This window comes from Camellia sinensis, chromosome 10 (genome assembly GCF_055761805.1).
Source record: "Camellia sinensis isolate YWXY chromosome 10, ASM5576180v1, whole genome shotgun sequence".
NCBI lineage: Eukaryota > Viridiplantae > Streptophyta > Magnoliopsida > Ericales > Theaceae > Camellia > Camellia sinensis.
Window position 1 is genome coordinate 67,324,058 of NC_138970.1, and position 72,089 is coordinate 67,396,146.

At 37.1% G+C, this 72,089-nt stretch overlaps 2 protein-coding genes and 1 long non-coding RNA gene across 10 annotated transcripts; all 3 read left to right on the forward strand.

The window, feature by feature from the left end:
- Window positions 1–690: 690 nt before the first annotated feature.
- Window positions 691–7,434, forward strand: LOC114295599 (uncharacterized). Of its 6 annotated transcripts, XR_014342154.1 has the most exons (5): window positions 703–2,646; window positions 4,560–4,760; window positions 6,342–6,484; window positions 6,578–6,800; window positions 7,078–7,434. XR_014342154.1 is itself a non-coding variant. In XM_028239873.2 (2 exons), the coding sequence occupies exon 1, from the start codon at window positions 790–792 to the stop codon at window positions 2,626–2,628; it is 1,839 nt and encodes a 612-aa protein (XP_028095674.2). In that variant the 5' UTR covers window positions 691–789; the 3' UTR covers window positions 2,629–2,646; window positions 4,560–5,016. The 6 variants fall into 6 exon arrangements, 1 of the variants encoding a protein (XP_028095674.2); XR_014342153.1 differs by having other exon boundaries at window positions 6,578–7,434; XR_014342155.1 differs by having other exon boundaries at window positions 735–868; window positions 6,578–7,434.
- Window positions 7,435–10,894: 3,460 nt separating this feature from the next.
- Window positions 10,895–50,398, forward strand: LOC145801158 (uncharacterized). The gene is made up of 2 exons (XR_014342173.1): window positions 10,895–11,124; window positions 50,302–50,398. It is a non-coding gene; the product is annotated as an uncharacterized LOC145801158 (long non-coding RNA).
- Window positions 50,399–65,613: 15,215 nt separating this feature from the next.
- On the forward strand, window positions 65,614–70,639 carry LOC114317562 (uncharacterized). 3 transcript variants are annotated; one of them, XR_014342172.1, is made up of 4 exons: window positions 65,614–67,542; window positions 68,495–68,576; window positions 69,807–69,913; window positions 70,255–70,639. XR_014342172.1 is itself a non-coding variant. In XM_028264316.2 (2 exons), the coding sequence occupies exon 1, from the start codon at window positions 65,686–65,688 to the stop codon at window positions 67,522–67,524; it is 1,839 nt and encodes a 612-aa protein (XP_028120117.2). In that variant the 5' UTR covers window positions 65,614–65,685; the 3' UTR covers window positions 67,525–67,542; window positions 68,495–69,800. The 3 variants fall into 3 exon arrangements, 1 of the variants encoding a protein (XP_028120117.2); XR_014342171.1 differs by lacking the exon at window positions 70,255–70,639 and having other exon boundaries at window positions 69,807–70,227; XM_028264316.2 differs by lacking the exons at window positions 69,807–69,913; window positions 70,255–70,639 and having other exon boundaries at window positions 68,495–69,800.
- The last annotated feature ends 1,450 nt before the right edge of the window (window positions 70,640–72,089 follow it).

Here is a 72,089-nt window from a genome sequence, read left to right on the forward strand (position 1 = left end):
AACCTTTTATTTGTTTTGAATTTAAATCATCTACTTATTTTTGTTGAAAAAAGTATTTCGTCATTAAACTGAATGAAAAAAGAATTAGGCATTCAACCAAGTGGTTGTATAACACTTTTTATGGTGGGTTTCAGATGTAACTCTTATTAATAGAAATTTGATACATTTTGTGTTGATATTTAATTCTCCCCCATTATTATGGGATTGTATGTGATTAGTGGTTGTTGATTTTAGGTTTTAGACATTTTTTATATATGAGTTATGTTAGGAATTTCAAATAAATTATCAAAATTTTAACTAAACTTCTTACATGAGTGTGAGATCTACGCATATGTAATTTGTGTGGATCCCACATCTATATGAGAGTTTTAATAAAAAATTTAGAAATTTATTTGAGATTTTTAGGATTTTCCTTTATATACTTATATTGAGTTTAATGAACAAAATTCTCTTTTTCTTTCTATTTTACTTAATGAAAATACATAAATCATTTAGATTAAAGATAAATTAAGGAATTAAGAATTTAATTGATAAAACTAAAAAAATTTATTTATTTATTTATTAATTTTTCCAATTTTTTTTTTTGAAAAAAATGCAAATTAATATATGCTTTCAAAAATAATTTCAAATTAATAGTAAAATTTATCAATTTTAATAATTAAAGCTATAATTAATAAATATTTTGTCAACAACTCTTCCCCTCTCTCTCTCTCTCTCTCACACTCTCAGTCTCTCTCCTCTCTCTCTCTCTCTCTCTTCTCTCTCATTCACACGCACAGCTTGAAGAAGATGTCAAGAAGAGTTTCTTCCATTATTGGACGAAGAGAAAGAAGAAGAAGAAGAATTGCTGATCATAATTGTCAAAAAGGTACAATATTTCCCTCTCTAATCAATCATCCCTCTTCATTCTTATTTCTTCTGTTTCGTTCTCTCTGTACTACCCGAAGCCCTAGTTCTCCTCCTGTTCGATGCAATGATCTCCAAGACGCTGTAAATTCGTTCAATCGCATGATCCAAATGCGACCTTTGCCCCACATTTCTCATTTCAACAAAGCTTTAGGTCCTCTTTTGAAATTGGGTCATTACGACATCGTTCTTCCTCTTATTGGGAAATTGCATTTCCTAGGCATTCCAGTCAATATCTGCACCTTCAACATTGCTATTAACTGTTATTGCCGCCTGAATCAAGTCGATTTTGGGTTCTCTCTTTTGGGTACCCTCTTTAAACGCGGTTATACACCTAATGTAACTACCTTCACAACTCTGTTAAATGGACTTATTTTGGACGATAAAACCCCTGAAGCTGTAGAGTTATTTAAGAAATTAATAAGAATGAGAGAAATTGAACCCAACGTGGTTATGTATGGAACCATTGTTAATGGGCTCTGCAGAACGGGGAACACTATCAGGGCTGTTAGTTTGCTTAGGATAATGGAAGAGGGAAGCTGTAAACCTGACACCATAGTGTATAACACGGTCATTGACAGTCTTTGCAAGGATAGAATGGTGGATGATGCTTTGAAACTCTTTTCTAAGATGAATGAACATGGCATTCTTCAAGATGTTGTCACTTATACCTCTTTGATTCATGGCCTATGTAATTTTGGCTGGTGGAAGAAGGCTACCGGAATGTTTAGAAAAATGTTGGATAGTGGTATTGCTCCGAATGTTCATACGTATAGTGTGTTGCTGGATGCATGTACCAAGGAAGGGAAGATGAAAGAGGCAGAGGTGGTACTTGAAATCATGATACAAAGAGGTGTGGATCCTAATATAGTCACATACAGTGCTCTAATGGATGGATATTGTTTGCAAGGCGACATCGATGAAGCAATGAGAGTGTTCAATACAATGGTGGATAGGGGACTTCACCCTGATGTTTTTAGCTATACCATTCTAATCAATGGATATTGTAAGAAAATGAAAATAGATGAGGCTATGCATCTCTTTCGAGAAATGCCTCGGAGGGGGTTGCAACCTAACACCGAAACCTTCAGTGCTATGCTACAGGGTTTGTTTCGATCAAGAAGATGTGGAGCTGCTCAAAAACTTTTTAATGATATGCAAACTGCAGGCATAAATCTAGATTCTCAAACTTATGGTATCTTATTGGATGGGTTGTGCAAAAATGGGCATATTTCCGAAGCATTGTCATTATTCCACATGATGGAAAGCAACGGTTTACATCTTGATATTGTTATGTATAATATCCTCATTGATGCATTCTGCAAGGATAAAAAGCTTGATACTGCAAGGGCTATTTTCAGTAACCTTTCTTCCAACGGATTACATCCTAATGTTAAAACATATAATACGATGATACATGGTCTTTGTGAAGAAGGCCTATTGCATGAAGCTAAAGAGTTGTTTGTTAAAATGGAAAAAAATGGTTGCTTGGCAAATGATGTCACTTACAACACTATTATCCGAGGATACATTGGACAACAGAAGTGCTATGAGGCATTAATACTCGTTCAGGAAATGGTTCAAAGGGGTTTTTCGGCAGAGGCATCCAATTCTTCCTTGATCATAGATATACTCTCAACTAAAGGACGAGATCCTGCTCTCCGAGAAGTGATAAAGAAGTTCATGTCAAAAGATAGTCATGGAATGCATGATATTGAGTAAATTTCTTAAGATGTGAAGGTAAAGCTACACACATTAAAATATATATTATTTGGTGAAACTCTTTTTTTTTTTTTGGTTATTTATTGAGATAGACTTATACTTCTGCATTAACTATTTTGGACTTGTTGCTACATGACTTTGCAACTTCTTTTCACATGTTGTAGATTCTTGTAGACTATTTTTTACCTCTCTCCGCAGTATTTTAATTCACATGCTACAAATTCAAGTAGATTCTTCTTCAGTCCCCACTGAATTATGTACAAGTGGTCATGTCTTAGGGATTTAGGACAAATGACAGCCAATGGTACTTTTGGAGATTTCTTTCTTTCTTTGTCATTATTCCACATGCAGGAGCTTGATCTTTGCTGTTTGTTTCCTCATACAAGGCAAAAGTCTAAGCTTAATTCCTCATCATTACAGCCCAAGGGTAGCAGCCTTATTTAGGACCACAAGCATAAAACTATTGTTATTTTTATTTGAGTAAATTACACATACACTGACCTCCCTTGAGGCTTCTGACAATTTCAAAATCTGCCCTTGTGATTTTTGAAATGACTTGTGACACTGCTGTGTTAACGAAAAACATTTTTTTAAAAATATTTTGCTTGTAGTCATGATGTTATATAAAAGTCATTTTCATCGTCAAATTCAGTAAATTTTGGGAAGACAAATATACCCTGAATGCTTCACTCAATTTATCAGCCGAAGCCATCCATCACAAACTCGGAAAAGCTTTTTTTCATCTATTTATTTGAACTCCTAAATCTGTATGTATGTGTACATAGATATATATTTGAAACTATAGTAAGAGTCTTGTTTTATTATTGTTTAATGGATATCTTGTGAATTCATTCTATGTTCATTTTGGCTTTCTCTTTGTCCTTACAGTACATTCATCTGGAACAATAAGACTCATGTATGCTAGTCGATTGTCAGCATTTGGATGCTCCTTGTGCTCATAATTTCATAAACATGTAACCTGTTCATACATCTTAATGATTGGTAGTTTCTAAGTTCTATTCCTGGGAGTCTCTTCAAGATCAGATTGAAATATTAGAGCTTGAAAAATGCTCTGAATTAGCCCAAGTAGATTATCTATAGCCATTATGGTGATCTGGAGTTGCAAGGCTATAGAAATTGCATCTTTGAACAACTCCAACATTACAAGGAAAAAGATTAGAAAAACAAAAACAAAAAAAGGAAACATGTGAGATAATAAGAATCAAGTTTATGTATTTAGAAATTTGATTTCTCTCTCGCCCCCTCTCTCTCTGCAGGTAAGAACAGAGAGAATAAATTTAAGTTCATATAATCTGATGAATTTATGACCGCTCCTTTCTCTTCTAAGCAATTCGTATACTGTAGTATTTGCATATCATTCTGTTGATATTTATTGACATCTATGCTGTAATTGAAGGGCATGCATTGGTGGTTTATCAATTGCAGAAATATTCCATTATGCTAGGAAGAAAATTTGCACATTTAGCTGCAAATTCACCATCAGGGTTTAGTATTACATTAGGTATGTTCTAGAGATGAATAAAAACCTTTCAGGTTTCATTTGAATGTCTAACCAATATGTGTCTAATTGTGAGAGTTTCCTTTGTAGTAGAGGTTTTGTGATGCAGTAAAGTTACGATTGGCTTAAAGGTAACTTTGCTGGCCTCTTAACCCACAAAAAAAAATAAAAATAAAAATAAAATAAAAATATAAATAAATAAAGTGATCTTTATTTGTCCCCTTTTGACTCAGAGCTAGTGGACTTCATACTAAACTTCTGTATGTTCATTTATAATTGCAAATATGCTAGTCTTCTTCTTCATTCTCTCCCAGGAGATTGCCATGTTCAATGCAAATGCTCAATTGATACATCGTTAAATAATAAATATACATGCAGCTTCCGCCTGAAAACATTCATCTATTTTGTGCAGGTAAGAGAGGTGAAATTGATGTTTCCGGGTTTATGTTGATAAAAGCTTTATGGCAACATCCTTCAATAGATCCGTCTTGTAAATAAACGTTCCCAGGGTTTCTACACAAATAGCAGAACAAGTATTGATACTCAGACTGACCATCAATCAGAGGGTGCATGGGAGTAACTCAGACCTTTTGCATTTGCAATGATTCTAAATGTAACTAATTTCCTTGGTAGAAATAGTATATACTTTTTGTTCTTACAGTCTCTACCCACTGAAGCTTTGAAGCACTCAGCTTACCAGGCATAGCATGACAAGTTCTTTTTTTATTTTTATTTTTTAATTAATTAATTAATTTTTTAATAACTATTTGCAGCAAATTATGATCTCTCAAATGGTTCTGGGAGATTCTCTTTCTCTTATTTTTGATGAGAGATTGCGTATAAGAATATTTTTTTTACGAATTTATTGTCAGTTTAGATTTTTAAAATTGGTGATGGAATTTTTGTTGACACTAGGGGTAGGCGCGGGTCGGTTGCAGCCACGGAACCTCCAATCCGTCATCCGTCCGTCAGATTGGCGGATTGAAGAAAATCAATCCGCATCCGTCCGCTAATCCGGCGGATGTGGATTGAACGAATTGGCAGTTTGGCAGATGGATGCGAATCGGTTTGGCGGTTTAAAATTTTATAAATTTTTAACATAATTTAACTTGTGCACTTACTCAAAAAAAAGAAAAAAAAAAAAAAAAAAAAGAAAGTATTACAATCAATGACTTAAAAAGTATTACAATCACTGTATGCTTTATCCAAAGAAAGAAAGTTTGAAATTTTAAAATATCACGATCACTGTATGCCTTATCCACATATTCCAATCAAGGTATGATTCATCCACATAAAGTATTACAATCTGTGATTCTTAAAATATAATAACAATTCAAATCACCAAAACCATGAACAGAGCAGTAGTAAAGATTGTATGTCTCTGTATTGTTACATCTACATATGTTTTTGAAAACAAAAAATCAATCATTATATATCATATTTTCTATTTATTATTTTTAGAGCTAGATTTAAAAACAAAAAAATATAGATAAATAATACGTTTATTTTTTTCAATTCAAAAAATATATTCAAGTTGAAAATTTTTTTTCAACAGAATATTTAAACTCTTTTTCAATTGAAAACACAAACATAATATTTATACAAATTTAAAATACAAAGTCCTATAAATTATTAGGGGTGCTCACGATTTGGCGGTTTGGCGGTTCGGTTGCGGCCAAAGAAATCTCAAATCCGCCATCCGTCTGCCAAATTGGCGGATTGGAGAAAATCAATCCACAACCGTCCGCTCGTCATCCCGCATCAGTCCAAAATGCGGCGGATCGGTTCGGTTCGGTCGGTTTTGGCGGATCGGTATATCCGCTGCTCACCCCTAGTTGACACTAATTTTTATAAAATTTGCTACTAATTAATGAATTGCTTAATGGGTTGGTGGGATCAGATAATTTAGTTGATGAGTTGCTAATTTGTTTATTGTAGGGCAGAGCACAAATACTAAAATTTAATCACACATTTACAAGCTTAATGAGACTCACTTTTGCCATGGGTATATACACTTTAACCCGTCGAGAATTATGTACTGTTCGAAAAATTGATATATATTTTTAAAAAATGTTATGAGATATTTACTATTCAAAATGCAATAAATTTTTATAAAACATTTTGACAGAAATACTATTTCCTTAAATTTGTTTGTTAGTATAAATTCTTCTCTCATATATATACTGTTGTGTAGGAGATTCCATTTCTGATAATATGACTGCAGTCTTGTTTGGCCAGCGAGGGTTGATGGAGAAATAGATGAGACAGAGGGAGAGAGATTTTCTTGAGATAAAGAACAAGAAGGACAATGAAACTCTCAACAAGGATCCTAAATGGGTATATTTCATTTCATTTGATTTTGATTTCTTTTCTTCGTGTTGTTGTTTGGTTTATATACTAACTGGATTGAACTGTTTGTGAAACTTATAGGACTTGAAATGTCGAAGCTGCTGGTTATTCAAGGTGTGGTGGATTCAATGTTCAAATGAGGAGCTAATTTGGCTTCTGTCCGCAACAAGAACCGCAATGACGGAAGCACTGAGTTGTTCAACTCCATGACTGACTAGACACTAAGCAATAGATGACGGATGTGAAGGACATTTTGATGAAAGTGAAGAACATTACGGTGGATTTGAGAGAGTTGAACTTGAAGGTAAATGCACTCTTGAAAAACTTCAACATTGCAGTACCCTCTTTCCCTGCTGCACTTGCTGGTGATATATCTTTGCCATCTCCACCTCCACCACCACCACCACCACCACCACCACCGGTCACTAATGGTGGAGGGAACGGTGGTGGAGGGAATGGAGGAGGGAGTTATTTTAGGAGATCACCTCTAACTTGATGATCATCCATGGGTTACGCGATACCTTGCTGAAGCGAGCCACTAATGCGGCATCTAGCTACTGAATTGCTGAAATCGATGACAGGGCTCAACTCTAAGCAGCAGATGTCCGAAGTGAAGCATACTTTGGTGAATGTGAACTTGCTTAACTCTAAGGTGGACCTGTTAGACATTCAAGCAAATGCACTGCTTAGTAAGTTTAATATTTCAATGCCCTCCCCTGCACCACAGCGTGGTGGTACATCTTCACCATCACCACCATCAAAGGACACTAATGGTGGAGGGAATGGTGGTGGCGATTAGAGGAGGTATTCTAGGAGTTGGTTGGACACGAACAATTTATTATTATTATTATTATTCTTTTTTGTGATTGATTTTGTTATGTTTCTGTAAAAGAAATATTTAATTTCTTAATGAAGAATCTGCAATATTATCTAGTTAATCTTAATCTCTTCCGAGGGTTTTGATTACTATTGCTTTTTGAGTTTGGGTTTTATTTATTTATTCATCTGTCTCTTGTGTTTAGTAGTTTGGTGACAATTTGAAGGTGGTCATGAACAAACACTTGAGTGTTAAAAGTATAATTATGTTAAAATTGCAAGACTTATTATATTTTTTTAAATTTTTTGTTATTTATAATAAAATTTATATAATTCTATCATATTTAATGATTTATTCTATTCAATTTTATAAAATAATATTCTTATGTTTTAAAAATTATCAAAATATAAAATTTAAATATATTGTAATAATAGTCCGCGTCTTACCCAAGCCTTTTTAACTAGTATATATATATATATATATATTCCCTATCTTTTGATGATTTGATATAGTTTGCAATTGCATTGTCATTGTTTCATATGCTTAGAATAGAAAAAAACCAACCTGAATTAAAAGATAGATGAAGAAACATATTAGAAACAAGAATAGGTGTTGAAAATAAGTATGCAAAGCTTAATAGAAATTTTATCAGACCACTTAGGCCATATCGTTCTAGATTATTAGCAACATGTTTGTCAAGTTTTTAAAAACAGTTTTTTAAGTTTTTAATTCGTATTTTTATATTTTTAATAATTTTTTAAAATATTTTAATCAAATATTTTTTTGCTCTTTATGTGGAAAATTTATTAGATTTTTTTTTTTCAAGTACTTGTATCCCAATTAATTTATAATATATATTTATATTTCAATAATTCCTATTATTTGGATATTTGACCCACCAAATCTTAATTCTTATATTTAAGGTATTTTATGGACAATTTTATCCTTACAAATATTTTTTGAACCATTAGCAATTTGGTAATGTAAATATTGACATTGATAGTGTGAATATCCACATCATGGAACATTCACATTGTCAATTCGAACATCAAAACGCATTTCATCTTATTATTATTAAGGATATTTTGATAACTATGTCACTCATAGTACTTAGTGGAACATAAAAAAATAATTTAGACTAAATAGAACATAAGCAGGTGAATAGGAATTTATGAATAAATATCTTTTTTTAGATTCACTTAATCTTGATATACTTAAAAAGTATAAAATTTATACAAAAATCTTTAAAACATTTAGTGAATATAACAAAATACGAAAATATATTGAATTTTCATATTTTTTGTATTTGATGAATTTTAAAATTTTTTTTTTCACAAATATTATTCTTTTCAAGTGTATCTATATTAAGTGTATATAAAAAATAAAAAAATTACTTAAAATATTTAGGGAAACTTACGTGTAGGTCTTAATAGGTAGACTTATTGTCCAATAGGTCTTGTGAGAATTAATGACGTTTTTCATCAAATACTATTAAAAAAAGTCACTAATTGTTAATTTTCAGCAACAATTTGAAAATTTTGTCACAAAAAATGTCACAAATTATAAGTTTTAGCGACAATTTAAAAAAATCGTCACAAAAAATTGTCACTAATTTTCAATTTTCAACAACAGTTTAAAAAATTTATTATAGGAAAACATCACTAATTATAAGTTTTAGTGACAATTTATAAAAATTATGACAAAAAAGTCACTAATTGTCAAATTTTAGCGATACATGTAAAAAATCGTCACAAAAAATTATTTTTAGCGACGATTTTGCTAAGACTTATTTTTAATAGGACTTAATGAGAATGAATTTTAACTATTAGAACTTATTGATAATTTATCCAAATATTTTAAAAAATCACTAAAAAAATAAAAACAAATAAAAAACTCAATCTAAAAAAAAGTGAGTTAAACCCAAAATTATGATTCATATCTGAACCATCAGCACAAAACTAGAGTGGCACACCATGACCTCAACAAGCCGGTGAATTAGAATATTCTATAGGGAACTGTTACTGCAACTTCATCATTGGCCATTGGATTACACAAATACATCATCCTGACCATTGAATTCTTTAAATTTGAAAAATTGGACACCGGAACAATCGGTTGAACATTTTTTACTCTTTATGGATATTTTTGAAATCCTCTATCTTCTAAAACTATACTCTCTAATTTTTACCTTGTGTCTCTAGTGTTTTATCTGAATTTCTATTCCAGTCTCTCTCGACTCACACTGATTCGAAATTTGTATTGAAGCAAGGCTTGATAAGGATTTTGTTGTATTTTGCTATTTATATATCTCGGTCGACATTCGTAATGAAATAATCCATTTTTACATTAATTAATGTAGTATTTTGTAACCATATTTTGCAACCATATTTTGCTTCCATGACTTGTTCTTGAGTTGTTGCAAAATATTTCATGAGAAATTTTGGCATTAAAATCATAGGGCTAATTATGTTATTTGAATTTTGATAGCATTTAAGATGTTTGTAAAAATGCATAGTTTGTTAGCGTTTAAATAAAAGTATTTTGGAACTATATTTTCATTGCATTTAGATGTTGAAAACTTGTGATTGACTTAACATGTTCTCCGAAGATTTATCCCAAAATATATTTAGTAATATTCACATGAAGCAATTATAACTTGTGGTTGGGACCTCCCAATTTATAAGTTAGGGCAAATAGTTATTCCAAGCATTTTTAGTAATGTTTAGTGCTTGTTGTTCTAGTTGAATTAAATAGCCATCTCAAGTAAATCATTGGTTTGATTGGTTTTTAATATATATATATATATATATAAGAGAATGTAGTTCACATACAATAGAAATACTTCCAAAAATGCTAATCAAATAGCACTTGAACTTCACTTGTATCCTTGTTTAAGCATGAGCAGTTGACAAGATAACAGGGAAGAGACTCCAACCAATAAAGAAGTGTGAAAAGCTAAAAAGAATTTAAGTGTATGATTTTAATTTTAGCTAAAAAGCAATTGACATGAAGCTTATGTTTAATAAAATGAATTTCCTCTGTTATACGATTTTAATTTTAATTTTCAATCTACATGAAGCTTATGTTTAATAAAATGAATTTCCTTTGCATACTTTTTTGAAAGTGTATTGATGCTAAGATAATCCATAAATTACTGTCTTCCCTCTAAGTGTGGAGGCTTTCTTAGCAATTCTTAAAAATTAGTGTGAAACTTTAGGATTGAAGTAGTGGAAAGTATGAGAAAGGGAAAATTTTAAATTTTTTTTCCTTTGTTTGTTTAGCATGATAAATGATAATGTTGGAAAATGTAAGATTGTTAAATTTTGTGTACAACCCATTGTAACATGGTAAGTTGCTTTTCGATTTCTTGAAAAATATGCACAAATGTTTCTTGCAAAAAATAAAAGAAATTTTCTTTTTTACTATTTTGTCACTTTTGATTTTCGGGTCCTGTTACCTTGTGAACCCTTCAAAGGATGCGCATGATGTGCACCTTATATCTTAACTATTGAATCCTCACAAACTAATCTCAGCCATTGAATAATTTAGCGAAAAAAACTTGAAACCTTCTCAACCAGTTTCTGTCCCAAATGAAGAGCTCCTCTCTCTCTCTCTCTCTCTCTCTCTCTCTCTCTGTGTCTGTGTTTCTCTCTCCCGCTTTCTTCCCTCTAAGAAAGCCCTGACGTTTTTCTCCCAACACGACTCAGATAGTTTTCTCTCCCTTCTACGACGCTACTCAAAGACCTTTCTGCAAAGTGGAAACTCTTCCATCTCCATTTTCTACAACTACATCTGAACATTTTGCCTCAAGGTATGAAACTCTCTCTCTCTCTCTCTCTCTCTCTCTCTAGGCCCTCTCCATCCTCAACTCTTCATTTCCCATTTTGTGAAACTCTAGACCAAAACCCCCTTTTGTTTCCCCTATTTCAAAACTCGCCTTTTTACCTCTGTGAACTCCACTTGGGATGGGTTGTTTTTTGAAACTAAGAAAAATATAATGTGCATAGGTTTTGTTTTCATCTGTGTTTGATTTCGTGGCTGTTTTGGTTCCATAGATATACTTGAAATTTGGTTGCTTTCGCAAAATCTGGTGTGTGGGTAATTGAAGTTATTTTGGATGCTTTTTAGGAAATTTGGGATTCATTTGGAGTTATTTTGGTTTTAGGATATAGTTGATTTGATTTTGTTGCTTACGCATTTTTGTGAAAGTGATTTCGTTATTAAAACTTTCTTGATTTTGTGTTTCTCAAAACTTTTATGAGATGACTTATAAGAAATTTGTGTTAACTTATACATTTTTATGAGATCACTTAAGTGAGTTGGTGAAAACTTACGTGATCTTATGTTGTTCAAAACTTTAATAGATGACTTACTCGAATTTGTGTTATTTATGCATTTTTGTGAAATCACTTATGTGATTTCGTGAAAACTTACTTGATTTTGTATTTCTCAAAGCTTTTATGAGATGACTTACGGGAAATTTGTGTTAACTTACGCATTTTTGTGAGATCACTTACGTGAGTTTGTGAAAACTTACTTTATTTTTGTGTTGTTGGAAATTTTATTAGATGACTTACTCGAATATATGTTACTTATGTATTTTTGTTAAATCACTTATGTGATTTCGTGCAAACTTACTTGATTTTGTGTTCCTCAAAACTTTTATGAGATAATTTATGGGAAATTTATGTTAAGTTATTCATTTTTGTGAGATTACTTATGTGAGTTTGTGAAAACTTATTTGATTTTGTGTTGTTGAAAATTTTATTAGTTGACTTCTCGAATTTGTGTTACTTACGCATTTTTGAGAAATCACTTGTTTGATTTTGTGAAAACTTACTTGATTTTGTGTTCCTCAAAACTTTTATTAGATGACTTACGGGAAATTTATGTTAACTTACGCATTTTTGTAAGATAACTTGCGTGAGTTTGTGAAAACTTACATAACTTTGTGTTGTTCAAAATTTTATTGGATGACTTACTCGAATTTGTGTTACTTACGCATTTTTGTGAGATTACTTACGTGAGTTTGTGAAAACTTACATGATTTTGTGTTGTTCAAAACTTTTATGAGATAACTTACTCAAATTTGTGTTAGTTAAGCATTTTTGTGAGAATACTTACGTGTATATAATATAATCTATTATTTTAATATGATTTACCTTTAAGTTGACCTTCTTAGCAGGTCAACAATCTATAACAAGAAACACAAAATTGTACAACTAAAAAAAAAAAAAAAAATACATAACAAAATAGATATGCCTTGAATACCATATGCAAGGCATACTTAAGAAAAACCCATTGCATTATGATATTATTTATTGTACCGATATGGAGCAAACTAATTACAAAAATGGTACACTAAGTGGTATGATATTAACAAAATTGGTTGGGTTTTATTATACCTCTTCTCTTACACTAGGATGAACTTATTGAAAAATTTGTCATTTGGAAAAAATGGTAAAAATTAAATGATTAGGGAATGATCACTACGCTTACATAAAAAAAATAAAAAATAAAATTAAAAGCTTTATTAACAACATGTTGCTTAATAACTAGATGTTGTTGAATGATCGCTACTATAGGGTCGTAGCAGCCTTTTCAGCAAGGTAAGCATCATTTTTGTTTTCAAGAATTTTTTGAGTTTTATTAATAGTTAGATGTTGCTTAATAACTTATAGAATCTCTTATGATGTTGCTTACTAATTGAGTAGTTATTATCAATTTTTGAAGGGTATATTATGCAAATAGTCCCTATAGTTTACACGATGTGTCAATCTGGTCCATGTAGTTTCAATTTGCTTGATTTTGCCCCTTAATTTAACAGACTTTGTCATTTTAGTTCAATAAATAACGGTTGTTAAGTTAACTTAACGGAAGGTCAAATAATGTGTCAATTTGGTCCGTGTACTTTACATGATGTGTCAATTTGGTCTTGTAGTTTCAATTTTCTTGATTTTGACAGGGATTAAATTGACACATTGTGAAAAATACAGGGACCAAATTGACACATTGTTTGACTTTCCGTTAAATTAACTTAACAACCGTTATTTATTGGACTAAAATGACACAATCTGTTAAATTAAGTGCAAAATCGAGCAAATTGAAACTACAGGGACCAAATTGACACATCGTGTAAAGTAGAGGGACTATTTGCATAATTTTCCCATTTTTGAATATATTTGCCTGCTATTTTTGATAAATGAGGTAAAGGAGCTAAACTATACAATTTTGTCTATGAGCTAGATTTGTTAAAATGAAGCAAAAGTGATCTATGCTGAAGTGGCCTGAACGATGCTTTTTTCCTGATAGATGTTAAGTTGAGCTAAGACCCAGCAATTTATCTGTAGTAGTTGAGAATAATTCTACTTGTCAACCTTTCGATTTTGAGTGGTATAAGAATAAAGCCCATGTATCTAGAAAATTTCTCTCTTTCTCTGTGTGTGTGTGTGTGTGTGTGTGTGTGTGTGGTATAAGAATAAAGCCCATGTATCTAGAAAATTTCTCTCTTTCTGTGTGTGTGTGTGTGTGTGTTTTGCTAGTGAGAACAAAGAAAAGATTTCTTGAAAACCAATGGCTGGTTACTTACCTGATAGTGGTTGACAAATTAGTATTAAGGATTTTTCCATCTAAACAAGCCACTATTTTCTATATGAGATTGTAAATGCAGTTTCACGGTTAGGTCTTTGACCTCTAATGCACACAGTGAGAAGCTAATTACTGAGGCATAGCTACCAAGAAAGCTAGAAGTATTTTTTAGAAACAAAGTTGTACAAGAACTGAAGTCCAATGCAGACGAAGCTCAGTTGTTACTGCAACTGCAAAGATCGAAGTAGCAATTAAAGAGTTCCACATTGGATTTAGATGTGTTGTGGTTGTGCCTTAGTATGGCCATTTTATAGTTGTTTTTGGATAATTCTAGTGAATATATTTGACCCGAAACACCCCTGTCCCAACCCCCCAACATTAATTTCACCTATGTGTGGAGACAATCACCATCCAAAAAGGGAAAATGGGAAGAAATACAGGCTTACGTTGTTGATCAACTGATGACCAGCTCTAAAAATTACTTCTTCCACTTGATTCTTGAAAAGATAATTGTAATTGGTAAGAACATCCTACAGTGTATGTTGCACTCGAGAAAGGGGGTGGGTTTAGGTAATTGTTTTCTTTCCTTGGTCCTATAGCTATGGTAAATGATATTAGCTACTTTTGCAAGAACAAAATAAGGAAAATAAGATAGTAATGACATATTTGTTCTAACTACACTAGGCATATCTAATAATAATATCATATGTTTTGAAATTAAGTTCTACTGATGATCTAACATATGCTTATTCCTGATGAATTTGTTGTTGAAGTGCGACCTTGGCTTGTTAAGCCGTCTCTACAACCATGTGTGGACTCCAGAAACCAACTTTAATTTGCTTTAGCTTAAACAATGCACAAAACTACCTGTCAATGGAAAAAATTTAAAATAAATCTTGGCTAGTTTATTTTATATTGTCACCATTTCTAAAAAAATTTTATCACCTTTTCATTTTTCACCTAGTTTTTTATTTTTTTTATTTTTTTTATTTTTATCAACAAGTAAAAATATCATTAAAAGTATGAAATGAAGTGTGATCTTTATTAGCTTTGACTTAGCACTAGGCTCCTGTATGTTTATTTATGATTACAAATATCAGTCTTCTTCATTCTTTTCTAGGAGATTGGCATGTTTTCAATGCAAATGCTTACTTGATGCTTCTTTAAATATTGATGTAGTTACTGCCTAAATATATATATACACTTATATATAAGAGGGAGTTAGTGGTTTCTCCAGTAAATATGGCTCTCTTTTTTTCTTTCTGATTTTCTCCTCCTTTATTCTGTTCAACTTTTGTTTTATTGAAAAGTTTTGGATCAATTGGTAAATGCACAGATTACACACACTCTATGTAAGAGAACCAGCACGTCTCCCTCTTGCTAGCCACGTCTACCTCTTCTCTCCCACTATACCGTCTTACTCTCTCTCTCTTACTCCCTGCATTTCTCTTTCTCTTAGTTCTTACATCTCTCTTTCTATCTCTCGACAATGACAGTGAGATCACATTATGGATGCCGATCAATGGCTCACGATGATGATCTAAAAATTGTATTGGAGATGGGTTAAATGTAGACGATTTGGATGGCGATGGGTTTATGATTTGTATGATGATCTTGAAGTTGTGTTAGACCAGATCTATGGGTTTAACTATGCGTTTAACCAATTTCAAATGAGGTCTCAAAGAGCCTTTGTTTTCAAGCCATTGTTTGGGAGGAGCTATATGGGTTATCTGGGCTATGTTCTTCAAATTGGTGTTTAGGGGGAGATTTTAATGTGGTTAAGAGGAGCTTAGAAAAGCTCAATGGGATTAGAACTACTAGGGGCATGAGGGACTTTGATTTGTTTATAAGAGATAGTGAGTTGGTGGATCCTCTTTTACTAGATTTACATGGTCTAATTTGCAAGAAAATTTGGTGTGTTGTAGACTAGATAGATTTTTGTCTTCTTGGGGTGGGAAGGGTTTTTTTCCCAATTTAAGGCAGGAATCACTACCGAGATTAACGTCAGATCATTGTCCTATTATGATAGAAAGTTTCCCATTAAAGCAGGGTCCGACGCCTTTTAGATTTGAAAACATGTGGTTGGAGCATCCATCTTTTAAACGAAATTTTCAGGAATGGTGGGCCAATGCTAGTTGTTATGGATGGGAAGGTTTTAAGTTTATGAAAAAGTTAAAGATGGTCAAGGTGAATGTGAAGGGTTGGAATATAGAGGTTTTTGGAAATTTGGAGCATTCAAAGAAGGAGGTAATGAGCAGAATCGAAGAGTTAGATGTATTGAAGGTGCAGGGGGGCTTAACTGAGTCCTTTAGGAGGGAGCGATCTCAGTTGAGATTGAAATTGGAAGAGTTGGTTTTTAGGGAGCAAATCTCTTGGGGTCAAAAAGCAATGGTTAAATGGTTAAAGGAAGGGGGTATGAATTCAAGATTTTTTCATAGGGTGGCAGATGGGAAAAGAAAGAAGAAGTTTATCAAGAGATTAGAAGTAAGCCCAGGGGTGATGGTGGAACGGGAGAATCAGATTGTCATTGGAATTTATGACTTTTATTCTAAGCTTTATTTGAAGGAGGAGTTGAATAGACTGGGGATTGAAAGACTTGAATGGGGACCTATTGATCAGACAGTTGCAAGATAGCTTGAAAGGCCAATTGATGAAACGGAAGTTCGAAAGGAAATTTTTGATTATGAGAGAGACAAAGCTCCAAGTCCGGATGGTTTTTCCATAGTCGTCTTTCAAGACTGTTGGGAGGTGATGAAAAAGAATTTGTTGGGAGTTTTTCCAGCATTTCATGAGTCGGGGGTTGTTAATTTGAGCTCAAATGCCATATTCATTTGTTTAATTCCTAAGAAAGCGAATGCTGTAAGAATTGGAGATTTTAGGCCCATCAGTTTGGTCACATCACTTTATAAGATTTTGGGAAAGGTTTTATCAAAGAGACTAAGCATTTCATTTGGGAGAGACTGTGTCCATGGTGCATGGGACTTTTGTGAAAGGAAGACAAATCCTAGATGTAACATTAGTGGCAAATGAAGTAGTGGAGGAATATAGAAGTCTAGGGAATGAGGGAATTATTTTTAAGGTAGACTTCGAGAAGGCATATGACCATGTGGATTGGCAGTTTTTGGATATTGTAATGGACAAGAACGGTTATGGCGGGTGGTGGAGATCTTGGATTAGGGATGTTTGTCGACGTGCAATATGTCTGTTCTAGTTAATGGTAAACCAGGGGAGTGTTTCAGGGCTTCGTGAGGGTTACGACAAGGGGACCCACTATCTCATTTTCTTTTTATTTTGGTGGTAGGCGTACTGGGAATGATGGTTGATAGAGCTAAAGAAGTAGGTCTTTTTGCGGGATTGGAGGTGGGGGGGGGGGGTAGAGTTAGTGTGACACATTTATAGTTTGCGGATGATACCACATTTTTCTTTATTGGGGATGAAAGTCAGATTGTTAATCTTTATTTGATTTTGAGACTTTTCGGGGTAATCTCAGGGCTTAAGGTTAATTTGAAGAAAAGTGGGCATTAATATGCTGCAAGACTTATTTCGGAATAGGGCGACACTTTTAGGATGTGGTATAGAGGCACTTCCGATTAAGTATTTAGGTCTTCCATTGGGGGGTAATCCTCGATGTGAAGCTTTTTGGAATCCAGTTATAGAGAAGATTGGTAAGAGGTTGGAAGGGTGGAGTAAGGCTTTATTGTCTCGTAGGGGTAGATACACTTTGGTTAAGATGGTTTTGAGTGGTATTTCTATTTATTTCTTATCTTTGTTCAAGATACCGGTTAAGGTGGCAAGGGCATTAGAGAAGTTGATGAGAGATTTTCTTTGGAAGGGCAAGGATGAGGGGAGGAAGAATCACTTGGTGAATTGGGATTTAGTTTCGTTGCTTAAGGAAAAAGGGGTTTGGCCATTGCTAATATTTTGGCTAGGAACATGACCCTTCTTGGGAAATGGTTATGGAGATTTCCACTTGAGAGTGACAATGGTAGGGATTCAAGACAATGGTAGGGATTCACGAGTGGTTCTGAGGGATAATTGTCATGCTCCTTGGAAATCAATTTCTCATATCTACACATGTTGGTCTTGTCATCTTTCTGTTAGGGTGGGAAATGGGAACTTGTTCTTTTTTAGGAGAATGTTTGGATGATTCAATCTTCTTTTGCTTCTGATTTTTCACATCTCTATAGAGTGGCTCGATCTCATAACTCTTCTATTGCTTCTATGACCTGTTCACTTTTGGCTCCAATTTCCTGGAATTTTGATTTTTCTAGAAATCTTAATGATAGGGAGGCTTCACATTTGGCGTCTTTATTGTCCATAATTGATAATTTCTCTTTGGCTCCTCTTTTGGAGGACAAGAGGGTTTGGGCTCTTCATTCATCTGAGATATTTTCTTGCAAGTCTTTTTTTTGATACACTCATCGATATTTCTCTTGTTCCTCAATTTCCTTTTCGCAAAAGAATTTTGAAGGCTCGTGTTCCTCTTAAGGTGAAAGTGTTCATGTGGGCCTTGGTTCATGGAGGCATTTTGACAAATGATACATTATAGAATCGAACACCTAATCGCTTTCTAAATCCTCAGCGGTGCATTATGTGTTGTAAGAATGGGGAATCCATGGATCATTTATTTCTACATTACCTAGTTGCTTTGAATTTATGGCACAAATTGTTTTTGTTGGGGAATGTTATGTGAGTAGCCCCAAAATGGAGTGTGCATATGCTCCAAGTTGACTTTCGCGCTTTCAGAGGATCAAGGAGAGCCAAAATGCTATCATCTTGTGCGGGTCTTTGCAACATTTTGAATTCTATGGATGGAAAGAAATGCAAGGGTGTTTAAAGATAAGTCCCGAGAGATAGACTGTTTGTGGGATAGTGTTTGCCATTTAACTTCTTTTTGGGTTTTGGGAATCCTCTATTTAAGCGGGTCCCACTTTTTTTGTTAGCTAGAGATTGGTTGGCAATGTGTGATATGTAGGCTTTTGCTTAAGAGTTTTTTTTTAGGGTTTTGCTTTGTGTTTTTTCCCTTTCTTTTGTAAGAGGATGCCTTATCCTCGCTTACTTTCTTGATTTATCAATAAAGGCCTTTGTTGCTGATCCAAAATTTTTTTTAAAAAAAAGTTTTATTTTTCAAGAGGTGAATAAATATTATCACTGATTCTTCATTCTTTGTGGAGCTTTCTTTCTTGTTCTTACTTTTGTTATCATTTTTCTCTACTTTTATTTCTTTGGTTTGTTGTTCCTTGCTCTATTTTATTTATATATATATTTTTTCAAGGGAAGTAGACCAAAGTGTCAGATTTTGCTTTCTTTTGGGTACAAATTTGTTTTCCATATTTTTTTTGTCGTTTCATGTTTTTTAGCTTCAATGTTATACAATGACTATAGATAGAACGTATGAAAGTTCAAAAGTTTCACTATTTGTTACTTTTTATCAAGTAATTAGAACCAAGGTGTAAGAGGAGCTAATTTAAGCCCACTAAAGTATTTAGGCCCAATAGTCCAAGGTTGGTGGGCCTGAATTTATCGCAAGTCCAAGATTGGTGGGTCCGAATTTATCGCCATCAAACGGGACCGAATCGCTCTAAGCCTCGAAAGGGTTCGGATCCACGACCTTAGAGACTTACTTGGGCTCGTACTCGAAAGGGTATTGAGCAAGCCTAGAGATCCGAGGAACTCGGGCTCGAAGGGATTCGGACCCACGAATCTAGAGATCCGAAGCACTTGGCTTCGAACGGATTCATACGCAATCCAGAAGCCGCTCCATAAATGAGTCCCAGAACACTTTCGGGCTCAGAGCTTTCCGGGATCTGCGGACCAGCGTAATGGAGTCCGAACAAAGGACCCGATCCCGAGGACGGTGAGTGGAGATAAATTCACTCTTCGGTTAAACTAGCCTATACCCGGGTCGAGGTGGCACGATTTAGGGGGTCCCTAAGACTCGGCAATATTTGCGGCAGGGCGTTCTCTTGAACTACCCCAGACCCTTATGCGGCAGGACGTCCTCTGGGACTACCCCTGACCCTTTGGGATGATTGGGGATCATTGCTTAGGTATGGCTAAAAAGAAGGGTTCGCCGAGAGGTTGATCTCCTCTTCGGGGTTTTCCTCATCCTCGGAGAGGTCAGCTCCTCGGACAAGGTGGTTGGAGAGAATATTCCTCATGTGCCTTGCACATGGGCTCCATCCTACATCATGAGGTGCCTATAAATAGCACCCACCCATAGCTTTACAAGGGATGAATTTTGGAGATTTTTTTTAACTCTTGGGAAAGAACTAATTTCCCTTCTCCATTATTGTAACGCCCTCAAAATAATAGCATTAATCCTATCCATTTAGACATGCATTGATATAAGAAATAAACATCATTCTATTCATCAGAGTAATTCTTTACGAAGGCATTACATGTTGACAACAAAAGCAAATGCCCTACGGGCTTACAGTTTTCCAAGTTAACACCTGGTTACAAAGAGGGGAGTACTAACTCAAATACACATTAAGCCCTTGGCTTGAAATTACATGCAATACAACAAGGATAATACAACCACAAACGTCTGCCTGCCTTTAGCCTCTTAAGCTATGTCCTTGGAGGTGGCATGCTTCCTGTACCTGAAAATGGTATCCCATATAGGGTGAGCCATAGCCCAGTAGAAATACACTAAGCCAACTATAAGCAATGACTAAAAGATTAGCAGTTGATAGGTGGTCAACTCATATACATCTACTTATATCACATTTCTGTTCCATGATAATCATGTCCATATTACAAATTCAATTTCCATTTCTTATTCAACTTTGAGTCTGAAAGCAAGGCTCAGTACCCGGGTTAAAACATTTGATGCAATTATAGTTCATCACTAAAACATTTCTGAAATTTATGATGGATACACATTTTGATGCTGTATCACAGTTAACAAAAGCATTCCTATATTTCTCAAATGATATACATTGTAGTGCTATATCAAATCAACAAACAATTACATACTTCACGAATGATAATGATATACATTTTAGTGCTATATCAAATCGAACAAACAATTACATACTTCACGAATGATAATGATAAACATTTTAGTGCTATATCAAATCAAACAAACACTTCTAATTCGCAGCCTGATACACATTGTAGTGCTGTATCACTGTCACAAGATCCGGTTTAGAGGTTCAGCCCCATTCTCCCAATAAACCGTGGAGTACAGCCCCTTTCTCCTCCCACATAATACAATGTATATAAACAATTATCATATACAAATTCAAGTTATCAATACAACATTTTGATGTATTAAACCAATCACTACGTTCATTAGCATACTCAATAGATTAGCTTTAGTTTGCCTAATCATCATACATTGCCTACAACAATCACGACTATCCTCCACCGATAGTCCTATACAGTTATTTCTAAGTAGGAAATAAATGCACCAATTTGATATATTAACAACGGTTTAACTAGGTGAGCGATAAGTGAGTCCAACTACACCCTTTAACCCCATATCTTTCTAATTTGAATATTTCCTATTCAATTTCTCAATTCCTTAAATTTCTTGTACAAATTCATTTATCAATATAATTAGGGCTTTACCCATAATCTACATAACAACACTAAGGTTCCATTTTCTTCAGTAGTACAACATTAGCCTCATTTCTCTTTATCAAACATGCATATAGGTTTACATATAACAAACCCCCATCTTTTGTAAAATTACACAAAGACCCAAACTTTCTCAAAAATACCCAACAACCCCTAACATATCAAAATGCTAAAATTCAAAGACAAAACTCATAAGGAGGAGTAGGATATCCCTACCTCAAATTCGAAGCTCAAAGGGAGGAGATAACGAAACCCAAAGTGCTCCAAAACTCAATACGCTCGGATCAAAATGTAGCCCTCGACGATCAACACAACTTTTGTAAAGGCCAAAGGTGAGGAAGTCACCCCTACTAGATCAATACTTAGAGAGAAGTTGAGTTTTAGTGAGAGAAGCTCTCAAACGGCTTTTTCGGAAAAGTAAGAGAGAGAAAGGATGTTAAAATCTGATTCAAAAGTGCACAGCTGCCAGCTGATATACGCATGATCCGCTCGAGCGGATAATAGAACGCTCGAGCGTCAAGCACAAAAACTGGAACCGCTCGAGCGCAATAAGGACCGCTCGAGCGCGAAGATACAAGAAAAAAAATACATCCGTTCGAGCGCGAAAACCAGTTCGCTCGAGCGTAGATTACGTCCTCTCAGAACCTTCGCTGACACTGAACATCCTGCTCGAGCGCCAACATGCCTGCTCGAGCGTAAGGAAACCCGCTCGAGCGTGAAAAACACATCTGCAGAAGTTTTGCAGAGGCCCAGATACTGGAAGTGTGAAAACTCCGCTCGAGCGCAAGAATACCTGCTCAAGCGTACTACTAAAGAAACGAACTCCGCTCAAGCGCAGAATCATCCGCTCGAGCGTAACACCAAAAACCTGGGCAACAACATTGGAGACCAAAACTCATCCTACCAGTTCGAAACACGCTCAACACATCCTAAAACTCAAACATAGAGAATTAAAGGATGCCAACAAGATATATAACTATCAACTCCACGGAACCTACGACCGGAACACTGTACATACAGGGGACAAACCCGGGATCGCTATAACCTCCCCCCTTAAAGAATTTCATCCCCGAAATTAAGAGAATAACACAATTACAAGGTCAACCGACTACAAAGCACTCAACCCCCGAGCATTAAGGGAAGAAACTATTCTCTCAACAAATTCGTAGTTAACTCTCACAAAAGAAAGGACCAACTAAGGGAACATGTTCCAACGACAACACTCAGGCACAAAAGACCTCAACAAAACTAAACTCTTCCCGAGGTAGATCACCAAAACATCCGGCTAGCGCTTCCAGTTAAGTCACTTCTCAACAATTATAGTTCCAAATAAAATAACCAACGCAAATCTTATGTATAAATATAAGAGAAATTATTTTCTTGCTCATGAGGCATTTCTCAAAGAAATTCAAGTTTTCAACGTTGGCATTCTGAAGTAATAAATAAAAAAAAAATTTTGCAAACATTTTTCATAAACACGTTGCCACCCATAACGCATGACCATCCACGATTTGGATTAATTCAATTTCTCAACAACATTACAATTTAATATTTAACAACTTGACCCATTACTGGTCACTTCACCCCTATTCAAGGGGCCATTTACACTATATGCTACAACATGCATTCCTTTAAATCTAACAATTTCCAATATACATGGGTCACAATTTCATACATATCATAGTCAGTGTTCATGATATATTTCCAGTTCTGCAATACATTCAACATACGCAATGTTACACAACTTAAGACATGTTCAATACTCTTAAATTTTAACAACACAACAAAGATACAACAAGTGCTCAACAATTAGAGATAGATCCGGATTTTTCTCGCGGACCTAAAATTCACTCACCCAAGTGGTTTCCTCAACCCCCCATTACGTTTTCATAATACCTTACGAATGGAAAAGTCCGGCCTAGCCAGACTCGATAACAATGATCATAGTAAGACATATTCAATCACTACAGTGCTCTGAAACATCCACCACATCTCGACTACTCACAACACTTAAACTAGTATTTGGTACTAAATATCCCAACAAAGGAAACACAGAAACGTTTGTATACAAGGCTTCCAGTCAACTCTCACAAAACACGTATGTAAGACGAAGCACGGGTAGGGAACAACATTACGGCATATTACTACCCTACTACTTCAGGGTCTCGCCAAAATCACACAGCATATAACCAGCAGCTCAGGCTAGGTCGAGTCTAACTTCCCGTAAAATATTCAGGTTTGTAAGGCTACCACTAAACACGTCATTTACGTCTGGCCACAGTTAAACTCAAAGATTTCTCTCAAATTATTTTCCCAAAAATAAGGGTAGCAAAACTCACGTTTCGATTCAAAAATCATTTTAGTTTACGAAGAGTACTCAATGACCCCTGAGTGAATCTCAACACAGCCAACCCACAAAACCCGCCATACTCACAGTGATGACGCAATACCCAAAAACAGAACTTTCAAGAAGGGATTCCTAAACATTTGAAGTTCCTAACAACGCAGCGATCTAAAGGATAACATTGCACACCCTCGTGCCTTACAACGCACGAACAAGGCCCTAACGAATAAAAATGATTCTAGCAGAGTGCCTTACTCACTTTTCACAACCTTACCACCTCGCTTGTGTTACCACTATCCAAACTAGACGACGGATACTTAAGTCGAAGTGACCTAACTTAACCAAACATGCAACCCCTCGACTTCAATAAGAAACCACACCATTGCCTTATCAAGGTATTCACCTGGGATTTTCTAGGACTGATCCCCTTCTACACATCATCTAATAACAACCTACAAACCACACACTAACACGTACCGCACTAGGCAAAACCTCCTTATTTTGTAAGCTATCTTATTCCCATACTGAGTCCCTCCATGACCCATAGGGTCCACTCTTTACCCTGCATCTTAGTTGTCACTCATCCCGAGAGTACCATCAAGAGGCCCAGCCTCCGTGCCAAACCACCAGTCAATGCTACAGCTAGACAACCACCATGAACCAAACCCTGACATCGATGCCTGTCGCCGACAAGGCTTTCACAGATCCACCATTCTAAATTTCTGGAGGAGTTAAAGTCCTCAACCTTCTCATTATCATCCCAAACCTTTCTTCGCAAAGACTAAACCACAGTGACTCTACTCACGGTTCACACCCAAACCATGGGTTATATACCCAACCAATCCCACCGCCGGTATCACCTAGTCTACCCGGTATTAAGGTACGAACCGATCATGTTCTACCATCATAAAGGAGCCTGGAAACTTAAGAAGCACCAATTATACCACCACTGAGGACATAACACCATATGTTTACCACACACCACTATCTTATGTAGGGTCTCACATTTCCTCTAATAAAACTACCAATCAGTATACATGCAAATTTGGCGACGTTACCTATCATGAAGGGATAAGTCTAGTCTTAACGAAATTATGCACTATGACTCCGCAAAGCATCATGTTAAATATATACAACACCAAGTATTAATCACACACTTCACATCCCCTCGAGGAGTTCTCCCGACAAAAGATCAAAAACCTCTACCGAACACATAAGATTAAATGAGTAGCACCCAAGAAGTTTTGTACACCCGGCAAGTATACCTACTCTAGCCCCATTATAGTCTTGATTAGGATACGCATCCCTCCATAGTACTTCCAAATTTGAACGCATGGCTTCTCAGCCCTCATTTTTCCAAACCAAGTTACACGCATATAAATGCATTATTACCAAAAGTTTTATGGTCACACAACAACTTATTACATTAATAAAACTTTAGTGCTACAATAAGCTCCAATCCACCCAATCCAAGGAAGTTAACAAACAAAGCATATATATATATAAACATACGGTTCAGATGTTTCAACATTCCCAAACACATTGGTCACACAATAGGGCCCAATGATTACAAAACGATAAACCACCGATTACAAAACGGATTAGTCAAAACAAAACCAACCCATCGGTACTACCACTACTGCCGTCCCTCGCTGGGCCGTTAAAGTTGATCATTCCCAAACATAAGATAACCTATAAGCTTACAAGCCCTGGACAAGAACTACTGACGTGCCCCAACTGGCCACACCTGAAACAACTGCGGACTTCCCCAAATGGGACTCGGGAATTCGACTCTCTTGAGGCCCTTGAGGGCTGGCCTGTTTGTCCCCCGAAACGGTACTGCCCTTGTCCAGTCGAATAAGGCTGGACCCGACTAGGTTGTAAAACCCTCAAAGAAGCCCCTCGCTGAGTACAAAAACGACTCATATGACCTGGCTGATTACACGCCCAACAAGTAAACGGCTCCTTAGCACAAGACTGGTTCAAAGTCTGAGCTGATGAAGACCCCAACGACTGCTTCCCTACCGAACATTCGATCGGCCCAAAACCCGGCTGATTAGATGATTCTGATGGTACAACTACTGGTCGGACTGCCAACCCTGCTCTCTTCTTCTGTGGGCAAGCTAGAGACTTGTGGCCAAGCTGACCACATTCGAAACAAGTGACAACTTACGTTCACCCTTTCCCAAACCTGGACTCGGCACTGGAAAAGTAGAGCCGGGCTGAGCTCTCTGAAATTGTTGTGGATTAAAACCCTTCTGCCTCTTAAAAGGCCTACCAACACTCTGAATCACAGGAGTCGTCGAAGTAGCCTCCTCCCTAACCTGACCAACACTCAAAATCGTGGCCTCTCCCTTATTTTGCCCCATAGCTAGCACCGCTGCCTCCACATGAGTTGCAGCCCGAACAAGCACACTATAACTCCTATGCCATGACCCCGCAATCCTTTCACGAATGTCGTCATACGGCCTACTCTCAAATTCCGAACAACGCAATTCCTCCGTCTCCACCAAATCTAGAGCAAACCTCGACAGGTTAGCAAACCATGTTTCAAACTGCACCAAGGGTGTAGTACCTTGGCGTAACTCCACAAACTGTCTCCTTAACTCTTCCCGTGCGGAAGGAGGGAAATCACAACTTCCACGTCTAGTCATCCTAGTAAAAGTAACAAAGTATTAGCACAAATACCAGGGTGCCGAAACTATTTCACTAGCGTCCTAACACGATGGACAGCTGTAATTCATTCTACGTAAGCACATAAACACCTAAACACTTACGAATTTCATTTCCGGATAAGGATAGTCCCGAGGCGTTACTAGAGTTCCAGTTAGAAACAGCATTGATCAGGTGCCTTTCCAATAGGACTCCCAGAAACCCAAGGATCCAATCAACATCCAAGAAACTACATTCCATACCCACATAATCACATAAACATGTTATCACATAAGCACATAACATTACATCTAAGTCTCTAACAAGCGAGACAAACCCATTGTGATACTAATCATTTCCCACGTACCCAAAGTATTCGAACCCGGTATGCTCTGATACCAAGTTGTAACGCCCTTAAAATAATAGCATTAATCCCATCCATTTAGACATGCATTGATATAAGAAATAAACATCATTCAATTCATCAGAGTAATTCTTTACGAAGGCATTACATGTTGAAAACAAAAGCAAATGCCCTACGGGCTTACAGTTTTCCAAGTTAACACTTGGTTACAAAGAGGGGAGTACTAACTCAAATACACATTAAGCCCCTGGCTTGAAATTACATGCAATACAACAAGGATAATACAACCACAAACGTCTGCCTCTAGCCTCTTAAGCTATGTCCTTGGAGGTGGCATGCTTCCTGTACCTGAAAATGGTGTCTAATATAGGGTGAGCCATAGCCCAGTAGAAATACACTAAGCCAACTATAAGCAATGACTAAAAGATTAGCAGTTGATAGGTGGTCAACTCATATACATCTACTTATATCACATTTCTGTTCCATGATAATCATGTCCATATTACAAATTCACTTTCCATTTCTTATTCAACTTTGAGTTTGAAAATAAGGCTCAGTACCCGGGTCAAAACATTTGATGCAATTATAGTTCATCACTAAAACATTTCTGAAATTTATGGTGGATACACATTTTGATGCTGTATCACAGTCAACAAAAGCATTCCTATATTTCTCAAATGATATACATTGTAGTGCTATATCAAATCAGCAAACAATTACATACTTCACGAATGATAATGATATACATTTTAGTGCTATATCAAATCAAACAAACAATTACATACTTCACGAATGATAATGATGAACATTCTAGTTCTATATCAAATCAAACAAACACTTCTAATTCGCAGCCTGATACACATTGTAGTGCTATATCACTGTCACAAGAAAACACTTCTAATTCGCAGCCTGATACACATTGTAGTGCTGTATCACTGTCACAGTTCAGCCCCATTCTCCCAATAAACCGTGGAGTACAGCCCCTTTCTCATACCACATAATACAATGCATATAAACAATTATCATATACAAATTCAATCTATCAATACAACATTTTGATGTATTAAACCAATCACTATGTTCATTAGCATACTCAATAGATTAGCTTTAGTTTGCCTAATCATCATACATTGCCTACAACAATCACGACTATCCTCCATCGATAGTCCTATATAGTTATTTCTAAGTAGGAAATAAATGCACCAATTTGATATATTAACAACGGTTTAACTAGGTGAGCGATAAGTGAGTCCAACTACACCCTTTAACCCCATATCTTTCTAATTTGAATATTTCCTATTCAATTTCTCAATTCCCTAAATTTCTTGTACAAATTAATTTATCAATGTAATTAGGGCTTTACCCATAATCTACATAACAACACTAAGGTTCCCTTTTCTTCAGTAGTTCAACATTAGCCTCATTTCTCTTTATCAAACATGCATATAGGTTTACATATAACAAACCCCCATCTTTTGTAAAATTACACAAAGACCCAAACTTTCTCAAAAATACCCAACAACCCCCAACATATCAAAATGCTAAAATTCAAAGACAAAACTCATAAGGAGGAGTAGGATATCCCTACCTCAAATTCGGAGCTCAAAGGGAGGAGATGACGAAACCAAAAATGCTTCAAAACTCAATACGCTCGGATCAAAACGTAGCCCTCGACGATCAACACAACTTTTGTAAAGGCCAAAGGTGAGGAAGTCACTCCTACTAGATCAATACTTAGAGAGAAGTTGAGTTTTAGTGAGAGAAGCTCTCAAATGGCTTTTTCAGAAAAGTAAGAGAGAGAAAGGATGTTAAAATCTGATTCAAAAGTGCACAGCTACCAGCTGATATACGCATGATCCGTATAGCGACCCCGGTCTTTTCTCTTTAAATTATTGTATCCGGACTTAGGTTCTGTGGATCCTGTCATTACTTATTGGTTGTTGTTGTCCTTTAATCTCTTTGTATTTGAAGTATAGGTTGTGTTGGGCGGGTCTGTTACAGGTTGGTTGATTTTGGATGCCAATAGGTGATGCCCAGATTTTGGCCTTCACGCTCGAGCGGGAATCTTGACGCTCGAGCGTGATTTTCCATCCCCCAGTATTTTGCTCTGCAGTTCTTCCGCTCGAGCGGTAGTTTTTACGCTCGAGCGTGATCCCTTGTTTTTGCTCCTCCGCTCGAGCGGGGAGTGTGACGCTCGAGCGGGTACCAGCGCCTGCAAAACTTCTGGAAGGGTGCAAACGACGCTCGAGCGGCTTTCTTCACGCTCGAGCATGATTCTGTGTCTTACGCTCGAGCGGGGCTTTCTACGCTCGAGCGTAGAGTCGATTATATCAGTCCGTGATTTCACTTTTTGGATCACTTTTTGACCTACCTTTTCTTTCTTAACCTTTAAAAACCGCCATTTGAGAGTTTCTCTCTCTACTCTCACCTTCTCTCTAAGATTTGATCTATTCCTTGTGGTCTTCTACCCTAGTTCCTTTGGAAGAAAGGTAGAGCTTCGCGAGATCTTTCTTTTAATCTGAAAAAGAGAGGATTTGGAGCACTTTGGATTTTGGGTCATCATCTCCATCTTCTCTATTTTAGTTGTGATCTTCAAGGTAGGGATTTCCTACTCTATTTTATAAGCTTTGTTCTAAGTTTTGGTATTTTAAGATGTTGGGGTTACTTAGATAATTTTGGGAAAAACCCTAGTTGTATTTATTAATTAATTTGTAAAATTAATTTAAGGGAATTGGGGAATTTGGTTAAATTCATGAAATTGATGAATTCATTGATTAAATGGTGTAGTTGGATGATTTAAATCACTCACCTATTGAATTGTTGATATATTTATTTCCAGTCTAGAAATAACTGTTTTGGGCTATCGGTGGAGGATAGTCGTGATTGTTGTAGACATTGCATGTGGATTAGGAATAACTGAAACTAATCACATTGGTTAAGTCATTAATTTTGACTATTGAATTAATACTGAAAATACGGGTATTGGTTGAGCATTGCATTTGCATATTGTGTGGGAGGAGATAGGGGATGTACTCCACGGTTTAGGGGAAGATAGGGGATGGACCTCTAAACCGGATTTTCGTTTGGGAGGAGATAGGGGATGGACTCCATTAGCACCATTTTTATGTGTGCTTATTATATTGAAGTGTTTTTACATGATTATTGATACAGCACTAAAATGTGTATCAAATGGGAAGTATGAAGTGTTTTGATATGAGCATGAGTCTCATTTGTTTTGTTGATATTGGAAGTAATGTGAATATGATATATAATTCACTGTTGTGAGTTTGGCCAGGTTCTGAGCCATGTTGATAATAATGGAAAGTGAAATGTGTCTTAGACATGTTTAATGATAAAATTGATTATCTTGGTTAACCATCTATTGAATGCTATGGCTTTATTCAATGCTTATATTTGGTTTAGTATTCTTCTACTGGGCTGTGGCTCACCCTTTATGGGAACATCATTTTCAGGTTCAGGTGATAAGCTACCTCCACGGACTTAGCCTGGAAGGATTTGATGTTTGGGATTTTGAAGACTTGTCTTTAGTTATATGTTTTATTTTGTTATTTTTGAGATTTCATGTAAACATTCAAGCCTAGGGCTTAACTTGTAAATGAGTTAGTACTCATCCTTTTTGTGTCCAAGTGTTAGCTTGGAAAGATGTAAGCCCTTAGGGCATTTATTTTGATGTTGCAGGATGTTACATGTGATGTCTTTCAATAAGAATACTCTGATGACTAACTCAAATGATTCGTTTTCTTTTATAAATGCATGTTAATGTTATGGTTATTATGGGTTTATTTGAGGGCGTTACAACTTGGTATCAGAGCGTACCGGGTTTGAATACTTTGGGTACGTGGGACGTGATTAGTATCACATTGGGTTCGTCTCGTTGGATAGAGACTTAGTGTAATGTTATATGCTTATGTGTTAACATGTTTATGTGATTATATGGGTATGGAATGTAGTTTCTAGGATGTTGATTGGACCCTTGAGTTTCTAGTAGTCTTGTTGGAAAGGCACTTGATCACTGCCGCTTCCAACCGGAACTATAGTAACGCTTCGGGACTATTATTATCCAGGAATGAAATTCGTAGGTGCTTATGTGATTATGTGCTTACGTGGAATGAATTATTTTTGTCCAATGCATTAGGACGCGAGTGTTTAGTTTCGGCACATTTATTAATGTGCTAACGTCTTTGTTTGTTTCCTTTATTAGGATGTCAGGACGAGGACGAGGACGCGGTAGGCGTGGTAGGCCGGGTAGGCAGGAGGTACCGGTGCCAGAGGAGATTCCGGCAGTTCATGAGGGAATTGGCCAGGCCAATGTGGCCGAGCCAGTAGGCCAGCAGGCTATGGGCGCTTTAGCCCGAGAGATAGCAGGGGCATTCAGGGAGTCAGTAGGCATTCTTAGGGCTGAGAATCAAGCCCAGGTTGTTGTTGCGGATGCAGGACCTTCCTTTCTGAAGAGGGAGTTCTTCCGGTCTAATCCGGATGAATTTGTGGGTGATCCTAAAGAGCCGCTTAAGGCAGATGAATGGCTCGAACAGACAACGAAGACGTTTGATATGCTTGGCATCGAAGACGAGGGGTTGAAGGTGACCTTGGCATCATTCCAGTTGAAGGGGGATGCGGGTCAGTGGTGGAAGTTCACTAAGGGGCGTATAGGAGGTACATGGGAGGCTTTTGTGAATGCTTTCCAGGAGAAGTTCTTATCTCTAGCAGTTAGGGAGAAGCTGAGAGACCAGTTCTGCCAGCTTAAGCAGTCGAGTTCTTCAGTGGCCGAGTTTGAGGCTGCATTTACTAGTTTGTCCAGGTTTGCACCTGAATTGGTGGCGTCTGAGGAACGCCGTTGTATTGAGTTTGAGAGGAAGTTGAGGCGTGGCCTCAAGCTGAGAGTTGGGGGAACTATGATTCGGGATTATGGGCGTTTGGTTGATGCTGCAGCCCACATGGAAATCATGATGCAGGAGGAGGAGGAAGGACAGAAGGGCTCCAAGAGGAGTCAGGATGGTCAGAGTGATGGTAGGAGACAGAAGGGCTTTAATCCCCAACAGTCTCAGAGTAGCTTTTCTAGATCGACTTTTCCTGTGCCGAGTGCTAGTTCGGGGAAAGGCAGTCAAGGAGACATTACCTGCTTCAAGTGTGGCCAGCTGGGCCACAAGTCTCCAGTTTGTCCTCAGAGGGGAGGAGTGCAGAGAGCAGCATCATCTGCGGCTCGATCTCAGAGCCAGAGTCAGGGTAGAGGCCAGCCACTCTCGTGTTATCAGTGTGGTCAGCCAGGGCATATGAAGAGGTATTGCCCACAGTTGGGTGGCACACCTGGTGCATCTGGTTTGAGGCAGATTCAGGGTCAACAGCCAGCTCAGTCGGGTCAGGCCTCGAGGGCCAATCAGGGGGCTTCATCGTCTCAGTCGGTGCAGTAATCTTATGCTCCTAGGGGTGAGCAGGTTGATCAGAGGTCATCTGGGCGCGTGTATGCTGTTACCGCGCAGGATCTTGTACCGGCTCCATCTGTTGTGAGAGGTACTTTCTTGTTTTGCAACTCGGTTGCTAATGTTTTGATTGATACGGGTGCATCTCATTCCTTTGTGTCTGCTGCATTTGCATCTGTTTTGGAGTTGGAGTTAGCACAGTTAGCATCTCCTATTTGTGTAGTGTCGCCTCTTGGGGGTGAATTGATTTTGAAACACGGTGTTAGGGGTTGTGATATAGAGGTTGATTACCATAGAATCCCATTTTCCTTTGTAGTTATGCCTATGAGAGGTTTCGATGTTATTTTGGGTATGGACTGGTTATCGTCATACCGGGCAGTTATTGATTGCTACCGCCAGAGAGTCACTTGTTGTACCGTGAATGGTGAGTGTTTTCATTTTCTGGGGGACCGTGTTGGTAATGTTTTGCCACCGGGGTATGTTCCACGAGGACGGAGTGAGCTTAGTGGTCTACTTGCTAACCTCTCGATTAGTGAGGACGGTGAGACTCAGATTGTGTTGCCAAGGGTGGTGTGTGAGTACTCAGACGTTTTTCTCGAGGATCTTGTTGGTTTGCCACCGCATCGAGAGATTGAATTCTCTATTGACTTAGTGCCCGGCTGGGCGCCGATTTCTATGGCACCTTATCGTTTTGCCCCAGCTGAGTTAGTTGAGTTGAAGATCCAACTCCAGGAGTTGCTAGATAAAGGCTTTATACGTCCTAGTGTTTCACCTTGGGGAGCACCGGCCCTCTTTGTTAAAAAGAAAGGTGGTGCTTTGAGACTTTGTATAGATTACCGGAAATTGAATCGGGCTACGGTTAAGAATAAGTATCCTATGCCTCGTATAGATGATCTGTTTGACCAGTTGAAGGGTTCCCGTTGTTTCTCTAAGATAGACTTGAGATCGGGTTACCACCAGTTGAGGGTCAGAGAAGAGGATATTCCGAAGACGGCATTCCGTACGCGGTATGGCCATTATGAGTTTTTGGTGATGCCATTCGGGCTCACCAATGCACCGGCAGTTTTTATGGATTTGATGAACCGGATATTCCGGGAATTTCTAGATCGTTTTGTAGTCGTCTTCGTGGACGACATCCTTATCTATTCACCTTCAGAGGAAGAGCACAAGGAACACTTGAGGGTGGTGCTTGATTTACTTAGAGCCCATCAGCTTTATGCTAAGTTTGGGAAGTGTGAGTTCTGGCTAGAGGAGGTAAAGTTCTTAGGCCATGTAGTTTCTAGGGAAGGGGTGTCTGTTGATACATCCAAGACAGAGACAGTGCAAGATTGGGTACAGCCTAAGAGTGTGTTTGAGATCCGCAGTTTTCTGGGATTAGCTGGGTATTATCGCCGGTTTGTAAGAGATTTCTCCAGATTAGCTTCGCCTTTGACTAGTTTGACTCGGAAGGGAGTCAAATTTGTTTGGAGTGAGACTTGTGAAAAGTCGTTCCAGGAGTTGAAAGTTAGACTGACCACTGCTCCAGTCTTGATTATTCCGGAGAGAGGGTTGGGTTATGCAGTCTATTGTGACGCCTCACGAGAGGGTCTTGGTTGTGTGTTGATGCAAGAGGGGAAAGTGGTTGCCTATGGCTCACGTCAGTTAAAAGTTCACGAGAAGAATTACCCTACGCATGATTTAGAGTTAGCAGCTGTGATATTTGCCTTGAAGATTTGGAGACATTATCTTTACGGTGAGAGGTTCGAGGTATTCTCGGATCATAAGAGTCTGAAATATCTGTTCACACAGAAAGACTTGAACTTGAGGCAGAGGAGGTGGATGGAATTTATTGAGGATTATGACTTTGAATTGCATTATCATCCGGGAAAGGCCAATGTGGTGGCCGACACCCTTAGCAGGAAACCTGTTGGTGACATAGCTAGTATAGCCATCCGAGAGTGGGAGATGTTAGGTGCACTTGGAGAGTTTGATTTGCTTCTGGGCGAATCCGTCGAGGCTGCGGCCTTGTTTTCTGTTGTTGCGCAACCTACACTTGTGATTCGAGTGTTAGAGGCTCAGAGGGGCGACCTTGAGGTAGAATCCCTCCGTGAGAAGATTTCTGGTGGGAAGGTTGAGAAAGGTTTGACGGTGTATCCCGACCTGAGTGTGAGATACCGAGACCGTCTGTTTGTGCCGGAGTCTCATCGAGAAGAGGTACTCCGAGAGTTTCATCATTCACGCCTTGCGGTGCATCCGGGAGGTACCAAGATGTATCGGGATTTGGGTCGCCAGTTTTGGTGGCGGGGTATGAAGAGAGATGTGGCAGCTTTCGTGTCTAAGTGCCTTACTTGTCAGCAAGTGAAGGCCGAACATCAGAGGCCAGCGGGTTTGTTGCAACCCTTGCCTATTGCCAAGTGGAAGTGGGAGCATGTCACTATGGACTTCGTTGTAGGTCTTCCGAGGACTCAGCGGGGCAGTGATGCTATTTGGGTGGTTGTAGACCGGTTGACTAAGTCGGCGCACTTCATTCCTATGCGTGTTAGAGATTCAGTAGATCATCTTGCCGACTTGTATATTCGGGACATAGTGAGGTTGCACGGGGTTCCAGTGACGATCGTCTCCGATAGGGACCCTCGTTTTACTGCCAGATTATGGCAGAGCTTGCAGAGCGCCTTAGGTACTAAGTTGACCTTTAGCACAGCTTATCATCCTCAGACTGATGGGCAGTCCGAGCGTACTATTCAGATCCTTGAAGATATGCTTCGGGGTTGTGTTCTTGACTTTAGCGGGTCATGGGAGAGGCACTTGCCATTAGTGGAGTTTGCCTACAACAACAGCTTCCAGTCTAGTATCGGTATGGCACCGTTTGAGGCCTTATACGGCCGACCGTGTAGGTCTCCTGTTTGTTGGGCCGAGGTGGGTGATGCACCTCTGTTGGGTCCGGAGTTAGTGAGGGAAACGACGGAGAAGGTTGAGCTTATCCGTAAGAGGCTTGTTACAGCCCAGAGTCGTCAGAAATCTTATGCCGACCGTAGGAGGAGACCTTTGGTGTTTGAGGTGAGTGATCATGTCTTTTTGAAGATATCACCAAGACGGGGATTGATGAGGTTTGGGAAGAGCGGGAAGTTGTCCCCTCGATTCATTGGTCCTTTTGAGATCCTTGACAGGATTGGCGAGACTGCTTATCGTTTAGCTTTGCCGCCGCAGTTGTCCGGAGTACATGACGTGTTTCATGTGAGTATGCTTCGGAAGTATGAGCCGGATCCATCACATGTATTGGATTGGACCGATTTAGTAGTTGATGAGGATGTCTCGTATGAGGAGAGACCGGTTAGGGTCTTGGATAAGCGGGATCAAGTCTTGCGAGGCAAGACCATTCCTTTAGTGAAAGTTTTGTGGAAACATCACGGGGTGGAGGAAGCCACATGGGAACGTGAGTTGGAAGTCCGCGAGAAATATCCGGACATGTTTATTGATTTGTAATCTTGTAGTTAGATTTTGTAATATTGTCGAACTTTAAAGCTTTTTATATATGTCTTAAGCTGTAAAACATTTAGAATGTTTTGGTTAACGGAAATATTTTGGAACTTGCCTCGAAATGGAAGTTTAATGGAACATTGTATATATTGAATATATTGAAAATTGTTGAAATTGAAAGAAAATTGCATAGTGTTAATGCAGGTTGAAATATATGGTTGTTTTGCATATTGTGGCATGCCTCTTTGTTAAGAGATGGAATGGCCGGTGTTGGGTCAAGTTGTTTATTAGTGAGTTATCATATGGTTGGAATTTGAGAAAAACTTGTTTTCGAAACCTTGTGCTTAATTTCGGGGACGAAATTCTTTTAAGGAGGGGAGGTTATAGCGACCCCGGTCTTTTCTCTTTAAATTATTGTATCCGGACTTAGGTTCTGTGGATCCTGTCATTACTTATTGGTTGTTGTTGTCCTTTAATCTCTTTGTATTTGAAGTATAGGTTGTGTTGGGCGGGTCTGTTACAGGTTGGTTGATTTTGGATGCCAATAGGTGATGCCCAGATTTTGGCCTTCACGCTTGAGCGGAAGTTTTAACGCTCGAGCGGTCCCTTCGTTGTTGCTTCTCCGCTCGAGCGGGAATCTTGACGCTCGAGCGTGATTTTCCATCCCCCAGTATTTTGCTCTGCAGTTCTTCCGCTCGAGCGGTAGTTTTTACGCTCGAGCGTGATCCCTTGTTTTTGCTCCTCCGCTCGAGCGGGGAGTGTGACGCTCGAGCGGGTACCAGCGCCTGCAAAACTTCTGGAAGGGTGCAAACGACGCTCGAGCGGCTTTCTTCACGCTCGAGCATGATTCTGTGTCTTACGCTCGAGCGGGGCTTTCTACGCTCGAGCGTAGAGTCGATTATATCAGTCCGTGATTTCACTTTTTGGATCACTTTTTGACCTACCTTTTCTTTCTTAACCTTTAAAAACCGCCATTTGAGAGTTTCTCTCTCTACTCTCACCTTCTCTCTAAGATTTGATCTATTCCTTGTGGTCTTCTACCCTAGTTCCTTTGGAAGAAAGGTAGAGCTTCGCGAGATCTTTCTTTTAATCTGAAAAAGAGAGGATTTGGAGCACTTTGGATTTTGGGTCATCATCTCCATCTTCTCTATTTTAGTTGTGATCTTCAAGGTAGGGATTTCCTACTCTATTTTATAAGCTTTGTTCTAAGTTTTGGTATTTTAAGATGTTGGGGTTACTTAGATAATTTTGGGAAAAACCCTAGTTGTATTTATTAATTAATTTGTAAAATTAATTTAAGGGAATTGGGGAATTTGGTTAAATTCATGAAATTGATGAATTCATTGATTAAATGGTGTAGTTGGATGATTTAAATCACTCACCTATTGAATTGTTGATATATTTATTTCCAGTCTAGAAATAACTGTTTTGGGCTATCGGTGGAGGATAGTCGTGATTGTTGTAGACATTGCATGTGGATTAGGAATAACTGAAACTAATCACATTGGTTAAGTCATTAATTTTGACTATTGAATTAATACTGAAAATACGGGTATTGGTTGAGCATTGCATTTGCATATTGTGTGGGAGGAGATAGGGGATGTACTCCACGGTTTAGGGGAAGATAGGGGATGGACCTCTAAACCGGATTTTCGTTTGGGAGGAGATAGGGGATGGACTCCATTAGCACCATTTTTATGTGTGCTTATTATATTGAAGTGTTTTTACATGATTATTGATACAGCACTAAAATGTGTATCAAATGGGAAGTATGAAGTGTTTTGATATGAGCATGAGTCTCATTTGTTTTGTTGATATTGGAAGTAATGTGAATATGATATATAATTCACTGTTGTGAGTTTGGCCAGGTTCTGAGCCATGTTGATAATAATGGAAAGTGAAATGTGTCTTAGACATGTTTAATGATAAAATTGATTATCTTGGTTAACCATCTATTGAATGCTATGGCTTTATTCAATGCTTATATTTGGTTTAGTATTCTTCTACTGGGCTGTGGCTCACCCTTTATGGGAACATCATTTTCAGGTTCAGGTGATAAGCTACCTCCACGGACTTAGCCTGGAAGGATTTGATGTTTGGGATTTTGAAGACTTGTCTTTAGTTATATGTTTTATTTTGTTATTTTTGAGATTTCATGTAAACATTCAAGCCTAGGGCTTAACTTGTAAATGAGTTAGTACTCATCCTTTTTGTGTCCAAGTGTTAGCTTGGAAAGATGTAAGCCCTTAGGGCATTTATTTTGATGTTGCAGGATGTTACATGTGATGTCTTTCAATAAGAATACTCTGATGACTAACTCAAATGATTCGTTTTCTTTTATAAATGCATGTTAATGTTATGGTTATTATGGGTTTATTTGAGGGCGTTACAATCCGCTCGAGCGTCAAGCACAAAAACTGGAACCGCTCGAGCACAATAAGGACCGCTCGAGCACCAAGACACAAGAACAAAAATACATCCGCTCGAGCGCGAAAACCAGTTCGCTCGAGCATAGATTACCCTCTCTCAGAACCTTCGCTGACATTGAACATCCCACTCGAGCGTGACCCGCTCGAGCGTAAGGAAACCCGCTCGAGCGTGAAAACACATCTGCAGAAGTTTTGCAGAGGCCCAGATACTGGAAGTGTGAAAACTCCGCTCGAGCGCAAGAATACCCGCTCGAGCGTACTACTAAAGAAACGAACTCCGCTCGAGCGTAACACCAAAAACCTGGGCAACAACACTGGTGACCAAAACTCATCCTACCAGTTCGAAACACGCTCAACACATCCTAAAACTCAAACATAAAGAATTAAAGGATGTCAACAAGATATATAACTATCAACTCCACGGAACCTACGACCGGAACACTGTACATACAGGGGACAAACCCGGGATCGCTATAATTATCAACCTTGAGAGTGAAAGTGGGAGATTCATGTGAGAGTCTTGCCATTATTCTCTCTCTAGCCACTTTGCCTTCTTCTTCACCCAATCTCTTATCTCCATCATCTCCTTTATTCTTGTGTTCTTGAGTTGAGACTATTGAAGAATCTAAGCCTCTCATCATTTTCTAGAGAATTCGAAGCTGTTCTTCAAGGATCTTCGAAGATCTTCGAATTTTTCTACTCCTTTCTTGAACCCTCTCCTATATTTTGGCGACTCTGTTGGGGAGGCGGATTGGTTAATGGTCTCAACGAGATCTGGAATCCACACAACTCCAACAAGGATGGCGGGAGAAGATGAAGTTCACCAACAAGGATCCTCTAATGGTGGTGATGACAGAACCATGGCTCCAGATCAACCACTTTTGCTTGAGGCCATTCAAGGACTTCAAAATATTCAATAGGAGATTCTTACCACTCTTTAGAATCTCACTCACACCATGTTGGTGATGAGTTCTAACTTTGCGCCGGCGCCAAACGGAAATCAAACTGGTGGTGGAGTTATTCCCGCCGGAGCGCAAAATCAAATCCAAGGAGAAGTAGGCCCCAATCAGCCTATGGCTCATGGCAACACGGCCACAGTAACACATGCTCAAACCGCAGTAGGCGGCAGCAGTTTGCCCATGCCCGGACTCCATGGTGTGCCAATCCAAGATCCAATGGTGACTAGGGGAGGTTTTGGTGTAATAAATGGCACTCTGGCGACTTTTGGTGTCCAGGAAAACATGAGGAGCATGATGGCGCAAAAGGGAGCTCTGCCCGTACCTAATCTTGTTACGCCACCAGTAAATGTTACCCAAGCACCAAACGGTCCTCCTTTGGTGCCAACAACAAATTTGTAAGCACAACCCAGTATAGCGGCGCCGTGCGGTGGACTTTACGGGCCTCAATTCAATGTCCCATCACCAACTGGCTTGTCTATAGGCATTGATGGCCGGTATCATCAAATGTCCTCACCAATGATGAATTCGTAGCACCAGAATGGCCAAGTCGCCCCTAGCTCAGTCTTTGGGTCCATAAGCCAAGTTCCGGGAATACCACCATCAAACTCTCTCCCTCAATAATTTCTCATTCTCGCTGATGTGCAAGCCATGTTCGATCTCGAACGGGGCAAGAGGACTTTACCCTCTTTGCCTGATCCGGATGTCAAGCCGCCTTACCCCATTAAGATGCTGAGCTATCCATACCCTGAGGGGTATACAGTGCCGAAATTCATCAAGTTCGATGGCAAACAAGGAAATGCTCGAGAACATGTTGTGCGATTCATCGAGACTCTAGGTATTCATGGTTCAAACCACGTCCTCCGGCTGAGAGAATTCTCTAAGCCCCTCACCAACCGAGCATATAGTTGGTATGTTAATTTGGCCCCAAACTCTGTCCGAAGTTGGGAGGAAATGGTTAACAAATTCCACTCTAAGTTCTTTCAAGTGGCGGAGAAGGTGACCACACTTACATTGTGTAAAGAAAAGCAGCAGGAAAGTGAAGACATCCTTGACTACGTCAAAAGGTTTCAGGACAAGGCTGTGGATTGCCATGAAGCAGTGGAGGAGAGTTATTTGGTTCAAATCTGTCTAGAAGGGGCATTAAGCAGGTACAAAATGTTTCTAGTTAATCACAAGCTACCCACCTTCTCGGCATTAATAGAAGCAACTCGGAACATTAGCATTCCTCAGGCTCAGGAGTCTGGATTTAAGGCCAGTTACAAGACTAGCTTCAAATCGTCTCGTGGACCTATTGTTGCTGCTGCCTCTGCCTCAGATACCCAAAAGTCACAAGGAGGAGGTCATAGAGGCCAGAAGAGAAAGCAATATAATGGTGAAAAGGGGAATGTTTCTTATCCATGTGGAATCGAGGAAGTGAAAGCTCTAGTTAAGGAATGGGTGGCCGACGGAGAGCTAAAATTGCCTTATGTCGAAGAAATGCCATCAAAAAAGGACCGCGAGAGCCCTGAATTTTGTGTCTACCATTATACATTGAAACATCCGACAGAGAAGTGTTGGACTCTCAGGAAAATCTTCAGAGATAAAGTTGTGGCAGACGAATTGAGGTTCAAAAAGCAAGGGACTCAAGATATCCGAGAACAACCATATCCTCAGCACCGAGACAAAGGCAAGAATGTTGCTATGATAGCTTATGAAGGCCCGATGATTGAGGCTATCGCCAATCTCGATGACGATGATTATTATCTGGATGACATCCTCGAGCCCGAGGGTGAGCAAGTTTACTACGGAAGTGCTCTCGATCCAAAGGGCAGAACCTTCACAACTCATGTCGACGATCCCTTTGATCCAGAAGGAGGAGAAGAGTGCTACGGAAGAGGAGGACACCATGTTTATGCGGCATCTTATTTTGAAGAGACCGAGGAGATGGTTAACTACGAGCCTCCAAGAGTGGAAAAAGATCCGGATCACTATGCCAAAACCTTGCAAGACTGTGTAAAGTTCAAGTAGTTCTTCGACCAGCTTGGACTTTCTAGGGAGGCAAGAACAGAAATCACCAAGTCTATCATCAATATAGCTGAGGCACACCATGAAGAATGCATGTCGACCGAGGGATCTATTCCGAGGAAGGCAAAAGAGCAATCTAGTGCCATTACTTTCTCCGAGACTGATCGAAAGTATCCCTTTTCTCACAACCGCCCGCTTTACGTGACTGCTTTTATTAATGGGGTTGAGTTCAAAAGGGCCTTTCTGGATAGCGGAGCCTCTATCAACATTATGACTCGCGCTACTCTAGAAAAGGCTGGAATCCCTAAAGAGCGCATTGTGAAACAGTCGATAGTCATCACTGGCTTCGGTGGAGAAAGGAGAGTTACTATAGGATGTGTAACAGTTGATTTAGCCATCGGAGAGATTCGCTCGGCCACCAAGTTCCATATTATCGACTCCGAGGCAAATTATCACATCATTCTAGGGAGGACCTGGATGCATAGATATGGGGCAGTACCGTCAAGTTGTCATCAGTGTGTTAAGGCTAAATGGGGAAAGAAGACGGTGACAATTCAAGCTACAGAAAGGCCTTTCGAGATCCATGAAGCTCATTATTCTGATGCTATCTACTTCACCGAACTGGCTGTCGAAGAAGTTCCCACCACCTCTAAGCCTCGGGGGGTCAAAATTCCTCGTTGGGAGGATATCAAAGATGACAAGGAGCCAAGGGCAGAATCAAGTAAACGGGCGATCTCTAGACCAGAAAGTCTGCCTATTCCTCGGAAGGTGATGAAAGTCCTAGAAGGGGGCAAGATGGTGTACTATTTATGAAGGTGCGCGGAGTCGGTTTCTTCAGTCACCGACTCCGAGTCAAAAGAAGAGCCTTCTGACAATGACATAGTGATAAAGCCTGAAGTGGCTTCAGAATGCAAGCAAGATGGGCCGAAGCCTCAGCTTGAACAACTTATTGAAATAGATCTGAGTGATGGACAAGATACACCGAGGCCGATATTCATAAGTTCGAGCCTCAGCCCAGAGAAGCGAGAACAGTTGTTAAAGTTGATAAGCTGGTATTCAGATGTGTTTGCTTGGTCATATAAGGAAATGCCCGGACTAGATCCTGACCTAGTCTCTCATTATCTTGATGTGTTCTCAAACTCCAAGCCAATTAAGCAAGCTGCTCGAAAGTATCATCCAGATCTCGAAGAGAAGATTAAGGAGAAGATTGAAAAGCTTCAACATGCTGGTTTCATCCGGCCAATACAGTACCCCACGTGGTTGGCAAACAAAGTGCTAGTAAAGAAGAAGAATAGTCAAATCAGAGTATGTGTAGACTTTCGAGATTTGAACAAATCTTGCCCGAAGGATGAATTCCCTCTTTCTCACATCGACACCCTCGTGGATGCCACCTCGGGACATCATATGTTCTCATTCATGGATGGATTCAACGGATACAATCAGATTAAGATGGCTGAAGAGGACGCAGAAAAGACCGCTTTTAGAACACCTCTCGAAAACTTCTTCTCTACAGTCATGCCTTTCGGACTCAAGAATGCCGGAGCAACTTACCAAAGGGCTATGACTGCAATCTTTCATGACATGATCCATCATGAGGTGGAAGATTATGTTGACGATCTAGTGGTGAAATCCAAGAAAGAAGAGAACCATCTCCGAGACCTTGAGAAGGTATTAAAGAGGTGCCAGAAATTCAAAATGAGGATGAATCCTCTCAAATGTGCTTTCGGGGTGACGGCCGGGAAGTTCCTCGGGTTTCTTGTACATAGGCATGGTATCGAGGCAGATGAAGACAAGGTCAAATCTATCAGAGCAATGCCTCCCCCGTATTCTCAGAAGGAGTTAAAGAAATTCCTCGGGAGGTGTCTTATATTCAGAGGTTTATCCCAGCACTTGCAGAGATCTCTGCCCCTTTCGGCTCATTGTTAAAGGGAGATGTCAAGTTCTAGTGGAACCAAGAGCACCAAAAGGCCTTCGAGGGAATCAAGGCGGCCTTGACCTCGCCTCAGACCATGATAGCCCCACAGCTCGGGGTCCCTCTAGTGTTGTACCTAACCTCAACCCCAAAGTCCATAGGGGCATTATTGGTCCAAGATGTAGATGGAGCAGAACGCCCGATGTATTACATCAGCCGGAAGATTCGAGGAGCAGAAGTCTGATATACTTCGATAGAGAGACATCTCTTGCTTTCATTCAGACTTCCGAGGGACAATCCTTGCTTCCATCAATGCGAGCTTCGAAGATCTTTCTTGCTGAAATAGAGTGTGTGCTCCCACTCGGACTTTCAAAGAGTAGACCTCGCTTCTATCAGTGCGAGCTTCGAGGAATAACATTTGCTTCCATTGAATTGCCGAAGCAATGAGTGTACATCCACTCGAATTTTTGAGGAATAGCTTTGCCTCCGCTCGGATTTTCAGGGAACAATCTTCACTTCTGTTAGTGCGGGCTTGGTAGACTCAATTTCCTTCCATAATTGATCTTTCTTGTCGAAGTAGGGTGTGTGTGCTACTATTCGAACTTCTATTGCCTTACTTCTGTTCGGACTTCCGAGGGACATCTCTTACTCTCATTAGTGTGGGTTCGAACTTCCGAGGGACAGCCTTTGCTTCTATTCAAACTTCCGAAGAACAGCACTTACTTCTATCAGTGCAAGCTTCGAGGGTCTTTCTTGTTGAAGTAGAGTGTGTGTTCCCACTCGGCGAGCTTCGAGGATCTCTCTTGTTGAAGTAGAGTGTGTGCTCCCACTCTGACTTTTGAAGAGCAAATCTTGTTTCTATCAGCGTGAGCTTCGAGGATCTTTCTTGTTGAAGTAGAGTGTGTGCTCCCACTCAGACTTTCAAAGAACAGACCTCGCTTTCATCAATGTGAGCCTCAAGGATCTTTCTTACTAAAGTAGAGTGTGTTCTCCGCCTCAGACTTTCGAAGAACAGATCTCGCTTCCGTTAGTGCGAGCTTCGAGGGATAGCCTTTGCTTCCATTAGCTGTCGAAGTAGAAGTGTGCATCCACTCGGACTTCCGAGAGACAGCCTTGTTTCTGCTCGGACTTCTGAGGGAGAGCCTTCCGAGGGACAACTCTTGCTCTCATTAGTGCGGGTCTGAAGAACAGCCCTTGATTTCATCAATACGAGCTCCGAGGATCTTTCTTTTCAAAGTAGAGTGGACTCTTACTCGAACTCCCGAGGGATAGCCTTTGCTTCTATTAGCTGCCAAAGTAGAAGTGCGCATCCACTCGGACTTCCGAGAGACAGCCTTGTTTCTGCTCGGACTTCTGAGGGACAGCCTTGTTTCTGCTCGAACTTCCGAGGGACAACCTTGTTTCTGCTCGGCCTTCTGAGGGACAGCCTTGTTTCTGCTCGAACTTCTGAGGAACAACCTTGCTTCTGTTTGGACTTCTGAGAGACAATCTTTACTTCTATTGGTGCAGGCTTGGTAGACTCGGTTGCCTTCCAGAGGGATCTTTCTTGCTGAAATAGGGTGTATGCTACTTTCGAACTCCTAAGGGACAGTTTTGCCCTCGTTCAGACTTCCGAAGGACAACCCTTGCTCTCATTAGTGAAGATTCTGAGGGCCTCGGGATTGTGGATTTCGTACAAAAATTTATTTGCCTAAAATAGCAAAGCTAACAAATGAGATGAGCAATATCAATTTCATATCATGATTCAGGCGTTATCAGAATGGGACAACATCAACAAATAATAATGATCTATTTAAGCTACAACAATTTTATTACTCCGAGCAAGTTCATGAAAATACTACAATCAAGGTTTTGTCTCTCCGGGCCGATTCCTCTTAAGCCGACATAAAGCAACAATGTTCAAACAAAATTTCGGCATCAACATTTTATTTCCTCAAGTGTCCACAAGTTCAAGATTCAACAAATTCATCTCCTCAAACATCAACAATAACAAATTGCAACAACTCTATGGTCTTCAATACGCACAGGATTAAGATTCATTGCAACAAGTCTATCAAGATTTAACAGAGCACTAGTTCAAGACTGTTTGCAAGCCTTAAGACTGAAATCAAAAAATTACCATTAGAGTTCACAAATTCAGAGCGTATCAGGGCAGGTTCAACAGTGTACTACCCATCTTAGGCCAAAATTGCAAAATTCAATATCAGGGCATTTTACTTCTCTCAGTGACCAAGCATTTAATAGGGGTTCACTCAAGTCTTATTTTCTTTAGCAATGAGCAGCGATCAACAAATCAAGATTCACAATATATATATGTATATCAGATGTAGAGTTCAAAACAGTGGGTTTAAGTATTCACCCACAAACTTGTGATCTCAAACTTTACAAATTTTAGCATCAGTGGAATTTAAAATCACAGACATTAGCATTAAGGCCCAGCAGATCTAAATTCGTGAGCACAAAGGTCCATCAAAGCAAGAAAGGAAAGTGGGTTTGAACAAAATTTTACCCACAGATCAGAGAAAGCAAGAGCAGATTCAAAGCAACAATGAACAAGGAAACTGAGAAATCGTGCAAACCGGAGCCGGAGCAAGCCGCGGCTAGAGGCAGTGACAAGGCCGCAAGTGTGAGACGCACAAGCACGGGCTGTAGATATGAAACAAGCACACTCGAGGCCAACGACAAGCTGTGCAGTGCTAGGCAAGACCACACACGTCGCGTTGAGTGGGCGGACGTGTGTGGTCAATGTCGGACAATCCGAAGCCGGAGGTAGCAGTGGTGTCGCAGAGGAGTTGGCAACCACACCCATCACGTTGAATGGACAACGGTGTGGTCGGCTCTGGGCAGTCGGGATCGATGGCGAAGTTGCAGCAGAGAGGCCAACAGTGGTCGAGCTCGGCAGTCGAAGGCCAGAAGCGGCAGTGACGTCGCTGAGGTGTCGGCGTTGGTGCTGGTCAGCGAGCTCCGGAGTGTCTGGATCTGGGTTGTGACGTCCGCGATGGTTGGAGCTGGGACAGGTCGGTGGTGCTGCTTGAAGCTACGATGGCCAGTATGCACATTGTGGTAGTCTCTGTTTTGTTAAAGAAGAAAAGGCTGGGTTAGTCTCGGTCAAGTAAGTCAAAAAACAAAAAAAAAATTCGGTGAAGAAAGCACGGTTTCAGAACTTGAAATCAAAAGAAAATTGGAAGATCATGCAAATGGCAGTGGTCTTCAACGTAGGTTTGAGCCTCTGGTTTGTTGAAGAGGGAGAGCACAACATTGGCCTCTGATTTGTTGAGAAAAAAAGAATAGTAGCCTGCGTTGGTCTCTCTTTTAGAGAGAGAAGGCTAAGAATAGGGTTTTAAAAAAATCTATAATAAAAGAGGATAAGGACAAAATTTATTTGGCCTAAAAAAGGAAGGGTTTGATTCTATAGTCCCTGGTGTGCTAAGATGTATATTTATATGTATAATAAGTCTCCGAATATTCTGGAGCATCTTTGGATTTGAATTTTTTATAAATTGCTGAAGGAAATGCAAAGTCAAGTTTGACCAAAAAAATGGGCCTTATTTTTTTCAGAATAAAAAAATGGTGATGGGTGTTTTATTTTTGCTTGGAGTGAAAAAATAGTATATATATATATTCAGATGTATAAAAAAAAAAAGTTATTTATTTATTTACTTATTTTTAATATTATTTGTCGATTTTATCTGTAAATTACGGTGAATCCTCAGCTTTATCCTTAGACTCTGTCAAGACCAAATATTCCTGAAGACGTAGTGTGAAGCATGGCTGATAAGGTGAAATTATGTATGTCCGAGAAAATTACAATTTCTCATACACGCAAGGGGCAAATGTAAGAGGAGCTAATTTAAGCCCACTAAATTATTTAGGCCCAATAGTCCAAGGTTGGTGGCCCTGAATTTATTGCAAGTCCAAGATTGGTGAGCCCGGATTTATCGCCATCAAACGGGGCCGAATCGCTCTAAGCCTCGAAAGGGTTCGGATCCACGAACTTAGAGACTTACTCGGGCTCGGACTCGAAAGGGTATTGAGCAAGCCTAGAGATCCGAGGCACTCGGGCTCGAAAGGATTCGGACCCACGAATCTAGAGATTCGAAGCACTTGGCTTCGAATGGATTCAGACGCAATCCAGAAGCCGCTCCATCAATGAGTCCCAAAACACTTGCGGGCTCGGAGCTTTCCGGGATTTGCGGACCAGAACCATGGGCGTAATGGAGTCCGAACAAAGGACTCGATCCCGAGGACAGTGAGTGGAGATAAATTCACTCTTCGGTTAAACTAGCCTATACCCGGGTCGAGGTGGCACGATCTAGGAGGTCCCTGAGACTCGGTAATATTTGCGGCAGGGCGTTCTCTTGAACTACCCCTGACCCTTATGCGGCAGGGCGTCCTCTCGGACTACGCCTGACCCTTTGGGATGATTGGGGATCATTGGTTAGGTGTGGTTAAGAAGAAGGGTTCGCCGAGAGGTTGGTCTCCTTTTCGGGGTTTTCCTCATCCTCGGAGAGGTCACCTCCTCGGACAAGGTGGTTAGAGAGAATATTCCCCATGTGCCTTGCACATGGACTCCATCCTACATCATGAGGTGCCTATAAATAGCACCCACCCATAGCTTTATAAGGGATGGATTTTGGAGATTTTTTTTAACTCTTGGGAAAGAACTAATTTCCCTTCTCCATTATTAACCTCGAGAATGAAAGTGGAAGATCCATGGGAGAGCCTTGCCATTATTCTCTCTCTAGCCACTTTGCCTTCTTTTTCACCCAATCTCTTATCTCCATCATCTCCTTTATTCTTGTGTTCTTGAGTTGAGACTATTGAAGAATCTAAGCCTCTCATCATTTTCTAGAGAATTCGAAGCTGTTCTTCAAGGATCTTCGAAGATTTTCGAATTTTTCAACTCCTTTCTTGAACCCCCTCCTACACAAGGGAAGGCCACTTTAATCTTTTCAGTGAACTTTGCAAATTAGGTATTTATGAAGCCAACCACACAATTCAAGTAGTTTCTAAACATATAGCCTTTTTAATGCTAATGTGATAGTCAGACCTTTTCTGCAATCTTGGTTGTGACTACCTCTTAATTGTTTGTATGGTTTTTATTTTTATTTATTGAATATCTTATTACCAAAATAAATAAATAAAAATAGTTCTTCTTCTTTCATGGGTAACTCCTTAGTTCTTATTATTGTAATTTCTTTGTTTGTGTATTTTTAAAAAATATGTTTTATTTTTATATGCAAGTATTGATGGATGCTTTCTAATCTTTTTGATTTTTAAATGTCTAAGATTGCATTAGCTTGGTGATTGAATTTGTTATATTTGTGGGCTAACTTCTTGTTGTTGTTGTTTCATATGGATAATTACTAATTTCATCAATATGGGATTTTGTGGTTTTTTTGTAGTTAGTGATTGAGGTGCTCACTTTCTCTCATTGTTATGGTCAAAAGGGCTACTTTAAATAGTAGTTTGATTCCTTTTGATATTACATTTAAATCTATGTTCAAGATAGATTCTTGGTTCGCCTCCCCACCCCCAATAGATCCGTTAGGAGGTGTTGCCATCAAACACCTTTTTATCAAAATAGCTCTATCATAGCTGCTTGAAGTTCGATAACTTTATTTATTGTTCTTTTTCTGGCAGTTAGAGCATATGTCAGTTTTCGGCATGTAGATACTTAAAAGCAAAAATATCCCTTCTTTAGTAGAAGGATAATGAGATTCCTCATTACTCACTCACTTGTGATGATTAATTGTTATTTTTTTGAGTCATAGTTTCTATGTGTTCAATGTTTGATAAAAGTTATCTTTAGAATCCTCCAGTAATATCTTTGGGCTTTCTGCCTTGTGCTGAACTCCCTCAGAAAGCTGCTAAAAAGGGAAAAGGACCCATAATGTTTGGTTCTTGGCTTCTTTTGTTTTTTAAAAAGTTGTTCCTTAGATGGCCTCTTACCCTTATTTCAATTGGCTTGTAGTCTTCTGAAGCAAACTTGTGCATTACTAAATGCATAGTGGTTGCATCTTATCCAATCTAAGACATGTAGTTCCTTGGGTGTTAAACTATTTTTTCACATTGATGTCTTGAGAAATTTAGAAGTTTATTGTAACAAGTCTCAAACCTTCATTCTCAAATGAATCTCAATTGATCATTGTAATTGCTATACAATTTGAAGTATAACCAAAAATATTTTTATGATCATTTACAATGTTGATGGAATCTACTTCTGTAGTAAACTATTCAATAGTTGTCATCACATCTTTTAGATTTTTAGTACACCTGAAGGCAATTTTGTTCAACATAAGCTGACATTAATCATTTTTTGACCACTTTAAATTAATGGTTTGCATAAAGTCATGTTAAGTATAAATGACTTAAAAAAAGGAAATGTAGAAATGCAGAAACATCACTTGTGTATTTTGTGTTTTGCAAATAATAAATTTACCTTTTTCATTCTTTTTATGCCAAGCACTATTTTGAATTTTGTGCTTCAAAAAATGTGGTTTTGACATCAATTCTTATTTACGAATTCGGGATTTTGAAATGTTTCTTAAAAATAAATGAAATGTGTTTTGTAATTTAAAAAATTGCCACTTTCACATCGTCTTGGTCATAGATTTTGTAGAAAATTAATCTCGGTTCTGCATAAATTTACTGTTATTACTTGAGATCATGATTAAGCATATGATTAAACTTGATCTAAGACATGGACTGCATTTATTCTTTAAAATTTCTTAGATAATTTTGATATCTTATAGCCACTAATGTGAGACCAAACTACCTAAATTCTTCCCAATTTTGGTGAATCAAGCATATGTGTTTGTTGAGTCAAGCATCTTTGTGTGGTGAATTAGTTAGATCAATATAAGCATGGCCCTGCCTTTGAGACAAAATCTTCAAAACAAGCATCTATCTTTTGTTTGTGAATTATCATATGTTTCTTATTTGTGTCTTGTCCTCTTTCATCGTGCTTTGCTGCATATTTTCAACAATATACGATACATATGATGGCCACCTAATTTGATATAATCATATGCATATGTGCACATACTAATGAATAGACAACATTGCTTTTGTCCATGCTTTTATTGCAAATTATGCACTACTATTGTATGATCTTTCTAGTCCATACTCTTCATTTTTGAAGCAGAACTTTCTGATATTTGTACTTTTGAAATGCTTAATGTGTGCTAGATTGGGCTCTTGTTTCTAGCTACCTACATTAATATTTGATATAATTTTTCATCAAAAATTGTAGAGATCATGGACTTTGGTTATCCCGAAAATCTTTCTCCAAATATCCTAATGTTTTACATCATCATGACGGAGTACACTCGCCATTCTCATCAAAAGGTTAGATGCTTGCTTTACTTATCTATTTTAGCACAATTCTCTAGAATTAGACCAATGTTGGTCTTTTTTTTTTTTGGTAAGACCAATGTTGAATGTCTATTCTACAATGGTTAGATAATTAAATTAATAGTTCTAGTCACTATTTTGTTTAAATTTAACATAATTATTTTAATTTCCTTTTAGTTTTTTAAGCACTTAAGAGTCTAAGTGAGATTCTCTTCAGTAGGGATAAGTAACACATTTTCCTTTTCAAACCTTCCAGGTAGAAATTGGTGTTTTCAATGAAAAAAAATTATTGTCCACTTACCTTTTCTTATTTTTACTTGATTTTCGATTTTGCTAATACTTATAGATAAATGTTCTCTGTGTGCATATATTGTGCTCTTTTGGCATCTTTGGGTATGAATTTTTGATCCATTAGGCTTTGTGAATGAGTTTTGAATTTCTTTAAAGTTGCATGTTTTAATTATGGCTCAAACTACAAATTTTATTTAGCTATGTGAGGAAAATGTGTTTTCAAAGTGCATAGATCTCTGGTTATTTTTTTTCTTATCCATGTGTAATAGTTTTTCTCAATCAATATTTTACAAACTTTCCATTTCACTCCCTCTTTTCTTTTTTGGAGGGGGTGTTGGGGTTGATGGAATCATCCACTGAGCATAATATTTATATACATGCATCGAGTAGTCCAAAGCTACCATAAACTATTTTGATGGTTTATATATTTCCCTTTTATTTGTCCTGAGCTTTTTATAAGGATTTTGCCATGCCCAATATTTTCAAGTATGACGTATTTTGATTTATAGCTTTGACAGGGGTTTCTCACACATATTATTTAATAAACTTTCAAAAAAAAAAAATGTTTTGAAAATTTGTCTTCCTATTAACTCTTCAATTTCAAATATTCCTTTCATTTGTCTCTCTACATGCTGGTTAATAATAATAAAAATATATTATTTATTCAGCCTCACAAGAGTGTATTTACATTTTTGTTCTTCACATTTGTTATATTATACCTTTTCCTTTGGTTGGTTTTGTGATTGCTGTTTTAACAAGCTCATAAAAGTAAAAATTGTGTCCTCTTAGTCCATTCAGTCATTTCAGTTAGTCAATTGTTTTGGAGTACTAAAAAAGGAAGAAACTCAAAATGCTTAAACCTTGGATCTTGCTATCGGTAAAGATGTAGAAAATTTCTTGTGACCGTAAATTTCATTTTCTTGGCAATGCCATCTGACACATTTGTACCTATGTTGTTGCAATCAAATGCACCTTCCTTTAAACAATTTATTCATGCATTTTTGCAGGCCAATAATGTTGCAACTTTGTCATTTCTTTTGCATGAACTGAAGTTGATTTGTTCACACCAGATGTGCACTTGGATTTTAGAGTTGGTTTTCACAATTGGCTAAATCATTGAAGGACACAAGTTTAAATTTGGTACAACAATTGCAAGGACAATGCATAAATTTTGATATACTATTTGAAATCTATTGGTGTTCAAAAACAAGACCAAGACAATTTTATTATGTATCATGATGAAATATTTTCAAATAGTAAAATATTAGGGCTTACTCAAAGAGTATACATGAATGAACAAACAAAAAACCTCAACCACAAATAAGTGGCAATTATACAACAAAAGGTTAAAAGCAATCGAAAAAATATGTATATATATATATATTTTAGCCATAGAAAATATTGGTTCACATTCTATTCCTAATTCGATTAATGTTCCTTAATGGTTATATTCATCTATAGGTAGTTATGAAGACGACATGCTTAGTATCAAAATGAGAGAATGAAATTAGAACAAACTATGTGGGATACCAGGGTTGGGGGTTTTAGATTTTTTGGAAAATTAACTCCAAAATATATTTCTTTATCTACTATTAGTATTCTCTCTTTAATTCATAACATATTAGTCCTTGTTGTACTGACATTACATTACTTGTTTCTAAACCTCTGGACTCTAGGTGCTACTTTTTGCATCAAAGATATCTAAAACTATTTTTCTTTTGATATAGATATGAATATGACAATAATGGAGGGGATGAGCAGAACACTACTTGTCTAGCAGCTACTTCATGCAGATTAGTGTGCTTACAAACAGACAAAAATGCCTGAATCTTTTAGGATAGCATTTGGTCTTAGGACTTATTCACCTTGCACTATTTTCTTTTCTATTTTCTTAATTTTTTTTTCTAAATTTTCTCTTTTTCCGCAATAGTGAATTATGTTTTTTTTACTTGATGACTTGCATCTCAATATGAAGTGACAAACCTTTTGGTTGTAAACTATAATAGAATAACCAATAAGAAGGATTTGCCAAAGTACATTTGATTTGATCACAGGTAAGAGTGGCCTTTTGGGTTAAGGTTAATTTGGAGATCATGGATAATTGTTTTGTGATGCTGCTTTGTTTTTGGGGTGTAGTTGAGAAGTTGTGTTGTTGTTTTTATTTATTTATAATTTAATTTAAATTATTTTCTTTTATGCTATTGGACTTTAGGGCTCCACATATTTTGGTTGTTATGTGCGCGCTTCAAGCGGGATGACTTGCTAATGGAAAAAGTTTTCTCATACATAGAGGAACAAATGGTCACTTGATTGAAGAGATTGTTGCAAGATGATGTTGGAGCTTTCGTATTTATCAATTTAAGGAATGTTAAAATGGAGATTTAATTTTAGGCTAGGATTCACTTTGTTTTCTTGTAATGTTTATGTTGTTGTTTGTCAATTAGTCTGGGCCAATCATGATTTCCTCCTTTTGTATTTAATACTTAATAGAAGTGTTGTTGTCACCTTTGTTTTGCAAAATGTTATTATTACCTTACTGCTGAAAAAAAAAGAAAACATGATACTGAACCACTTATAATCGCCATGGCTAATTCTAATATCAAGCTCAAATAATTGGTTGAAATTTATCTACGACTTGATCATTATGCATTGACTTGGACCACGGGCATGGGTCATTGTGCAACGTACGACTCCTCTTAACTAGTATATATAAATTGATGTTGATAACAGCTTTATGGAAATGTACTTCAACTGCTTTGTCTTGTAAAGAAATAGTAGAACAAGGTTGGATACTAAACTAATTGACCATCAATTAGAGGGTGTGTGGAGGTATCTTATCCTTTTGATCACACATCATATGAAGCGAGCTTTGAAGAGTCTGTGAAATATACTGGGCGACAAACTCAGCATGAAATTGAATTCCTAACCAAACCAAATTTAGACCTTTTGCATTTGCTTTGATTCTATATGTTACTATTTTCCTTAGCATAAACAAGACTACTAAAAATTGGACTTTTTGTGACGGAATGAAACCATTGCAAAAAGCTTTTGAGACGAAGTGGCAATGGAAAAGGGGGAACGCGGAAGGGGGTGATCAAAGGTGACATACCGTCACCAATGCTCTTTTTCCGTCACAAATACTTGTTTATTTGCAACGGCAATTTACCGTCGCAGAAGGTGCAAAACTCTCATTTTAGAGACTGTAAACTTGCCATCGCAAATATACTTTTAGCAACAGTATAACTCGGCACAAAAAACCTATACTAATCCCTTGATTTTGTGACGGCAATTGACCGTTGCAAATACTAAACCTTTTGGTGACAACTAGGGATTTGCGCGGTGTGGTTCAAACAGTTCGAGAGTAAAATTACAAACTGAATAACAGATTGGCGGATTGACAAATTGCGGTTTGGACGGTTTTTGGCCGATTGAAGAATATTATAACTAATTATCATAGATTTGCATAATATATAATACTAATTTGTATAATATTTTTAATATATATATATAATACAAAATAATTTTATATAATATGTTACATATATATAACTAGTAATATGTAATAAATTTCATATTTTAAATCTCTCTCACACTTATTTTTACTTTGATATTTCATTGGAGATTAAAAAATATATATGTATTAACTATAGCGGAGAGGAGCAGTTTGGAAGGTGAATTATAAATTTTAAAGTTTAAACTGCGGTTAGTAGTTAGAGTAGTACGGATTGATGTAGATCGGTGTGATTTTAACAGATTAGGTAGTATTTTTCACAACCCTAGTGACAACTACTGCCGTCGCAAAAAATCACATTTTTTATAAAAAAAATAAAAAATAATAAAAATTACAAAGAAATATATAAACAATACTTGTACAAATGACATATTTGACATCTACACATTCACAACCAAATATAAAAACAATTTTAAAAAGGCAAAAAAATATTAATATTATCCACAAATATAGTAAACTATAAATATTTAAAAGTACATGGTACATGATAATTAAAGATACACTATTTTCCCATAATTCCAAAAAAAAAAAAAAAAAAAAAAAATCAATAACTAGTAGCATTCTCCATTGCCATTGCAACATCACAAAGCAAGCTCCCAGCCATGAGGTAGCATCTAAAGAAATAGTGAAACGTGCCGTGAAATATATTGTAAATGGGTGTTCATTTCTCATTACAATACGATTTGGCATTGTGTGTCCGCCATCTTCATCCTTAGGTTCACATAAAACTTTATCCTAAACTCAAATATGGTGGTTAAAAATTTCCCTGAACTCAAATATATATTCTTTTGTCTTGGATCTAGATATCTCTACTCAGCTCTTCCCCTAGCTACCATAGCGACAGAAGCTACTAGATTTCCAATAACAATTCCAGCAACATTAACCTTTAAGCCTAAGTATAATCTAATATCATGTGAGTTTGAAGAACATGCGGTCTTCGGGAGTTAATTCCAACGAAACCAATAATCATAATACATTGCTCAAGTCAATAATGCTACAATAAATAAAACAATGTATTTGGGTTTTCAATAGGTTAACCCACAACCTCTACCAGCAATCTACGTAACAAATATAACATATCTGGATTTTTAGTAGGCTCACCGTCATCTCCTCATGGATTTTCAGTAGGCTCACCCTTAACCTCATCTGCATATGTTATTGTGTACATATGTGTGTGTATATAGATATATCAATGTATAGGAGATATACCAACTGCTTCACGTAGCGAGATTAAGGTATACCAATTGCTTCATTAGTTAATATCAACTTGTTTCCGTTTTGGCTCCCTGGAAACAAATAAACACATGGGGCTAGTTAAAAATACTTCCTATTTTAAATAAAAACAAATGAGATAGAAATGAGTGAGAAAGCTAAGAAAATAAAATTCATAGTTTTTCTTGACTTGATAGCCATTGAAGCACACCAGAGATTTTCCTACAAATACTTAAAATAGGGAAAAATTGAAATCAAATTGAATTAGACAACAAAGTAATTGTTTCTCTAAATCCCTAGATATCCCATATTCCGTTGCTGCAAAGTATGCAAAACAGAAGTCCTTTGGCAGCATTTGAAATTCTGTCCTCCTATGTTATACGGCCACAAGCTAATAGCAATCATTCTCAGATTGGATGCCTTTGACAAGGGACAAAGAATCTAATTCGAGTTGAATTTCATTGAAACTCAAATTCGTGCAAAGCTTACCACTTGGATGCTGTCAAAGACTGCACACAGTCAACATCCACAAGATTCAATAATTTCTTAGACAAGGTAGCAATAACTTCCCCTTGTGATCCCTAACAATAACACCTACACCTACTGCTTTTTTGCATTTTGAAAATAGTTTCATCAAAATTAACTTTAAACATCAAATCTTTGCTGAGAATTAACAAATTCAGACAGATAATCGCAAACAAATTTTGCAAGCTCACTTGGATTTGCAAATCCATAAATTTTGGTTATTCCATATGTTCAAACAAATCACAAAAAATAAGTCTAAACCCATAGGATCCAATTGGTGTCTCTCAACTTGCTTAGTCACCTAAAGATATTGCCACAGGTCTGTTGCAACAACCTTGGAGTCAAAAACATTATGACCTGTTAGCTACGTTAAGGTGGGTTGTTCAATGTGTCAATGGCCACAGGAATTACATAAGCTAATGGTATGTGTTTGTTTTCTTAACATTGAGGTTAGGGACTCAAGTTTCATGGTTGTCGTGTTTGGTTGTGTTTTCAATTTTTGTTTTCTAATTTCCTTTTTTAAAAACACAAGTAAAAATTGTTTGGAGAACTGCTTTGGGAAAAACAATAAAAACAACTCATTTTTTAGGAAACATCTATGTCTTGCACATATAGTTTGCAAATAAGTAATTTTTTTTTTAATATATAATATAGATAAAAAAATTAACCCAAAATTTAAAAATATAATCTGAAAAATAAAACACTGTGATAAAATTTTTTTTGAAACCCCTTAACATCTATGAATCTAGCCTTGGGCCTTGATACCCAGACAAGGTTCCAAACCACTCGGTCACTATCTTCAACATCTATGAATCTTGCTTAAATGCTTTATCAGAATATATCAGTTTAGTTTTACAATTCTAGCATAGCTTAAGAAACTATGTTGGAAGAAGAATCTAACAACTACAATAATCTAATAGCTACAACTCAGAAATTTATAGCAACAGATGAAAATAGGATGATCTGATCTGATCCTCCATTCTTGTAGCATGTAGTTTCTGAAAGCTACAACCACAGAGGTGTGTGAGTGTGACAGCCACACTTTGTAATTGTGGCCAAGAATTCAAATTCCATCTAGAAAACTCATTCCTCACACCGACACTCACTCTTGCTCATTTCCCTATCAATGGTCGCACAAAGGCAGGAGGGATTTAGTTGTCATTTTAACATCAACAAAAGCAAATACAGATCTAAAACATTGGTTGACAACAAAAACAAAGAAATTCAAAAACAAACTTGGGGTATACTGCCAGTAAATACTTATGTAACATTGCTACAGGAAAAAGAAATTCAAAAACAAAGTAATATAATGATCCTTTTCAACCCCAAGAACAAAAGACTAAAAAATTATGAAATTTTTTATTGTGCTTTTGTTTTTTGCATTTTCGAAAACAAAAAATAATGAATTTGAAAGCACCAGTTTTCATTTCTAAGCCTAGTTTCTGAAATTTTAAAATAACTTTTTTGTTGTTCCTAAAATTGGATAATTTTGGGGAGATTTTCCTGAAATTAGTTTTCGTTAATAGCCAAAACAAATTTTCTGTATTTTTCAAAAAAAAAAAAAAAAAATCTAAATTGAGCAGATTACAAAAGCTGAAAACACAACCAAATACGTTCCAAATCCAACAATTAGAAGCAACATAGACCCAAATCCCACAATTACGAATTGTTGAACAATATGCATATGTCAATAAAACAAAGGGAAATGAAATCAACAAGAAGATATGAAAAGAATTCGATTGGATTTACGGTGGTTAAAGGAAGGGTATTATGGTGGTGGAGCAGGCAAATTATTAAAATAAAATTGGTTAGGATTTGTTATTGTATTTGACCTATTATATAAGGAAAAGAGCCTTTTTAACCCATAAATCTTGTGGGAGCTCCATTATTTAAATTCTAATTTTTTATTTTTTTATTAAAAAATAAATTTAAATAATTAAGAAAATCTCCATTTGTTTACGTTTATTGGATATTCCCATATCGGGAAAAAGAAGAAGAAAAAAAAAAGAATTCTTTTACTCATATAAAAAAGAATCTTATTCTCCCATCCCTATTTAGTAAAGAGACTTGTGAGAGTTTCAATATCACAACAAAAATTCTCAATTCACACAATTTTAGTGCTCGGATTTCAACTTCCGAACGAAACCATGCTCTATCATTGATATCCAAATAATGAATTTTTATTTAGAAATTAATATTCTGAAAAAGGGTCTTTTTAACCCACAAACCTTGTGAGAGCTCTATTATTTCAATCCTAATTTCTTAATTTTCTGATAAAAAAATGAATTTAAATAATTAAGAAAATCTCCATTGGTTAATTTTTATTTGATAATCCCATATCGAAAAAAGAAGGAAAAAAATGAATTGTTTTACTTATATAAAGAGAATTTTATACTTTCATCCCCAATTTATTAAAGAGTCTTGTGAGAGTTTATCTCAACAAAAATTCTCAATTCAGACAATTTTAGTGTTCGGATTTCAACATATCCAAATAATGAATTTTTATTCAGAAATTAATATTATGAAAAGAGCCTTTTTAACCCACAAACACTACAAGAATTAACACATTTGTCGACCAAAAAATTAGTCGCTAAAAGTCCATTTTTGGTCAACAAAACATATTCCCAACCAATTTTTTTGGTCGCCAAGTTGGTCGGCAATTGAGGGTCGCGTAAAGTAATTAGCGACTAAAAAGATTTTTAGTCGGTAAAACGTTCTATTTGGTGACTAAATTGTTGGTCGCTAAACATATAATTATCGCGACTAACCTATTTAGTCGCGAAAAGACTTTGGTCGACAAAAATTACATTCAACGACCATACATGTTAGTCGCTAATTTGGTTGGCAAAAATTACTTTCAGCAACCAACAAAATTGGTCAGCAAAAATTATATTCAACGACCAAAACTTCTTCGTCGCTAAATAATAGTTTCTACGATCAAAAATTTTGGTCGCCATTTGTTACTTTTCGCGACCAAAACTTTTGGTCGGCAAAAGTGAGATTCCACGACCAAGAGCTGTTTTCGTCGGCAATAGATGTATTTTTTGGGCAATTGTCATTTTTTGCGAAAAAAAAATTATTTATTTGTCGCGACTAATAAATTGGTCGCCAAAAGCAGAAAAACAATACACCTGTAATTCCTAATAATTCATTCAATCCATAATAAACCTATAATTTTAAAGCATCATTCAAATCAACTGAATCATTAACATTCGACACAATACAACTATTCTAAATTTTCATTCACAAGTCACATCCATCTAGCATAACAATTTGAAACATAACTATTTGTTATCCATGCGCAACTATCAACAAATAAAACTACTAATATTTGTTATCGATACACATCCATCCAAAAATATTTAATCCTCCCCAAAATGCTTATACTGCCAAGTAGTCTTGTACAATTTAGCTTCGTGCATGAGATCATCCATCATCCATCTATACCAAAGAAAATGAGAAATAATGTTAGGTTTGTTTTTAATGAAAATATTTGAAATGGGTAATTAAATTAAAAAATTTCACATGTAATAGTACCTAAAGTGGCAACAATTTTAATGCTACATTTTAAAAATGTATATTAAAAATGTATATCACAAGAGGTGTCAAACAAATTTTTTTTTTGATAGTTTAACTATAATATTAAAAATGTTCCCCAATGATGCTTCGATTTTACAAATAACTTATAAAAGCAAAAAAAAAAAAAAAATTTGATTTTCATTACGTATATTTGCCAATATAGAAAGGGATACTTAAAAGAAAGAGGAGAAATAACACACTCCAAGGCAAATAATAGATTGGGGGACTTCACAAACAACAGCGTGAAATGATATTCTCCACATATCCCAGTAGCGAACATCAACACAAACATTGACAGTGAGAGGGAGACACAGGCAGAGACTGAGTGAGTGAGAGTGATACAACAGATTTTTACCTGCAATTATTGCTAGGGAGAGTTGAAGATGCTCCGAAAAATGACGATGGTGAGGGCCCTGGTGGCTGACACATTGTAGAAGAAGACGAGTATGAGAAAGAGGAGAGATGGAATAAAAACAAACTGAAAGTAAAAACAAACAAATCAGTGATAAGAGTAATACTAGCAAGACCTTCATCACTGCTAAATTGGTGTCAATGCCATCTATTTTTTTTGTTTGTTTTTTTGCAATTGTCCCATAAATAATTAAACACAGAAATAAACAACTTCAAAAAAAATAATAAATAAAGGAGTTAATTACACTTTCCATCCTTTTATTTCGATTTAAAATTTATTTTATAGTTTCAAGTTGAACAATTTAGCCAAACCAATTTAAGTACAATTTTAATTTAGTACTTCTGTCTAAATAGAATACTAAAATTAATAATTTTGAAATATTTCTTAATTTTTTAAGATGTACATGTAAACAAAATTAATAAAAAATTAGACAAAAGAACTAAATTAAAACTAAACTTAAAATGTAAAGACCAAATTGTTCAAATTAAAACCATAAGAACTAAAGTAAAATTCTAATCAAATTATAGGAATGGAAAGTGTAATTAATCCTAAATAAAGTGTCACAAGTTTCTAACTTTGTACACCCTGTTTTGTTGTCCTTTGAGTCATAACTCAGAGAGAAATTTAAAAGCCCAAAAAACAAGAATGAAATACATAATCAACTGCAATCCAAGAACCATCATTAATTAAAACTTCCAATCTTATAAATAAACCTACACAAGCAGCCCAACAATACATAGTTTAGATACAACAATAACACCAAACACAAGTTTTTTAAAACACTTCAAATATATATATTCAATCTAAAAGAAACAAATCACAAATCGCTCTGAATAAAGCTCTCCAACAAATATATATATATATATTCAATCTGCAATAGATAGATATAAATAGATAAAAACATAGATACATGACATATATATATATATATATATATGCCACTAACAAGAACTAAAAAACAGAGACAAATCTAAAAGATTGAACAAATTAAAGGTAATAAAAATAAACGTTGAACAAATATAAATAAACGTAGAGACCATGTGACTTTCTTCATTTTCTTCTAGGTTATCAACTAAAATTTTCCAATTTCTGATTACCACAAGATGCATACTAGAGAAACATCACAAATAAGTCTGAGTCAATATGATTCCCTCACTATAAGCATGACTTGAATGCAAAATCACCAATTATGGAAGATTAATAGTTCCTTCTTCATCTAGGATGCCAATAGGATGCTCATGAGCATTCATATTCTGCTGTCATCTTTCCTATAAAACCATGCAGGCTCGATTTAAAGGAAAATGTTTCCCTAACACAATTGAAGAAAGTGATGGGGAATAACCCCAAAACAACAATAAAGGATTAATAAGTGAAATGGACTTACAAAGGATTGTTTGAATTGTAATATTCAAATATTTGGGGCAAAACGAACAGACATCACTTGTAAATATTACCAACGATACTAATACCAATGATAAGTTCTGACTCCACAAACATTTTGAGAAGCTTAGGTAGAAAAGACACATATACATGTGGAACACATTGATATAGCAGAATCACGTGGTCCTGCAAATTAAACTCACTTAGTCTTGCAATCGGCAAGTTCAGATCATGATGAATAGACAAGCCAACAGAACAACCAATAGGTTCATGATATGGTAAGCTAGCTCACCTCAGAAAATACAGAAAAAAGTTTACCAATAAATTGTTAAACCCTTTTCACCCTAATGTTGAATCATTTGTGAAACTCTCTACAATATTACAATTTTGGGATAACTAGGAATCTGAATCTGAATCAATAAATACAGCAACTTGTGCAACAGATGCATAGATTCAAAAATTAAGATCAATTACAGAATCTGATTCAATTCAGAACAGATCACTAGACCATGATCAATTCCAAATAGTTGGGATAACTAGGAATCATGAACATGAATATTCCACACAGTAATCACAAAACGTGCTTTGAAGATTCAGATAAAAAAATAAATAACAATATTGAATCTTGCAAGACTAGCAACAACCCAAATCGCTATTCTAGCTAACATGATCTGAAAGAAGACAAATAGGAAAAGTGAAGTGAAAAGTGAAAAGAAGAACGAAAAAAAAAGTCATCAAAAAAGAAAGAAGATAGATGCAAAGATAGAACCGAATCGAATGGATGATGATACTCACAGCCCACAAAGGCAAAGCAGGAGCTCGGCCAGTGATGATCAGCCAAACCCAACCATACCCAACAAAGTAACAGTCAAAACCCACATAGAAAACCCATATAGATAGAAATCAGAATCGCACAAAAAAACAAAAACCGAAAAATCAAAACCATTTTTTAACAAAGAAAAACAGAGATTGAGCTGATTGGAACCTCGTTGAACGATGAAATCGTTGGTGAAGTAACAGAGGACAACCCAGACACCAACGCTGCACATTTTCTGGTCCCAGCAATTGGTGAAGAAGCTTTGAAGAAGCAGCTTCGGAGCTCATAACTCGAACCAAAATTCGCCGCTCGTCGCTCGCCTCCGTGAGAGAGAGAGAGAGAGAGAGAGAGAGACGTGTTGTTTCGAAACAGGGGCTCTGCAAACTTGAAAGGAAATGAAAAAAGGGGGGGGAAAGACGGTAAAAAGGAGGGAAATAAGTTTGGGCAGGCGGGTCAGTGAAAAAAAAGGGGAAATTTTTTTTTCATTTTTTTTAATGAATTTTTTTTATTTGGTAGAAGTAGGGGTAATATTTCAATAAAAAATATTTTTCGTTAAAATAAAATTATTTTTTATGGTCAATTAAAAATATTTTTTTGTGGCCGATTTTTTTTTTATACTAAAAATCAAGAATTAATTTTTTGTGGTAGAGAAGAGAAAGCGACAGTAGTGGTGAAGGTGGTGGATATGAGGTGCTGGTGGTGGTGGTGGTGATGGCGAAGGAGATTAGTGGTAAAGTTGTGGTAAAGGAGATAGAGTGGCGGTGGTAGATGAGAGGTAATAGTAGTAGTAGAGAGTGAGAGAGAGATATAGAGACAAAGAGAGAAAGAGATAGAGAGTGAGAGACAGAAAAAGAGACAAAGAGAGAGGAGAGATGAATGAGAGAGACAGAGAGAGAGATAGAGAGAAGAGAGATGAGCGAGAGAGACATAGAGAGATGAGAGATAAACGAGAGAGACAGATAGAGAGATAGAGAGAAGAGAGATGAACGAGAGAGACATAGAAAGAAGAGAGATGAACGAGAGAGACAGAGAGAGAGAGATAGATAAAAAATTAGATGAGCGAGAAAGACATAGAGAGAAAGAGAGATAAGAGAGAGCGAGAGGAGAGAGATGAACAAGAGAGATAGAGAGAAGAGAGATGAACAAAACAGACAGAGAGAGAAAATATATGAGAAAAGACATAGATAAGTGAGAGACACAGGGAGAGAGAGAGAGAGACAGACAGACAGAGAAGAGTGATGAGTAAGAGAGAGAAATAGAAGAGAGAGAGGAAGATGACAAAATGGGTGAAGAGAAAGAGAGAGTGATGGAATGAGAGAGACAGAGGCGCGAGAGAATCGATGGCAGAGAGAGAGACGTGTTTAAGCCCTAACTCATTTTAGTGTGTTTGAAATCCCTCTAGAGTTCCTCGCCAAATTAATTTAAAAATCCCTCCAAAATGATAATAAATAAAAAGTAAAATTATAATAATAAATAATAGAGAGAGAAAGAGAGAGAGAAGAGTGATGAGTGAGAGAGAGACAGAGAGAGAAAGAGAGAGAGAGAGAGAGACATGGAAAGAAAGAGATAGAGACAGAGACAGAGAGAAACAAAAGATGAGTAACAAATAGACAAAGAAAGAAAGAGAAAGAGAGCGAAAAGAGATGATCGAGAGAAAAACATAGAAAAAGAGAGAGATAGAGAGAGAAGAAAGATGAGTGAGAGAGACAGAGAGAGAGATAAAGAGAAGGGGATGAGTGAGAGAGATAGAGAAAGAAAAAAGATGAGAGAGATAGAGAGAAGAGAGATGAGCGAGAGACAAAGAGAAAAAGAGACAAAGACAGACAGATAGAGAAGAGTGATGAGTGAGAGAGAGAAAAAGAAGAGAGACAAAGAGAGAGAGACAAAGAGAGAAAGGGATAGAGAGTGAGTCATAAAAAGAGACAGAGAGAGAGGAGAGATGAACAAGATAGACAGAGAGAGAGATAGAGATAAGAGAGATGAGTGAGAGAGACATAGAGAGAAGAGAGATGAACGAGAGAGAGAGATAGAAATAAGAGAGAGATGAGCAATAGAGACAGAGAGAAAAGAGAGATGAGAGAGAGCGAGAGAAGAGAGAAGAACAAGAGAGATAGAGACAAGAGAGATGAACGAAAGAGACAGAGAGAGATACAGAAAGGAGAGAAGAGATAGATGAGTGAGAGACACAGAAAGAGAGAGACAGATAGATAGACAAACAGACAGAGAGAGAAGAGTGATGAGTAAGAGAGAGAAAGAGAATAGAGAGAGGAAGATGAAAAAATGGGTGAAAAGAGACAGACAAAGAGAGAGAGAGAGAGAGAGAGAGAGAAAAAAAGAGTAAAAAAGATAAACGAGAGAGATACAGGGAGAGATGAGCGAGAGAGATAAAGAGAAGAGAGACAGAGAGAGACGAGAGATGAGAGAGATAGAGAAAAGAGAGATGAGCGAGAGACACAGAGGGAGAGACATAGAAGAGTGATGAAAATATTTTTTATTTTTTATTTTTCTTTCAGCGACGAAAATATTTTAGTTGCCAAAACTATATATATCACGACCAAAATAATTTTTAGTCGCTGAAATTAAGGTTTTGCCGATCAAACTTTTGGTCGCGAAAGATAAAAAATAATTTTTTATTTTTCTTTCAATCCGCCAATTTGGCAGACGGATGGCGGATTTGAACTTCCTTTGGCCGCAACTGAACCGCCAAACCGCGAGCACCCTTAGTAATTTATAAGACTTTGTCTTTTTAATTTGTTTAAATATTTTGTTTGTGCTTTCAATTGAAAAAGAGTTCAAATATTCTGTTGAAAAAAAGTTTTCAACTTGGATATATTTTTTGAATTGAAAAAAATAAACATATTATTTATCTATATTTTTTGGTTTTTAAATCTAACACTAAAAGTAATAAATAGAAAATATAACATATGCTGGTTGGTTTTTGTTTTCAAAAACATATATAAATGTAACAATACAGAGACATACAATCTCTATTATTACTCTGCTCATGGTTTTGATGGTTTGAATTGTTTTTATATTTTAAGAATCACAGATTGTAATATTTTATGTGGATGAGGCATGCAGTGATTGTGATATTCTAAAGTTTCAAACTTTCTTTCTTTGGATGATGCATGCAGTAATTGCAATACTTTTTTAAGTCATTGACTGTAATATTTTTTTTTTTTTTTGAGGAAGTGCACAAGTTGAACTATGTTGAAAATTTATAAAATTTCAAACCGCCAAACCGATTCGCATCCATCCGCCAAACCGCCAATCCGCTTAATCCACATCCGCCAGATTGGCGGACGGATGCGGATTGATTTTCTCTAATCCGCCAATCTGGCAGACGGATGACGGATTAGAGATTTCGTGGCCGCAACCGACCCGCGCCCACCCCTAGTAGAATTTATCGATTTTAATAATTAAAGCTATAAACTTTTTTGAACAATTTATAAATATTTTTGTCAACTCTCTCTCTCTCTCTCTTTCTTGTCTCACACACCCTCACAGTCTTTCTCTCTCTCTCTTCTGTCTCACTCACACACACAGCTTGAAGAAGATGTCAAGAAGAGTTTGTGTTTATTCCATTATTGGACGAAGAAGAAGAAGAAGAATTGCTGATCATAATTGTCAAAAAGGTACAATATTTCCCTCTCTAATTAATCTTCCCTCTTCATTCTTATTTCTTCTGTTTCGTTCTCTCTCTACTACCCGAAGCCCTAGTTCTCCTCCTGTTCGATGCAATGATCTCCAAGACGCTGTAAATTCGTTCAATCGCATGATCCAAATGCGACCTTTCCCCCCCATTTCTCATTTCAACAAAACTTTAGGTCCTCTTTTGAAATTGGGTCATTACGACCTCGCACTTCCTCTTATTGGGAAATTGCATTTTCTAGGCATTCATGTCGATATCTACACCTTCAACATTGCTATTAACTGTCATTGCCGCCTGAATCAAGTCGATTTTGGGTTCTCTCTTTTGGGTACCCTCTTCAAACACGGTTATACACCTGATGTAACTACCTTCAACACTCTGTTAAATGGACATATTTTGGACGATAAAACCCCTGAAGCTGTAGAGTTATTTAAGAAATTAATGAGAATGAGAGAAATTGAACCCAACGTGGTTATGTATGGAACCATTGTTAATGGGCTCTGCGGAACGGGGAACACTATCAGGGCTGTTAGTTTGCTTAGGGTAATGGAAGAGGGAAGTTGTAAACCTAACACTGTAGTGTATAACACGGTCATTGACAGTCTTTGCAAGGATAGAATGGTGGATGATGCTATGAAACTCTTTTCTAAGATGAATGAACAAGGCATTTGTCAAGATGTTGTCACTTATACCTCTTTGATTCATGGCCTATGTAATTTTGGCCGGTGGAAGGAGGCTACCGGAATGTTTAGAGAAATGTTGGATAGTGGTATTGCTCCGGATGTTCATACGTATAGTGTGTTGCTAGATGCATGTACCAAGGAAGGCAAGATGAAAGAGGCCGAGGGGATACTTGAAGTCATGATACAAAGAGGTGTGGATCCTGATGTAGTCACATACAGTACTGTAATGGATGGATATTGTTTGCAAGGCCACATCGAGGAAGCAATGAGAGTGTTCAATACCATGGTGGAGAGGGGCCTTCACCCTAATGTTTTTAGCTATACCATTCTAATCAATGGATATTGCAAGAAAATGAAAATAGATGAGGCTATGCATCTCTTTCAAGAAATGCCTCAGAGGGGGTTGCAACCTAACACCGAAACCTTCAGTGCTATGCTACAAGGTTTGTTTCGATCAAGTAGATGCGGAGCTGCTCAAGAACTTTTTAATAAGATGCAAGCTGTAGGAATAATTCCAAATTCTCAAACTTATGGTATCTTATTGGATGGGTTGTGCAAAAATGGGCATATTTCTGAAGCATTGTCGTTATTCCACATGATGGAAAAGAATGGTTTAGATCTTAATGTTGTTATGTACAGTATTCTCATTGATGCATTCTGCAAGGATAAAAAGCTTGATACTGCAAGGGCTCTTTTCAGTAACCTTTCTTCCATGGGATTAGATCCTGATGTTAAGACATACACTATAATGATACAAGGTCTTTGTGAAGAAGGCCTACTACTTGAAGCTAAAGAGTTGTTTGTTCAAATGGAACATAATGGTTGTTTGCCAAATGATGTCACTTACAACACTATTATCCGAGGATTTATTGGACAACACAAGTGCTATGAGGCATTAATACTCGTTGAGGAAATGGTTCAAAGGGGTTTTTCAGTAGATGCATCCAATTCTTCCTTGATCATAGATATACTCTCAACTAAAGGACAAGATCCTTCTCTACGAGAAGTGATAAAGAAGTTCATGCCAAAAGATAGTCATGGAATGCATGATATTGAGTAAATTTCTTAAGATGTGAAGGTAAAGCTACACACATTAAAATATGTTATTTGGTGAAATTCCTTTTTTTTTTTTTTTTTGGGTTATATATTGACATGGACTTATACTTCTCCATTAACTATTTTGGACTTGTTGCTACATGACTTTGCAACTTGTTTTCACATGTTGTAGATTCTTGTAGACTATTTGTTACCTCTCTCTCCGCAGTATTTTAATTCACATGTTACAAATTCAAGTAGATTCTTTTTCAGTCCCCACTGAATTATGTACAAGTGGTTATTTCTTAGGGGTTTAGGACAAATGACAGCCAGTGGTACTTTTGGAGATTTCTTTCTTAGGTATGTGGCATCAACTAGTTCTCTAAAGGAGAATTAATGGTCTTAGTAGTTGTAGAAGATTAAATATCTCCGAATGTGGTGTTGGAAGAGGCATAACTGTTGTAGTATGCTAAATTGGGTACGAATTACAATCATTGTTGGTCTTCGTGCTCTATGAGATTTATACAAAGCTTGAGAGGATTGGCATCATAGATAAGATTGTCATTGTTAAATGGAAGGGAAAAAAAAAAAAAAAACAATGAATAAATCTGTTCAGAAGTTGATACTCTTCCCAGTAGTGGGAGAGGCAATTCTTGCCTTGTTCGAATGCCTATTGTTGTTTTATAATTTCCATTTATGTATCTCGTGCATAATGGCTCATAATTCTTTCTCCCTGTCAAAATTTTTGATTCCCCTCTTCTGAAGGTTCATATCTCTACCGTAGTGCTAAGAAACCCCCCTCACATACCTCGCTGCTGACATAATTCAATGGCAAGAGCAAATTCCTGTTGAATTGACAACTGTTCCTTTTCTTCTAAGCTATTCAAATACATATTATTGTTATATTATTCTATTGGTATTTATTAGCACATATATTCTTTGTGTTGATTGTGATGACTGTCGGAAGTTCATTCATGTTTTTGCTCCAATTGAAGGTCATGTACTGGTAATTGACTTCATCAACTTGAGGATGAGCATGCTCTACAAAGCTAAAGCAAACGGGGCCATTAAGGATCAGGTTTGGACTCATCGATCTAGTTTTAATTTGCACCCTCATTCTGATAATGGTGAAGGGACCTTGGTAAAGGACCCACGTGCTGATTTTGGAGATTATTCCAATCCTTGATAGAGTTTTAAAGGCTGTATCGTCTTGGACTGGGCAGGATTTCTTGTGGAATCAAGGAATTTTGGAAGTACCTGCAACTGCAGGAGCTTGATTTTTGCTGTTTGTTTCCTCATACAAGGCAAAAGTCTAAGCTTAATTCCTCATCATTACATCCCAAGGGTAGCAGTCTTTTTCAGCACCACAAGCATAAAATTATTATTATTTTTGTTTGAGTAAATTACACATACACTGACCTCCCTTGAGGTTTCTGAATATTTCAAAATCTGTCCTTGTGATTTTTGAGATGACTTATGACACTGCTGTGTTAATGGAATACATTTTTTAAAACTATTTTGCTCGTAGTTATAATGTCATATAAAAATTCATTTTTATCGTCAAATTCAATAAATTTTGAGAAGACAAATATACCACGAATGCCTCACTCAATTTATCAGCTGAAGCCATCCATCACAAACTCTGAAAAGTTTTGTTTCATCTATTTATTTGAACTCCTAAATCTATATGTATCTGTACATAGATATATATTTGAAACTATAGTGAGAGTCTTGTTTTATTATTGTTTTCATTCTATGTTCATTTTGGCTTTCTCCTTGTCCTTACAGTGCATCTGGAACAATAAGACTCATGTATGCTAGTCGATTGTTAGCATTTGGATGCCCCTTGTGCTCATAAACATGTAACATGTCCATACATCTTAATGATTGGTAGTTTCTAAGTTCTATTCCTGGGAGCCCCTTGAAGATCAGATTGAAATATTAGAGCTTGAAAAATGCTTTGAATTAACCCAAGTAGATTATCAATAGCCATTATGGTGATCTGGAGTTGCAAGGCTATAGAAACTGCATCTTTGAACAACTCCAACATTACAAGGAAAAAGATTAGAAAACGAAAAGGAAAAAAGGAAACAAGTGACATAATAAGAATCAAGTCTATGTATTTAGAAATTTGATTTCTCTCTCTCCCCCTCTCTCTCTCTGCAGGTAAGAACAGAGAGAATAAATTTCAATTCATATAATCTGATGAATTTACTACCGTTCCTTTTTCTTCTAAGCAATTCATATACTGTAGTATTTCCATATCATTCTGTTGATATTTACTGACATTCTATGCTGTAATTGAAGGGGGCATGCATTGGTGGTTTATCAACTGCAGAAATATTCCATTATGCTAGGAAGAAAATTTGCACATTTAGCTGCAAATTCACCATCAGGGTTTTGTATTACATTAGGTATGTTCTAGAGATGAATAAAAACCCTTTAGATTTCATTTGATGTCTAGCAATGCGTGTTTAATTGTGAGAGTTCCCTTCATAGTAGAGGTTTTGTGATGCAATAATGTTACGATTGGCTTAAAGGTAACTTTGCTGGCCTCTTAACAAAAAAGAAAAAAAAAGGTGATCTTTATTAGTCACCCTTTTTGGCTTAGAGCTAGTGGACTTCATACTAGTGATCTTCTTCTTCATTCTCTCCCAGGAGATTGCCATGTTCAATGCAAATGCTCACTTGATACATCGTTTATAATAAATATAGATGCGGCTACCGCCTGAAAACATACATCTATTTTGTGCAGGTAAGAGAGGTGAAATTGATGTTTCCGGGTTGATGTTGATAAAAGCTTTATGGCAACATCCTTCAATAGATCTGTCTTGTAAATAAACGTTCCCTGGTTTCTACACAAATAGGAGAACTAGTATTGATACTAAACTGATTGACCATCAATCAGAGGGTGCATGGGAGTAACTCAGACCTTTTGCATGTGCAATGATTCTAAATGTAGCTAAGTTCCTTGGTAGAAACAGTATATACTTGGTATTCTTATAATCTCTACCGGCTGAAGCTTTGAACCACTCAGCTTACCAGGCATAGCATTACAAGTTATTTATTTTTTTTTAATTTTTTTTTTTAACTGTTTGCAGCAATTATGATCTCTCAAATGGTTCTTGGATTCTCTTTCTCATATTTTCGATGAGAGATTGCTTATAAGAATTTTCTTTTTATGAATTTATTGTCAGTTTAGATTTTTAAAATTGGTGATGGAATTTTTGTTATATCATTATCTATCCTATTCCATGGCTTCAATGTTGCTTCAATGTTGACATGCCTATCATATATCTTTGGAAAGAACAAAAGAAAATCTTTTTGGGGACTTCCAAATGTTCTCAGGTTTGCTTCGTAGATTTTCATCAAAAATTGGTTTCTGGGTTGAAGCTTCATTTGCTCAAATTAGTTTATCCTTTCAAAATTGGTATTTTCAATGATGGCAAACCAAAGAAATATTGCATCATTTTTTATTTTGTATTTTTTGCAATTTGGCAAGAGTTTTGAAGCAATTTATGAATAGTTGGTGAATATTTATTGTATTTGCAACGACAATTTACCACTCTCATTTTTAGAGACTGTAAACTTGCTGTTGCAAATATACTTTTAGCAACAGTATAACTCGGCACAAAAAACCTATACTAATCCCTTAATTTTGTGACGGCAATTGGCCGTTGCAAATACTAAACCTTTTTGTGACAACTAGGGATTTGCGCGGTGCGATTCAAGTGGTTCGAGAGTAAAATTACAAACTGAATGGCGGATTGGCGAATTGACAAATTGCAGTTTGGGCGGTTTTTGGCCGATTGAAGAATATTATAACTAATTATCATAGATTTGCATAATATATAATATTAATTTGTATAGTATTTTTAATATGTATAACACAAAATAATTTTACATAATATGTTTCATATATATAACTAGTAATATGTAATAAATTTTATATTTTAAATCTCTTTCACACTTATTTTTACTTTGATATTTCATTGGAGGTTAAAAAATATATATGTATTAACTATAGCGGAGAGGAGCGGTTTGGAAGGCGAATTATAAATTTTAAAGTTTAAACCGGGGTTAGTAATTAGAGTAGTGTGGATTGATGTAGATCGGTGCGGTTTTAGCGGATTGGGTAGTATTTTGCACAGCCTAGTGACAACTACTGCCGTCGCAAAAAGCCACATTTTTTATAAAAAAATTACAAAGAAATATATAAACAATACTTGTACAAATGACATATTTAACATCTACACATTCACAACCAAATATAAAAACAATTTTAAAAAAGCAAAAAAATATTAATATTATCCACAAATATAGTAAACTGTAAATATTTAAAAGTACATGGTACCTGATAATTAAAGATATACAATATTTTCCCATAATTCCAAAAATAAAAAATAAACAATAAAAATTCAATAACGGGTTGCATTCTCCATTGCCATTGCATCAACATCACCAAGCAAGCTCCCAGCCATGAGGTATCATCTAAAGAAATAGTGTGAACGTGCCGTGCAATATATTGTAAATGGGTGTTCATTTCTCATTACAATACGATTTGGTATTGTGTGTCCGCCATCTTTATCC

Coding starts and splice junctions, on each gene's coding strand:
- LOC114295599 (XM_028239873.2), top strand. CDS start 790: ATGTCAAGAAGAGTTTCTTCCATTATTGGACGAAGAGAAAGAAGAAGA.
- LOC114317562 (XM_028264316.2), top strand. CDS start 65,686: ATGTCAAGAAGAGTTTGTGTTTATTCCATTATTGGACGAAGAAGAAGA.